Source organism: Gossypium arboreum, chromosome 2, assembly GCF_025698485.1.
Source record: "Gossypium arboreum isolate Shixiya-1 chromosome 2, ASM2569848v2, whole genome shotgun sequence".
NCBI classification, from domain to species: Eukaryota; Viridiplantae; Streptophyta; class Magnoliopsida; order Malvales; family Malvaceae; genus Gossypium; species Gossypium arboreum.
In genome coordinates, this window is record NC_069071.1 from 55,604,546 (window position 1) to 55,676,634 (window position 72,089).

The following is a 72,089-nucleotide window of genomic DNA, read 5'->3' on the forward strand; positions in this document are numbered from 1 at the left end:
AAAGGGTAGTCCTATACATGCCATATCCAGAGTTCAACTAAAGAGTACCAAAAGGGCTTTGATAGTGTGGATGACTTCGACTTCGATGATCCCAAATCCGATAGCTAACGAGCAAAATCTATAAAACAGAGAGCCAAAACAACGGGGTAAGCATTTTAATGCTTAGTAAGTCTTAAGTAATAAAATCAGCTTTGACTAAAGTATTACATTCACATAGCTAAATGAATCACTTTAGTAATACACATTCTCATAATCATACTTACTTCACACTTCATCAACATATACACACACAAGGTATCAACCTATCTAAGAGCCGAAAGTTCGTTAGTCGATCGAACGAACACTATTTCAAACGAATCGACTTTTCCGATGCACATGTAAACATACCTTCTCGTATGGGTTTTCTCGAGCGTATTAATTGAATTTATTACAGCACCAAACGCTCACCTTCAACCGAGCTTCTTGAATTTAGCGGATATAACCACAAGCACAATTGCCTTCGTGTCTTAACCCGGATTTGGTAACTTGCACAAATGCCTTGGTCTTAGCCCGGATATAACAACTCGCATCGAATGCCTTCGTGTCTTAGCCGGATATAATCACTAGCATAAATGCCTTGGGACTTAGCCCGAGTATCATTCAAATGCTCATGTACACATATATTAATAATCACGACACATCCATATTTCATTCTCGTTACTCGTGCTCAAACACAAAACATTTATCAAACCTTTCCAATTTCGGCTCAATAGCCACACACAAAGAGCATGATTTCAATTGACTTTATAACTTAGTCCCTACGCACATTTGGCTGTCCGCCATAATATGACAAATCATTTCAATATAATTCAAGTAGGGTCATTACTCAAGACTTACCTCGGACGTGGTCGAACGATTTCGACAGACTATTCGACTACTTTTGCCTTCCCTTTATCGGATTTAGCTCCCTTTGCTCTTGAGCTTAATTTAACAAATAAATTGATTTAATCATTTGAGCATCGAAGAGGAATTCAAGGTACTTAGCCCACATATTTTCATTAGACATTAAAGTCACATATGTACGTAAATCATGAATCTACTCAACACATTAGTTAGTACTCTCCTTAGTCAATTTTCTAAGCCAAGAATAGGCATCAATATGCTTGCCTCTAACCGAATGCATGCACACCAATTCCCCTCATGTGGCGAATATGCATGTCCATGTTGAGGCCAATTATACACTTAATACCACACAAAAACAGCATACATTTTACTAACTAACGCATTCCATATTGTAACTCAATACGCATCAATCATTTATTTCATAACCTAAACATCATCATATGCAAATATATACCTTGAGATGGTATATATGTCATACCAATACATCATGTGCAAACATGTATATCTATATATATATATATGCTAGAGCCGAATCTCAAAGTTGCTTATATCCAAATATAAACATATATCCAAAGCTCAAATCTTACCTACCATGCAATATGCATAAATCATACTTATAGATATACCATGGCCGAATACACCACAACACCATACCGTTTCGATTTTGGTCACGGTTGAACAAGGAACTTAATGCCTCACTCGAAAGAAAAAAATGCTAAAAAGAAGATTTAAGAGTCATCAATCCACCTTCACATGCATCATTACAAAGCTTCATTTTTAGCATGTAAATGACATCAACACCAAGCAAGAATGATGCATCCATGGCCGAGTGTCATTTTCATCACCTAACAAGATTTAGACCATGGGCTAGGTAGAACTCAAGCTACCAACTAAAACATGCATGCATCTCATGGACAACATCAAACATACCTTAGTCTAACAAATCACCATAGCCGATTGTTTCAAGCTCCTCCCTTCCTTTCTTTCCTCTATTCGCCAAGGATGAACCAAAGGACACACTTGTTTCCTTTCTTCCTTAGAATTTTCAGCCAAAAGAAGTGACAATTGATGAACACTTTTTTTTCCTCTTTCCCCTCAACTCACGGCAATGGGAGAAACAATCACCACCCTCTCTTTTTTTTTTTTTCCTTTTCATTATTCAATTCCCATGCTCATTATTTTATTTTTTTCTTACATCCACCATTGTCACAACATGTTTTATGACATGTTTTTGCCCATAATCCCTTGTCATGGCCGGCCACTAACTATTAGGGGGGGAAATTTGACATGCAAGTCCTCCCTTTTGATTACATGCACTATTAGGTCCTTATAGATTAGCCTATCACATTTCAAAAGTGTCACACAAGTCCTAATAACTGAATTCACATGCAATCGACTAAATCGAGGCTTGAAATTTTCACACATTCATAAATACATATTCTAGACAATAAATATTACGTTCAAACATTTCGGTGACTCGGTTTAGCGGTCCCGAAACCACTTCCCGACTAGGGTCAATTTTGGGCTGTCACAACTCTCCCCCACTTAAGAAATTTTCATCCTCGAAAATCTTACCGATAAATAGGTTTGGGTATCGCTCTTTCATAGAGTTCTCGGGTTCCCAAGTAGCTTCTTCTATCTCGTGTTTGAGTCATAACACTTTCACTAGTGGAACCCTTTTGTTTCGCAACTCTTTCACTTCTCGTGCTAGGATACGAATCGGTTCTTCTTCATAACTCATATTGGCTTGAATTTCAACCTCTAATGTACTAATTACGCATGACGGTCGATCTATAACGTCGAAGCATCGAAACATGAAAGACGTCGTGAATCTTTTCGAGTTCAAGGGGCAAAATCAAACGATATGCAACTGGACCGACTCGTTCGGATATTTCATATGGCCCGATGAATCTCGGACTCAGTTTGCCCTTACGGCCAAATCGGAGTACCTTTCTCCAAGGCGAAACTTTAAGAAACACTTTATCTCCCACCTGATATTCAATGTCTTTTCGTTTCAAATCCGCATACGATTTCTGACGATCTGTGGCTGCCTTCAGACTTTCACGGATTACCTTTACTTTCCGTTCAGCATCTTTAATCAAATCCACTCCGAAAATTTTGCTTTCACCGAGCTCGGTCCAAAACAATGGTGTACGGCATTTACGCCCGTACAAGGCCTCGTAAGGTGCCATCTTAATACTTGCTTGACAACTGTTGTTGTAAGCAAATTCAATCAAAGGTAAATACCGTTCCCATGAACCACTGAACTCGAGGATGCAACATCTCAACATATCCTCAAGTATCTGAATTATCCGCTTGGATTGACCATCGGTTTGGGGGTGAAAAGCGGTGCTAAAATGCAACTTGGTGCCCAAGGCTTCTTGCAATTTCTTCCAAAATCGCGAGGTGAATCTCGGATCTCTATCCAATACAATAGAAATAGGTACCCCGTGTAATCTCACAATCTGAGAAACATACAATTCAGCAAGTTTATCCAATGAAGAATCCAGCGTCGACGGGATAAAGTGAGCCGACTTAGTCGATCTATCAACAACAACCCAAATCGCATCCTTCTTACTTGTCGACAATGGCGGTCCGGACACAAAGTCCATTGTGACTCGATCCCATTTCCACTCGGGTATCGTAATTGGTGAAGTAATCTCAAGGCACTTGATGTTCCGCTTTCACTTGTTGACATATCAAACATCTCGAAACAAAGTCGGAGATGTCTCGCTTCATACCATGCCACCAAAACTGATGTTTCAAATCGTTGTACATCTTCGTACTCCCCGGGTGGATTGCCATTCGGCTACAATGGGCTTCGTTCAGAATTATCGAAATAAGTTCTGAATTTCTTGGAATACACAAACGATTTCTGAACCTCAAACAATCGTCATCATCAACTTGAAACTCTGATTCCACATTCGGAACACATTCAGCCCGTCTTGCAACCAACTTATCGTCGTCTTTCTGAGCTTCACGAATTTGATAAATCAATGATGGTTTGGCCTTTAATTCGACTACTAACACATTGTCGGGTAGAATAGACAAGTGTACATTCATCGCTCGTAAAGCAAACAGTGATTTTCGGCTTAAGGCGTCGGCAACCACATTAGCCTTTCCTGGGTGATAATCAATGACAAGCTCATAATCTTTTAACAACTCGAGCCAACGTCTTTGTCGCAGATTTAAGTCTCTTTGAGTCATCAAATATTTGAGACTTTTGTGATCCGAATACACATGGCACTTCTCACCAAATAAGTAATGTCGCCATATCTTTAAGGCGAATACGATGGTAGCCAATTCGAGATCATGGGTCGGATAATTTTTCTCATGTGGCTTTAATTGTCTCGACGCATAGGCCACAACTCGACCTTCTTGCTTCAATACGCAACCTAACCCAAGTAGGGAGGCGTCACTATAGATGACAAACTCTTTGCCAGATTCGGGCTGCATTAATACTGGAGCTTTCGTCAAATGAGTTTTCAATTGATCGAAACTTTTCTGACACTTTTTCGTCCATTCAAACTTGACCTCTTTCTGAAGTAGTTTCGTCATGGGTGTGGCTATCATCGAGAATCCTTTTACAAACCGTCGGTAGTAACCGGCAAGTCCCAAAAAGCTCCGAACCTCAGTAATATTTCTTGGAGGCTTCCAGTTAAGTATGGCTGAAATTTTGCTCGGGTTGACTCGAATACCTGATGCAGATACCACATGACCCAAGAAGCTAACCTCTCTTAACCAGAACTCACACTTGCTGAACTTAGCATATAACTGCTTATCCCGTAATATTTGCAACACTAATCTCAGGTGCTCCGCATGTTCGGTCTCATCTCTTGAATAGACCAAGATGTCGTCAATGAACACAACTACGAACCGATCCAAATATGGTCCAAGATCCGATTCATCAAATCCATAAATACCGCAGGGCATTAGTGAGCCCAAACAAGATCACTAAGAACTCGTAGTGACCATATCTCGCTCAAGGCGCTTTGGGAATGTCCGAATCTCGAATTCATGAATCGATAATAGCCCGATCTCAAATCTATTTTTGAGAACACCGAGGCTCCCTTCAGTTGATCGAACAAATCATCGATCTGTGATAGCGGATATTTGTTCTTTATTGTCACTTTATTAAGTCGACGATAGTCGATGCACAACCTCATGGTTCCGTCCTTCTTTTCACAAACAACACCGGTGCACCCCAAGGTGAAAAACTCAAGCGAGCAAAACCTCTATCCACCAACTCTTGCAACCGAGCTTTCAACTCCTTTAATTTCGTTGGTGCCATACGATCGGAGCTATCGAAATCGGTGTGGTCCTGGTACAAGCTCAATACCAAACTCTATCTTCCGAACAGTGGCAAACCCAGTAATTCTTCTGAAAAACATCCGGTATTCACAAACCACCGCACAGATTCGGTTTTATTTCTAACTCCTTATCATCAAGTACATATGCAAGGTATGCTTCGCACCCTTTCTTACATATTTTTGGGCCAACATTGATGATATTACATTTGCAACCCTTTAAGTCCGTAGACTCAACTCGGATCATCTCGTTATTTGCGCACCTCAAATCCATAGTCTTGCTTTTGCAATTCACAACCGCATCATGCACGGTCAACCAATCTAAACTGAGGATAACATCAAATTCGTCAAACAGCAACAGCATCAAGTCCGCCGGAAAACAGGAACCTCGAATTACTAGGGGGCATTTCTTACACACTTTGTCGACAAGCACGTAACGACCCAAGGGATTTGACACCCGAATTACGAACTCAGTAGACTCAATAGGTAAAGTCTTACTGGATGCTAACGTTTCGCATATATAAGAATGAGTAGAACCAGGGTCAATCAAAGCAATCACATTAGTATCAAAGAGAGTGAAAGTACCGGTAATAACATCTGGCAAGGAAGCATCCTCATGTGCGCGTATGGCATAAGCCCTAGCAGGAGCGCGAGCCTCGATCTGGTCGTAGCATCTCTAGATCCTCTCGACCACCACTAGCATTGCCGTATTTCTAGATGGTCTACCTCGGCGGTGGTAGCGCCGGTTTCCCACTCGATCTATATTCATTCGCACAACCTTGGGCAATCTTTAATGAAGTGGTCAACTGATCCGCACTTGTAACAGAGCGGTCACGGAATCTACAACTTCGAATGCCATTTGCCACAATATCGGCACTGCTTCTCTCGACGATCATTTCCACCATCGGCGATCGAAGTGACTCGTGTGGTCACAGGGGTCGATCGTGATCTCGTCTAGAAAAGCTGAAGTGTCTCTAGACCGCCTAAGCCATCTCTAAATTTCTTTGATGACTGTGGGAAGGGCTTCCCGATGACCTCTTCTGAAACTCCTTGCTCCCACTTCACTTTTCTTTTCTCCATCTTGAGCTCCTCGGCTTTGCACGCCGCTCGACAAGAGCCACAAACTCTCGGATTTCCAAAATGCCAACATACGACTTTATATCATCATTCATCCATCTTGAGCGTTTACACATCACGACTTCAAGAAATGCATTCTCGCATCGCATCTGACTAAGCCTCACAAATTTTCGTTCATAGTCGGTGAACCGACATGGAACCTTGTTTAAGTTCAAGAAATTCTTTCCGCTTTTGATCCATAAATCTCTAACTGATATACTTTTTCCGAAACTCAGTTTGGAAAAACTCCCAAGTTACTTGCTCTCGGGGCACAACAGAAGTCAGAGTACACCACCAATAGTAAGCAGAATCACGTAGCAAGGAGATAGTACACTTTAGGCATTCATCGGTGTACAAGATAGCTCATCGAGTGCGGATAGTGTTGCCCAACCAAAATTCAGCTTGCTCGGCATCGTCGCTATCCGTAGCTTTAAATTCAGTAGCCCCATGTTTTCGGATTCATCAACTGGGGCTTATTCGACCTTATTTGGTCGATTCTGGAGGCATTGTAGGTGCGGGGTTGTATTAGTCGGGAATGGAGGTTGTGGAACAGTAGTGTTAGTTCGAATGTATTGGTTGAACCAATCATTCATCAGCTATAAAAAGCTTGCCTAGCCTCATCATTTGGATTGCTAGCAATAGGTTGAGAGTCCGCGCTGTCCCTTGTCTTGGGAGCAGCGCCACACTCTCCACATCATCACTATCGCTCGGTTGGGATCGGGATCCATTACTATAAATAAACAAAATTTCAAACGTCAGAAATCACCACACTATCAAATAATCACATAAAATGGCATGTATAGCTAGACCCAAACGCATTACGGTAGTCCTAGAATCGACTAAATCGTAGCTCTGATACCAATAAAATTGTAACACCCCATACCCGAGTCCGTTACCGGAGTCGAACACAAGGTGCACACAAACTTGACTTAATCATTTTCACAGTCCATTTAAAATTTTCCAGACAAGCTGGTTACTGCATCACTGTCGCCTTAAAAATCATATCTTGAGTTTCAAAACTAGAAAATCAGTTTCGTAATTTTTCACTGAAACTAGACTCATATGTCCATCTACAGATGTTTTTCTAGAATTTTTGGTCAAGCCAATTAGTACAGTTTATTAGTTAAAGTCTCCCCTATTCCAGGGTTCGACTACACTGACCTTTATGCATTATGCATTGGATATCTTCCTGTACATGTCTTCAATACTGATGTCGTTTATTTCTTTAGAAACTAGACTCAAAGAGGAATCTATACATATATAGCATGACTCCTAATTATCTCTGGGTAATTTATAATGAATTTCCAAAGTCGAAACAGGGGATCCAGAAACCGTTCTGGCCCAGTTTCACAAGAACTTTAATATCTCTTAACATATAACTCATATGACTGTTTCGTTTCTTCCATATGAAAGTATATTCATCAAGGTTCATTTACATAATTTATTCACTATTTAATTCCATTCCTACAAATTTTAGTTATTTTTCAAATCCACACCACTGCTGCTGTCAGCATCTGTTTTCAAGGTAAATTTTACCTATTTCGTGGTTTCCATGGACCAACTAGAGTTTTGTCATACATAGGTCCACATATAATCATATTTAGCCATTCTAATGGCTGATCATTTGCCCAAAACTTCCATTCAGTCCGTAGTCACATCATGAAACCATACATATATACATAAACACAAATGGTCTAATGCCATACTCCACTTTTACGAGCCATTTTCGCATGGTCGTACACATACATCACAAAACGTACTTGAAAAACAGCAAAGGGTAGTCCTATACATGCCATATCCAGAGTTCAACTAAAGAGTACCAAAAGGGCTTTGATAGTGTGGATGACTTCCACTTCGATGATCCCGAATCCGATAGCTAACGAGCAAAATCTATAAAACAGAGAGCCAAAGCAACGGGGTAAGCATTTTAATGCTTAGTAAGTCTCAAGTAATAAAATCAGCTTTGACTAAAGTATTACATTCACATAGCTAAATGAATCACTTTAGTAATACACATTCTCATAATCATACTTACTTTACACTTCATCAACATATACACACACAAGGTATCAACCTATCTAAGAGCCGAAAGTTCGTTAGTCGATCGAACGAACACTATTTCAAACGAATCGACTTTTCCGATGCACATGTAAACATACCTTATCGTATGGGTTTTTCGAGCGTATTAATTGAATTTATTACAGCACCAAAATGCTCACCTTCAACCGAGCTTCTTTGGAATTTAGCCGGATATAACCACAAGCACAATTGCCTTCGGGTCTTAACCCGAATTTGGTAACTTGCACAAATGCCTTCGGGTCTTAGCCCGGATATAACAACTCGCACGAATGCCTTGGGGTCTTAGCCCGGATATAATCACTAGCATAAATGCCTTCGGGACTTAGCCCGGGTATCATTCAAATGCTCATATACACATATATCAATAATCACGACACATCCATATTTCATTCTCGTTACTCAGGCTCAAACACAAAACATTTATCAAACCTTTCCAATTTCGGCTCAATAGCCACACACAAAGAGCATGATTTCAATTGACTTTATAACTTAGTCCCTACGCACATTCGGCTGTCCGCCATAATATGACAAATCATTTCAATATAATTCAAGTAGGGTCATTACTCAAGACTTACCTCGGACGTGGTCGAACGATTTAACGGCTATTCGACTACTTTTTCCTTCCCTTTATCGGATTTAGCTCCCTTTGCTCTTGAGCTTAATTTAACAAATAAATTGATTTAATCATTTGAGCATCGAAGAGGAATTCAAGGTACTTAGCCCACATATTTTCATTAGACATTAAAGTCACATATGTACGGAAATCATGGATCAACTCAACACATTAGTTAGTACTCTCCTTAGCAATTTTCTAAGCCAATAATAGGCATCAATATGCTTGCCTCTAACCGAATGCATGCACACCAATTCCCTCATGTGGCCGAATATGCATGTCCATGTTGTGGCCAATTATACATTAATACCACACAAAACAACATACATTTTACTAACTAACGATTCCATATTGTAACTCAATACGCATGAATCATTTATTTCATAACCGAAACATCATCATATGCAAATATATACCTTGAGATGGTATATATGTCATACCAATACATCATGTGCAAACATGTATATCTATATATATATATATGCTAGAGCCGAATCTTAAGGTTGCTTATATCCAAATATAAACATATATCCAAAGCTCAAATCTTACCTACCATGCAATATGCATAAATCATACTTATGGATATACCATGGCGAATACACCACAACACCATACCGTTTTGATTTTGGTCACGGTTGAACAAGGAACTTAATGCCTCACTCGAAAGAAAAAAATGCTAAAAAGAAGATTTAAGAGTCATCAATCCACCTTCACATGCATCATTACAAAGCTTCATTTTTAGCATGTAAATGACATCAACACCAAGCAAGAATGATGCATCCATGGCCGAGTGTCATTTCCATCACCTAGCAAGATTTAGACCATGGGCTAGGTAGAACTCAAGCTACCAACTAAAACATGCATGCATCTCATGGACAACATCAAACATACCTTAGTTTAACAAATCACCATAGCCGATTGTTTCAAGCTCCTCCCCTTCCTTTCTTTCCTCTATTTGGCCAAGGATGAACCAAAGGACACACTTGTTTCCTTTCTTCCTTAGAATTTTCAGCCAAAAGAAGTGACAATTGATGAACACTTTTTTTTTCTTTCCCTCAACTCACAAAGAATGGGAGAAACAATCACCCCCTCTTTTTTTTTTTTCCTTTTCATTATTCAATTCCCATGCTCATTATTTTATTTTTTTCTTACATCCACCATTGTCACAACATGTTTTATGACATGTTTTTTCCCATAATCCCTTGTCATGGCCGGCCACTAACTATTAGGGGGGAAATTTGACATGCAAGTCCTCCCTTTTGATTACATGCACTATTAGGTCCTTATAGATTAGCCTATCACATTTCAAAAGTGTCACACAAGTCCTAATAACTGAATTCACATGCAATCGACTAAATCGAAGCTTGAAATTTTCACATATTCATAAATACATATTCTAGACAATAAATATTACGTTCAAACATTTCGGTGACTCGGTTTAGCGGTCCCGAAACCACTTCCCGACTAGGGTCAATTATGGGCTGTCACAAGGCGAGCATAATGATGAATCTATCTTGACTTAGATAATCGGCTCAAGGAGAATTTGTTAAAGTGCTTAGTTAATTGATATTAGGTTAATGATGTGTGTATTCGGTCATAAAGGTGCACATGAGGAAATGTTAGATTAATTGTATTAAATTGCTCAATGTGATTAAAAATGCGTATGACCATTTTTTATTTGAGCTAAAGGTGGCCATATGACCTATCAAACTCCTTGTCATATTCGGCCATAAGCTAGCATAATGAGACTTTAATAAGTTTAATTGTTTGAATTAGCTCAAGAGCTTAGAGGACCAAAGTTGGATAAGGGAAAGGAAAAAGTGATCGAATAGCCGCCGAAATCGTTCGACAACATCCGAGGTAAGTTTTTGAGTAATGGATCTTAGATTATGATTCGATTAGATCATGTTTTAAGTAAATCAAAATCATGCTCTTTGTATGTAACTATTGAGCCGAAAATGATAATGCTTGATAAGTGACTTGTGTTTGAATTCTAGTTATGAAAATGAAATATAGATGTGTCATGATTTATTGATATGTGCATGGACATTCGGATGATAACCGGGCTAAGTCCCGAAGGCATTTGTGCTAGTGACTAATTCGGGCTAAGCCCGAAGGCATTTGTACGAGTTACTATATCCGGGCTAAGTCCCGAAGGCATTTGTGCGAGTTACTATAACCGGGCTAAGTCCCAAAAGCATTTGTGCGAGTTACTATATCCGGGCTAAGTCCCGAAGGCATTTGTGCGAGTTACTATAACCGGGCTAAGTCCCGAAGGCATTTGAGCAAGTAGCTATATCTGGCTAAATTTCGAAGGTACTTGGTTTGGTAATGAGCGATCTTGCTGTAATAATTTCAATTAATACGCTCGTAAAATCCCAACGATGAGGTACGTTTCGTATATGCATTGGAGTAGTTGATTCCTTTTAAATATTATTCGCTCGACCAATTAATGAGCTTAGGCCTTTGGTTAAGTTGATCCCTTATGTGTGAATATGAGGGTTGGAAATGTGAAGTAGGACTGATTTTTGAGAATATGTGTATATGAAATTATCCGTTTAGTTATATGAATGCTATACTTGATTGTGCCTAATTTCATTGCTCAAAACTTACTAAGCATTAAATGCTTACTCCGTTCTTTGAATCTCTGCTTTTATAGATTTTGGTTCGTCACCATCGGACTCGGGATTGTCGAAGTCGAAGTCGTCCACACTATCAAAGCCCTTTTGGTACACTTTTGGTTGAACTCAAAAATGGCATGTATAGGACTACCCTTGTTGTTGTTGGTCATGTACCCTTTGGTTTTGTATAAATTTGGATAGCCATGCGAAAATGGCTTATATATACTTTGAGCATAGCATTATAATCATTTTTATGTTGTTCATTGAGAGGTATGGAAATGTTTGGTAACGATTAGCCATTGGAATGGTTAATCATGATCATTTTGGTGCTTTGTATGACAAATTCTAGTTGATTCATGGAAAACCATGAAATAGGTAAAGTTTACCTTAAAAACAGATGCTGACAGCAGCAGTGGTGTGGATTTGAAAAATCACTAAATATAATAAGAATGGAATTAGATAGTGAATAAATTATGTAATCGAACCTTGATGAATCTATTTTCATATAAAAGTAACGAAATGATCATATGAGCCGTATTTTATGAGATGCTTAAGTTTTTGTGAAACAGGGCCAGAGTGATTTCTGGATCCCCTGTTCCAACTTTGGAAATTCACTATAAATTAACCAGAGATAATTAGAAGTCATGCCCTATATGTACAGATTCCTTTTCGAGTCTAGTTTCTTTAGAAACAAACTTCATAAGTATTGAAGCCCTTTAGAAGGATATATCTAAGTCGTAATGCATGAAGGCAGAGTAGTTGAACCCTAAAACAGGGGAGACTTCAACTAATAAACTGTACTAATTGGCTCTACCAAAAATTCTAGAAAAAAAATTTATAGATGGATATATGAGTCTAGTTTCAGGTAAAATTTATGAAACTGGTTTTCGAGTTTTGGAACTCAAGATATGATTTTTAAGGTGACAGTGACGCAGTTAGCCAGCTTGTCTGGAAATTTTTAAAATGGTCTAAAAATAAATGAATTAAGTCTGTTAGCACCTCGTGTTCGACTCCGGCAACTGTCTCGGGTATGGGGTGTTACAATTTTAACTTAGGCATACTTCTTAGGGAGTTACATAACTAGATTATCTTGAGTGTATAACCATCAACTCAACACCTATCTCATCATGCACCACAAATGAGTCATCTTGGGACAATCTCACCGAGTAGCATGCTGTGACTAGCTTTACTCTTTAAAGAAAAAATTTCTTGATGTATCGCATAACAATACATACTAAAAATTTTGGTCTAACTATCATATGATCATAAGAAAATTTCTCTTACTTTTAAGGAATCTCCCCAATGAGATCTACTTGACAACGTCTATCTTGGGGTAGGTCCATTTCATACCATCACAAGAGACCATTGATGGAGGCTGCAAGTCTTGTTTAGGGGCCTTCTCCCACTTAATATTTTAAAAACATGCAAGGTTTTTAATTTCTAGTTTCAATCATGAATGATCAATATATGCATGAAAAGTACATGTGGCTCCCTAATCTATATACATGCTTATCTTATATATGCATGAAGATAAATTTGTAGTTATATCATTATCATAATGCTTATCTCATAAAATTAAGTCATAAAATTACATGACACTAACCAACTAAAGTTTCCATGATTAGTCATAGAAAAATAATAAAATTATAGAATTACAAAATTTACCCCAAAGCATAATTTGGGTATTCAATTTTTTCACAACGGGCTTCTTTTGTGGTACCACTTCATGTTTCCATCATAACCATTTTTTCATCATCGTTTCCATGCCACCACCATCGTTGGCCACTGCCAGGCTACCAACGACCATCACTTCCAGACCATCGCCTACTGGGTCGAGTTTTCTTGTCTTGGTTTTTTGGGTTTCACTAGGAAAAATTAGTTTATGAAATTCTTATGTTCATTTTCGGCATACATATTTTATTGTAAATAAATAATAAAATAAAACTTTGCGTTGAGATGATAGTCCACTATCTAAAATATACATGCCTGAAAAATAAATTCAATTACAAATAAATTTCTAGGTGTCACAAATTTGGTAAAATTATTTTATCATCCATAACAACAAAATAATTATATACTTTCATTTATATACATTCCCTAAACATGCAAATAACTAGAAGGATGTTACATCTTATCAAATATTAATCAAACAAGATGAAGAGAGAGTTTTGATGTTAGTTTACACTTTAAACATAACACAACTTAGAGCTTTGATAACAAATGTTGGAAAAAATTTCGGTTAGAAAATGGTTTTCTTGCACAGTAGAAAAAATAAAATTTGAAAGCTAACCAAATTTGTGATATTTGTAGCAATAAAGCTTAGATCGAAATTGTATCTATGGTTTTAGATAAGCGAGTCCTTGATGTTTTTCAACTTTCAACCAAATGATCTTTTCCACTATTCTCGTACCAAAAACTGCTTCGAGTGTAGGCTTGAACCAATTGAATCAAATCACAAAACTAGAAAAAAATTCTTTTCTTTTTGGGGACTCGTTATTCTAAAAAAAAATTAATAGTTGAGAATAAATTCTCTCTATTTTTTAGAAGAGTAACAATCTCTCAAAGTTGTGTTAATAGCTCAATTGATGCTATCTATTTATAGGAATAGAAGGTAGAACCCTTGTTGAGTTGTAATGGTTTATTTCAAATGGAAAAAGAACTTCCAACTTAGAGTGGAAATATGGTGAATGACACAATATCGGGTCCAATTACGAGTACTTATCAGAGTTTTCAACCCAGTACTTTGTAATTTGATCCAATTCAATTCTGTTTTTTTCCCAAAATAAACTTCAAAATATTTTTATTAAATAATTTTCTCATCCCAATTTTACCATGGTAAAAATATGGTGATTTAACCCTTGGGAAAATTTGAAGAAAATATGTTTAATATTTCACCACTCAACATGTACACTATGACTTAATCATTTATTTTCATTTTTAAGCTTTAAAACAACTCAAAAACATTAAACCATACTTCTGATCATTTCCGATTAATCCATTTACATTTGCAAATGAATCATTTCTCATTTTCATTTGAGAAACCCACATTCATTTCCAAATTATTCCATTTCTCCATTTCTATTCATTCTATTCATTTCAATTCAAACACGCAATTCACTTACGGTTTCAATGAGCTAGTGGAGGGACCGATTGGACGTATGTAATTAGGGCTCAAATGATTTATAATTAAGTTCTAGCTTTTCCCTTATTAATTATAAACTCATTAGTCACGAAGTCATTTCACTATAGTATCATGACTAAGCTCTCCCTAACAACATACCATTATGAAATCATCTTGTAACACCTTATACCCAGTCTGGTTACCAAGCTCAAATATCAGGATGCCACACCACCGTCTCATATCAAACTCATAGTAAATTGTCACATTATTAATAAATCATCCTCTTTATCAGTGAACTTATAATTTCTTAGTCGAACATATATCAATCATTATCAGAACATACCAAACATAATTTAAATAAACTTATAATAATAATTAAACATGCATTAGGACCACTTAGCAAAATTTCCAAGACAATTACATAGGTATCGATACTAGGACAAGGGTATTGATATTTTCCTGGTTCGATATCGATACCGTTTAAAAAATTAGTACCAAATTAGTATTCTGTTTCTCGGTTAAATATCCAAACCTCGAAATTTATCGGTACCTCAGTCAAAGTATAGATATTTCTACCTCTAGTATTGATACCCGTGATAGGGTATCAATACAAAATGACAATTCTGACTTCTTGAACATTTCAAATCATAGAGGTATCATTTTTACATCACGAATATGGATACCTCTGCTTTAAACCAGAAAAATACGACATAAATGAGCATATAAGTCACACCAACATGTACCAAATCATCATGCTATCATATCATCATCAAATAAACATTATAACAACTATAATTGTAACAACCCGATTTAGACCCTAGTCGGAATAGTGGTTTTGAGACCAAAAATTTGAGTTAAAAAATATTTTAATATTATTTTTCATGCTTATAATATGTGAATTGATATATGTAAAAATTCTGTGATTTAATTTTAATGTTTGTGTGTCGAATTATGAAAAAGGACCTAATCACAAAAAATGTAAAAGTTGCATTCTACATGTTTAAAGTGTTTAAATGCTATGTGATATTAAAGTAAAGGTCCTTCTGTTGTTATTATACCATTATTAGCTTGAGTGGACCATTATGAGCATGAATTAAATGGATTTCATGTTTTATAATTAAGGTTATATAGGTAATTTGGTATTTAAGTTAATAAAATTAAGACAAAACAAATGATATTCATTTGTTCATCTTTGTTGACCAAAAATTGAAGAAGGAGAAGCCATTAAAATACATTGAAGCATTCATCCATTGCAAGCTTCATTAGTAAGTCCATTTTTGCTTGGTTTTTGATAATTTCTATGTTTTTGTAATCGTTGTCAAGTATTCTATCAAGCCCATGTCTCAATTTAAAAAATTGATGAAGATTTTGAGTTGAGCCATTGATGTTTTGTGAGTTTGTTGTTGTTAATTGATGAAAAATGAAAGACATGTGTTAGATTAATATGTTTTGTATTTGAATTTTTGATGAATTTGAGTAATTTGTGCTAAATTGTGAAAATGAGATTTTGAGGAACTAAAATGTGAAATAAATGAAATATATAGGCTTATATGGGTTAGAGGAAAATTCAGCCTAGCATATGTAATATGAAATTATGTGTATTTTGTAATTTTATGAATTAGGAACTAAAGTGTCAAAATGTGTAAATGTTAGGGCTAATTTGTAAAATGACCTAATTATATGTTTTTGGACTGAATTGAGTGATTTGGTGAATAAAGGAGTTAAATTTGAATGTGTATATATCAAGAACCAAAGAAAATGAAATTAGATCAGGGAAAGTTGAAAGTAGTTGAACAGCAGTTCGTTTCCGTTCATTCCTGTACGAGGTAAGTCTATATACAAGGAAATGTGTTTTGATTTGAATTATTATTGCTTATATGCTATTGAATAGTGATGAATGGCTATTTTAGTTGAATATGAGAATTCCGATAAAGTTTTGATAATGTGATGACGTCCGAAAAGTCCCGTACGAACCATAGGAATAGTTAGGATACATATGTCATGACATAGGATTTTGATATGTAATTTTGTGTAAGACCACGTCTAGGAAGTTGGCATCGATTTGAGATTTTCGTGTAAGACCACGTCTGAGACGTTGGCATCAATTTGAGATTTATGTGTAAGACCATGTCTGGGACATCTGCATCATAATTGATTTCGTGTAAGACCTTTTCTGGGATAGTGGCATTGATATTTGATTACAAGTAAGACTACGTCTGGGATGTTGCAATTGTATGAGCTTTCCGAGCTATCCGCGTATCCTATTTGATTTCATACGGTTCAACAGGCATTTTGAGAAATGCATGACTATGTGAATGTGTATCCAATTCAGGTTCGTTTGACATGTATATCATTTTTTAGAAAGAAAGGTAAGTATATGTACATTTTTGGACATATGATATATGTATGAATTATTATTATGAGAATGAGATGTGTTATATGTAAGTGTATTATGATCAAATAAGCTATATGAGACATATGGATATGTGATTGTATTTTTCCATGAGCTACATGAATGAATTGGTTTAGAATTGTGTAATATGATAAGTTTATTTGTATATGGCTTACTAAGCTTTCGAGACCTTACTTTGCATGTTTTTCAATTATTTTCTAGATTATCGAAGCTACCGGAAGCTCTAGGATCGTCAAGGATCATCACCACACTATCGAACTCTATTTTGGTACCTTTTAAAAATGTGAATATTGAAGTATGACATGTATAGTCTAGAAGTATTTGAATATGATTTGTGAAGTGTATATCATGCCATGTGATATGGCTAGATTAAAGTTGCTATTTGGTTTGGTTTTTGGTATATAAGTTGTTTTAAGAAATGGTATGTTTTGAAGTGCATAATTGGCCTAGTGAGAAATGGTCAATTTGGTAAGTTAGTTATTTGAATTAATTATAGAAATGGTATGATCTTGATATGAAAAATGGATGTGAAAAATTAGGGTAATGACATATATAAATGAAAGAGTTAGGTATGTGATTTTGGTATGTTTTGGTTTGGATGATAAGGATGATATTGGTTGGTGATTATATGACATGAAGGATGTATGTTTTTTGATTGAAATTGGTTGAAATTATTGTGCAATTGTGATTTTATTTCGGACTTGTAGGGATGACCATTAAGGGTGGAAAATTGGCTTTGTAAATAGCCTATTTTTGTCCACATGGGCAGAGACACGGGCGTGTATCTCAGCCGTGTGCTACAAACGATCATGTTACACGATCGTGTGTCCCCTGGTGTAGTCCTACAATTAAAAGTTAGTCTTAAGCAATGCCTAGACACACGGGTGTGTCTACTGGCCGTGTGAGTGGTAGTCTTGAGCAATGCCTAGACACACGGGTGTGTCTACTGGCCGTGTGAGTGGCACACGGGCTGGCATATGGGCGTGTGGTCGGCCGTGTGGCCAAGTCAGTAGCCTCCCTAATTTTCACATGGCCTGACACACAGGCGTGTCTAATGCTGTGTGAGGCACACAGTCTGTTGACACGGGTGTGTGACCATTGTAACTTTGAAAATTTTGTTAAGTTTTGGAAAAATTTTGTATGTGCTCAGTTTAGTCCCGACCCTTCCTAAAGCATGTTTAAGGTCTTGTTGACGTAAGAAAGGGACTTTATGATAATGTTTGACTATGATGCTATGATGTCTAGATGATGTATGTGAAGTGATCATAAAATGTTCCGATACGTCCGATAATACCTCTTAACCCTAGTCCAGCAACAAATATGGGTAAGGGGTGTTACATTTGGTTGGTATCAGAGCTACGATTTAGTCAATTCTAGGACTAACGTAGTGTATGTGAGTCTAGCTATACATGCTATATTTATAAACTGCGATAGTGTAATGAATCTTGACAGTTAAAAATGTGTTTTTATATAGTAAATAGATCTCGAACGAGTAGTAGCTATCGATGTTGAGAGTAATGCACCCACTCTCGCTCAAGGGGCAGTGCAATCCGATTCTAGACTTATTACTAGTAGCCACAAGGGAGAGGTTAAGCAATCCTTTTACCAAATGATGAATGATTGGTTCACTCAGTATAATAGAACCAATCCAACTGTGCCACAATCTTCACCCCTGCCTAATGCTTCACAAGTCCCTCTCATGCCACAAGTTGTAAATCCGATTCAATTGAGTAAGCCACTGGTTGATAAAATTAGAAAGTACAGGGCTGAAGAGTTTAGAGCTACTACTGATGATGATGCTGAGAGAGTTGAGTTTTGGCTCGAGAGTACAATACAGGTGTTTGATGAAATGTCATGTACTCCCGATGAATGCCTTAAATGTGCTAGTTCGCTTTTGAGAGATACGACGTATCATTGGTGGAAAACATTGATATTAGTGGTTCTAAAAGAACGAGTCACTTGGGAATTCTTTCAGACTGAGTTTAGAAAGAAGTACATCAGTCAGAGATTCATCAATCAGAAACACAAAGAGTTTCTTGAGTTGAAATAGGGTCGTATGTATGTTATAGAATACGAGCGAGAATTCATGAGATTGAGTCAGTATGCACGAGAATGTGTCTCGACTGAAGCAATAATGTGTAAAAGGTTTGAAGACGGCTTAAATGAAGACATCCGTTTGTTAGTCAGAATTCTGGAGATAAAATAGTTCGTTGTGCTTATTGAAAGAGCATGTAAAGCTGAAGAACTCATGTAAGAGAAAAGAAAAGCCGACTCAGAAGCTAGAGAGGTGCAAAAAAGATCATCGATAAAGCCATTTCAGTCAGCATCAAAGAAATTTCGAGATTATTTTAGCCGTTCAAAGGCTACTGCGGGTTATTTTAGAAGTGATTGAGATAGACCCCCTGTGAATACGAAAGCTACCTCAGTGGCTAGTGTTAGTAATATTAGGCCTAATCAATCTAAGTACAAACATTGTTGTAAACGACATCCCGATAGTTGTAGAATGTATGATCGAGCTTGTTTCAAATGTTGATCTTTAGATCATTTTATCCATGATTTTCCCGAGTCTCTTGAGCAAGAGATTATGCAAAATCCGAGGCCAAGTGGCAATAAAACTGGGGATAGACCACCCAGAAACATAGGTAATATGACTGGCAGTCAGAGAATGACTAAAGACATTGCTATTAGATCTAAGGCTCAAGCACCTGCCAGGGCTTATGCATTTGCGCTCACGGGGAAGCTTCGTCTCCAAATGTTATTACTGGTACTTTCACTCTTTATGATACTTCTGTGATTGCATTGATTAATCCAGGATCAACTCATTCTTATGTATGTGAGACTTTAGTATCCAGTAAAACTTTGCTTCTAGAGTCTACTAAATTTATGATTAGAGTATCGAACCCCTTAGGCAAATGTGTTTTGGTTGATAAAGTATGTAAGAATTGTTCGTTGATGATTTGAGATTTCTACTTTTTCGACTGATCTGATATTGTTGCCTTCTGATGAGTTTAATATAATTCTGGGTATGGATTGACTAACATTGTATGATGCTGTTGTGAACTACAAGCGAAAGACGATTGATCTGAGATGTCAAAATGATGACATAATTCAGATTGAATCTAATAATTTGAGCGGTTTGCCGTAAGTGATTTCTTCGATGTTAGCTTAGAAATATGTGAGAAAAGGTTGTGAACCTTACGTTGCTTATGTGCTTGATCAAAAGTGGTTGAAAAGAAGATTGAATCAGTGCCTATTGTGTGTGAATATCCGGATGTGTTTCCTGATGAGTTACTAGGTTTACCACCGATCTGAGAGGTTGAGTTTGGCATTGAATTAGTGCCAGGGCTGATTTCGATAGCTCTGTATAGAATGGCTCTGACCGAGTTAAAAGAATTAAATTCTCCGTTGTAAGAGTCGACTGATAGAGGATTCGTAAGACCAAGTTTTTCACCCTGGGGTGCACCAGTTTTGTTTATGAAAAAGAAAGACCGAACGATGAGAATGTGTGTTGACTACCATCACTTGAACAAAGTGACTATTAAGAACAAATATCCTCTGCCCCAAATTGACAATTTGTTTGATCAATTGAAAGGAGCTACTATGTTTCCAAAGATAGATTTGAGATCAGGTTACTATCAGTTGCGAGTAAAAGATTCAGATATTCCAAAAATTACATTCAGAACACAGTACGAAAACTATGAGTTTTTAGTTATGCCATTCGAATTAACGAATGCACCTACTATTTTTATGGATTTGATGAACAAAATTTTTAGACCGTATTTAGATCGATTTGTTTTCGTATTCATTGATGACATTTTGATTAATTCGCGTGATGAAACTGAGCATGTCGGGCATTTGTGAGTTGTGCTACAGACTCTGCGTGATAAGAAACTATTCACGAAATTCAGTAAATGTGAATTCTGGTTATGAGAAGTTAGTTTTCTTGGACATGTTGTATCAGCATCGGGTATTAGAGTTGATCCGAGCAAAATTTCCGCAATTTTAAATTGGAAGCCTCCGAGAAATATTTTCAAAATCCAAATTTTTCTAGGACTCCCTGGTTATTACAGATAATTTGTAAAAGGTTTTTATATGATCGTGACTCTATTGATGAAATTGCTTCAGAAAGATGTGAAATTTAAATAGTCTGAAAAGTGTTAGAAAAGTTTTGATCAGTTGAAAACCTTATTGACTGAAGCTCCAGTGTTAGTACAACCAGAAAATGGTAAAGAATTTGACATTTACAGTGATGCCTTGATGAACGGTTTAGGATGTGTTATGATGCAAGAAGGCAAAGTTATAGCCTATGCTTCGAGACAGTTAAAGCCACATGAAAAGAATTATCTGACGCATGACCTTGAATTAGCTGTTATTGTATTTGTTTTAAAAATCTGGCAACACTATCTATTTGGTGAGTGATGTCATGTATATTCTGATCATAAAAGTTTGAAATATCTGATGACTTAGAAAGATTTGAACCTACGACAGAGAAGATGCTAGAATTGTTAAAAGACTACGAGCTTGTTATTGATTATCATTCGAGAAAAGTAAATGTTGTTGCTGATGCTTTGAGTCAAAAATCATTGTTTGCATTGCATGTGATGAATACTCATTTAGTTCTGTCCGATGATGGTTCGGTATTAGCCGAATTGAAAGTGAGACCGTTATTTATTCAGCAGATTTGCGAAGCTTAGAAGGTTGATAATAAGATTATAGAAAAATGAGCTCAGTGTGATTTGGATTCTGATTCTGAATATCGAATTGCTATTGATGATTGTTTGAGATTCTGAGATCGGATTTGTGTTCTGATAAATCCAGAGTCGATACAGATGATTCTGAAAGAAACACATCACAGTTATCTAATAGTACATCCGGGTAGTATGAAAATGTATAATGATTTGAAACAGTATTACTGGTGGTCTGGAATGAAAAGAGATATCTCCGACTTTGTTTCAAAATGTTTAATCTGTCAGCAAGTTAAAGCTGAACATCAGGTGCCATCTGGTTTGTTAAAATCGATTATGATTCTAGAGTGGAAATGGGATAGAATAACGATGGATTTTGTTTCAAGTTTGCCCCTATCTCCGAGAAAGAAAGATGTGATTTGGGTTGTGGTTGACCGATTGATGAAATCAGCTCATTTTATTCCGGTACGATCTAACTACTCACTTGATAAATTAGCTAAGTTATACATTTTCGATATTGTGAGATTGCACGGGGTGCCATTATCTATTATGTCAGATAGAGATCTGAGATTCACTTTGCGATTTTGGAAGAAATTGCAAAAGGCTTTAGGTACGAAATTGCACTTCAATATTGCTTTTCACCTGCAAACAGATAGTCAATCCGAGTGGATTATTCAGATTCTTGAGGATATATTGAGATGTTGCATTCTTGAGTTTGAAGGTACGTGGGAACAGTATTTGCCATTGATTGAATTCGCTTATAATAATAGTTTTCAATCGAGCATTAAAATGGCACTGTAAAAAGCCTTATATGGTAGAAAATGACGTATAACTTTGTATTGGACTGAGCTCAGTGAGAATAAGATTCACGGGGTTGATTTGATTAAAGAGACTGAACAGAAAGTAAAAACAATCCAAGATAGTCTGAAAGCAGCTTCCGATCGTCAGAAATCATATGCAGATTTGAAACGAAAAGATATTGAATTTGAGATCAGCGACAAAGTGTTTCTAAAAGTATCTCTCTAGAAAAAAGTACTTTGGTTCGATAGAAAAGGCAAATTGAGTCCGAGGTTCATCGGACCGTATGAGATTATCGAGCGTATTGGGTCGGTTACTTGAAAATTATTATAGCCACTTGAGTTAGAAAAGATTCATAATGTATTTCATGTATTGATGCTTTGACGATAAAGATCCGATCCCTCGCATGTGATTTCTCCATCAGAGATAGAAATTCAGTCTGATATGGCCTATGAAGAAGAACCAATCAGTATCTGAACTTGCAAAGTTAAAGAACTGTGAAATAAGAAAATACCATTAGTAAAGGTAATGTGGCATTGACATAGTGTTGAAGAGGCTACATGGGAGCCCGAAGATGCTATGAGATAGCAATATTCGAATCTGTTCAATGCTAAGATTTTTGGGGACGAAAATCCCTAAGGGGGAGAGTTGTAACAGCCCGATTTAGACCCTAGTCAAAATAGTAGTTTCAGGACCAAAAATCTAAGTAAGAAAAATATTTTAATATTATTTTCCGTGCTTATAATATGTGAATTGATATCTGTGAAAATTCTGTGATTTAATTTTATCGTTTGTGTGTCGAATTATGAAAAAGGACCTAATCGCAGAAAATGTAAAAGTTGCATTCTACATGTTTAAAATGTTTAAATGCTATGTGATATTAAAGTAAAGGTCCTTATGTTGTTATTATACCATTATTAGCTTGAGTGGACTATTATGGGCCTGAATTAAATGGATTTCATGTTTTATAATTAAGGTTATATAGGTAATTTGGTATTTAAGTTAATAAAATTAAAACAAAACAAATGATATTCATTTGTTCATCTTTGTTGACCAGAAATTGAAGAAGGAGAAGCCATTAAAATACCTTGAAGCATTCGACCATTGCATGATTCATTAGTAAGTCCGTTTTACTCGTTTTTAATAATTTCTATGTTTTTGTAATCGTTGTCAAGTATTCTATCAAGCCCATGTCTCAATTTAAGAAATTGGTGAAGATTTTGAGTTGCGAAATTGATGCTTTTGTGAGTTTTGTGTTGTTAATTGATGAAAAATGAAAGACATGTGTTAGATTAATATGTTTTGTATTTGAATTTTTGATGAATTTGAGTAATTTGGGTTAAATTGTGAAAATGAGATTTTGAGGGACTAAAATGCGAAATAAATGAAATATATAAGCTTATATGGGTTAGAGGAAATTTCGGCCTTGCATGTGTAATATGAAATTATGTATTTTGTAATTTTATGAATTGGAGACTAAAGTGTCAAAATGTGCAAATGTGAGGGCAAATTTTTAAAATTCCCTAATTATATGTTTTTGGATTGAATTGAGTGATTTGGTGAATAAAGGAGTTAAATTTGAATATGTATAGATCAAGAACCAAAGAAAACGAAATTAGATCGGGGAAAGTTGAAAGTAGTTGAATAGCCGTTCGTTTCTGTTCATTCCCGTACGAGGTAAGTCTATATACAAGTAAATGTGTTTTGAATTGAATTATTATTACTTATATGCTATTGAATAGTGATGAATTGCTATTTGAGTTGAATATGAGAAATCCGAGAAAGTTTTGATAATGTGATGACATTCGAAAAGTCCCGTACGAACCATAGGAATAGTTAGGATACATATGTCATGGCATAGGATTCCGATATGTAATTTTGTGTAAGACCACGTCTGAGGCGTTTGCATCGATTTGAGATTTTCATGTCTAACCACATCTGGGACGTTGGCACCAATTTGAGATTTACGTGTAAGACCATGTCTGCGACATCGGCATCGTAATTGATTTCGTGTAAGACCTTGTCTGGGATAGTGGCATCGATATTTGATTACATGTAAGACCACGTCTGGGACGTTGGCATTGTACAGGCTTTTCGAACTATCCGTGTATCCTATTTGATTCCGTACGATTCAATGGGCATTTCAAGAAACGAATGACTATGTGAATGTGTATCCAATTCAGGTACGTTTGAAATTTTTATCATTTTTTAGAACGAAAGGTAAGTATGTGTACATTTGTGGACATATGATATATGTATGAATTATTATTATGAGAATGGGATGAGTTATATGTAAGTGTATTATGATCAAATGAGCTATAAGAGACATATGGATATGTGATTGTATTTTGCCATGAGCTACATGAATGAATTGGTTTAGAATTGTGTTATGTGATAAGTTTATTTGTATATGGCTTACTAAGCTTTCGAAAGCTTACTTTGAATGTTTTTCAATTGTTTTATAGATTATTGAAGCTACCGGAAGCTCGGGGATCATCGAGGATCATCACAACACTATCGAACTCTATTTTGGTACCTTTTGAAAATGTGAATATTGAAGTATGGCATGTATAGGCTAGAAGTATTTGAATATGATTTGTTAAGTGTATATCATGCCATGTGATATGGCTAGAATAAAGTTGCTATTTGGTTTGGTTTTTGGTATACAAGTTGTGTTAAGAAATGGTATGTCTTAAAGTGCATAATTGGCCTAGTGAGAAATGGTCAATTTGGTAAGTTAGCTATTTGAATTAGTTATGGAAATGGTATGATTTTGATATGAAAAATGGATGTGAAAAATTAGGGTAATGACATGTATGAATGATTGAGTTTGGTATGTGATTTTTGTATGTTTTGGTTTGGATGATAGGATGATATTGGTTGGTGATTATATGAAATGAAGGATGTATGTTTTGTGATTGAAATTGGTTCAAATTATGGTGAAATTGGTTCAAATTATGGTTCAAATTAAAGGTGGCAAATTGGCTTTGCCAATAGCCTATTTTGGTCAACACGGGCAGAACCACAAAAATGTGTCTCAGCCATGTGCGACACATGGTCATGTTACACGGCCGTGTGTCCCCTGGGGTAGTCCTACAATTAAAAGTCAGTCTTGAGCACGGCCTAGACTTACGGGCATGTCTACTGGCCGTGTGAGCGGCACACGAGCTGGGACATGGGCATGTGGTTGGCCATTTGGCCAAGTTAGTAGCCTCCCTAATTTTCACATGGCCCGACGCACAGGCGTGTCTTGTGGCCGTGTGGATAAGTCAGTATGTATGCCCTATTTTACCATGGCCTAGACACATGGGTGTGTCTAATGCCGTGTGAGGCACACGGTCTGTTCACACGGGCATGTGACCTATGTAACTTTGAAAAATTTGTTAAGTTTTGGAAAAATTTTGTATGTGCTCGGTTTAGTCCCGACCCTTCCTAAAGCATGTTTAATGTCTCGTTGACCTAAGAAAGGGACTTTATAATGATGTTTGACTATGATGCTTTGATGTGTGGGTGATGTATGTGAAGTGATCATAAAATGTTCCGATACGTCCGGTAATACCTCTTAACCCTTGTCTGACGACAGATATGGGTTAGGGGTGTTAGAATAATAATAATTTGGAACATTGAGAATAAGTCCGAGTGATAATCAACCATCACAATTGAAATATTTAAATCCTAAGAACAAATAAGCTATGGAAACATCCAAAATATCATGACAAATACCAGCAAAAGCCTACCACATTGCCTTATTCCCAAAACGTAATCAATTAACAACAACACCTTTGAAATCATGTAAACAAACTTGCTTGGATCACCCTTCAGAACCACACCGTTCACACTGACACACTACTAATCTACAATGGTTAAGAAGGGAGTGAGTGAGCTTAACAAGCTTGTGAATGCCTAGAACAACTACCATGCAAATAATTTATCAAGCATAAATTAAACAACCATATAACACAACCACAACAGTTCCAACTCTACTGTCATATTATACTTACTCGTGCATTATTTACTAGTTCATTTACATGGTAATCATATTCACTTTTAAGCATATATCATATTACACATATAATCACATGACATTCAAGCATATATCACAGTACTCATATAATCACATAACATTCAGATACTCAAAAAACATGTTTATAGATAAATTGCATAATGGTCACATGTCATATAAATACATATCATAGTAGACACATGTTCATAATTTAAAATAATTTGGAAATTGAGCTCTGAAACATAAAACTGAGTTCTACCATCACTCATCGGATACACAGATCTCCAACACACCACATAGAGTTATAGAGTCAAACATGTCCCAAAAGGGAAGCATAAAGCTAACACTCACCTTATTTCCCCTTACATGTCCTGTTGAATAGAGCTTAGCTCACATTCCCTTATCCCTCCAACATGTCTTAGGGCCTCATCACCCAAAATTATTGTTCATATAAGTGAGTACTCACAATCCTATGGCATGCCAACTATATTCAAAATCAAACACTTTCCACTTACCGATTATCTGTGCACTATCTCTACATATTTGCATCTTTAGCAAAACACTGTCCCTAACATTTAACATATACATACATGTACACATTTGTACTTTCACAATGGTTATCAAAACCACATATCACATGTTATAGCATCTCATCTCAATTCACATATTCACAAAGACATAAGCACATAAGCACATTGTTCATGTCACAGCTCGTTTTTCAGTGGTGTCAGAAATAATGGTTTCGGGGCCACTAAATTAGGTGAGTAAGTTCGTAAATATTATTATTTAATATTTACAAATTAATTATTGTAACACCTTGAATTTTGGACCTAGAAGCAATGGGCCTTGAGTTTGGGAACGGTTCGAAGGCGGCTTAAATAACCTAAATGTGTTTAAATATTTTATAATTGCATGTTTAGTTTAATTGTTAAGTGATTTAGGAAGGGTTGGTAGTGTGGAAAAAGTCCTGGGTTCGATCCAAGGCTTTAGCAAAATTAGGTGGAAGGCTTATTAATAGGACTTAGTAAAATCTAACACAAGGAAATGGTTGGTCTAGTGGCAAAAGGCGTTGGTAGCAAGTAGGAAGTCCAGGGTTCAAGTCCTGGCCTTGGCGAAAATTTTTATTGCGCATATGATTTGTAGGGAAGCTAGTATTGAGGCCGTATAAATATGTTTGGTGGAAATATGGCACAAGAGCGCCTAGGGAGGCAGTGGCGAGAAGCATGCTATGGATCTGAGAGGTTGCAGGTTCGAATCCCAGGCCTGGCAAAGTTTTAAATTTTTATTCTTTCAGAAAACTTTGACTTAGGCATATAACCCTTATAGTGAATTGTGATCGAATGGTAGCACAAGATAGGTGGGGGTGCAGTGGCTAGTAGTGTGTTGGGAAGTTGGAGGGCTGGAGTTCGAGTGGTTTCATGCCCAGAAGGGAATTCAATTTTGCTGTGCAACGAAAGGAAGGATTGTCATTCGGTGGTAGCAATTTGAATGCAATAGTTGGCTAAAATCAAGGTTACGGTGGAGCTAAGGATAAGGATTAAGTGTGGATATGATGGTGATAAAATTGGAAAAATTGGAGAAATTGAAGGGAACTTAACTTGACATGTTTAAGTCGATTGGGGAGTGTAGGTTTGTATTTTTTTTAGTATATATACATGTGTTGCATGGGAAAGTAAGGGCATTTGTTGTTTTTGTGTGCTTCAGTAGCATATTGTTGGGGGAAATTTCTTCCAACCTCTTGACTCTTTTGTTTTGCAAATACCTGAGTAATAATAACGTTTAAGCCAAACTCTTGATCTTTTCTTCCCTATTTTAATAGAATAAACCTCTTCCCTCTTTAACTTAGTCGGTTGCTTCCTTGTTCATTTAAAATCCGATTCATACACTTTGGGGGTTGATTTCTTGTTGGCAAGCGATCTCGCGATCGGTAAGTGAATTAGATCTTCTTCGACTTTTGTTAAATATTTCTAAGTTCTTTCATTTCTACACTCTTAAAAGCCAATTTTTCTTTATCCTTTCCAATACCATTACTTTCGTTAACCTATGATTTCTCCATTTATTTCTCATTCTCCCTCTCATTCAAGAGTGTGATCGTTGGCTAAGTAGTAGTTGATGGAAAAAGGGGGTTCTAGTAGAGAGGTTGGGATAGAGGCTCTCAAGTTTAAGCGACGTAAGGTGTGAGCCGTTAGGGACTTTTTGCCTGGATGCGGAAGGGAGACTACGTTAGATTTCGAGTTACGTAGGCAGATCGCAGCCGATCAATATAGTCAAGGCAAGTATAGGTTGTTCTTCGGTAAGTAATGGATTTATTTTCAATTAATGGGATGTGACTAATGGAGTATAATGTTGAATATAGGTTCGGGTGATTATGAATAGTTAGTACTCTAGGTGATAAGGTGTGTACTTCTACCCTATGATAGCTGATATAAATCCGAAGGTGTGTACGTACACTGCACACACGTTAGATCGACAAATCTCGAAATGCCGAAAGTCTGGCTACGATAGTCTTGCAAGTGCGTGAACACTCGTAAGGAGGAAATCGGTACATCGACTGAGGCCCCATAAGCGATCTCATGGATCTAGGCCGTCTGGGCCAGAATGGGCTAAATGGGCCCAACGGGCCGTGGGCCCAAAATAAGTATATTTGTTGATTTGGTAATAAGTCATGAACTAGTCATGTTGGTTACATGGCTTGGAATTGATTCGGGCCGGATGGGCCATATGAATGTGATTTGGGCCTAATGGGCCATATGAATGAGATTGGGCCTAGTGGGACAATCCCTGATCCTATGTTCCTTTGACCCACAACGAAGACAAGCCCCAGTACGCTTCCCGCATTCCCCCAGATGCACTCTGCCACAATCTCCACAAGCTTGTGGTCTAGCTGTGTTCACTGGAACTACTCGAACTGGTTTCTCGATCCTAGCTCTCTTAACATTTCGATTTGCAGCACCAGCTGGTCCAGCCTCCTTCCTGACTCGATTTCGATCCCTATCACGGTTCTTTCGTTCGGCTTGCTTCACCTCTTCGGCTATCTTAGCCTTCTCTACCAATGTAGCAAAATCGCGCTCTCTCTACGGAGCTATCAGCACCCTTAACTCATCCCTAAGGCCATCCTCAAAATGAACACTGCGCTAATATTCGGTGGAGACAATGCCACTAGCGTACCGGCTCAATCGCAGAAACTTTGCCTTATATCCAGCAACGGTCTTACTACCCTGGATCAGGTTCAGGAATTCCTTTCTTCATGCATCCACATAGCTAGCTCCGACATATTTCGCCTTGAAGGACTGCTTGAACAACTCCCATGTTACCCTCTCCGCTGGGGCACCCTCTCTCACAGTGATCCACCACTGATACGCCTCGTCCCGCAGCAACGACACCGCTCCTTTTAACTTCTGCTCCACTAAGTAGTCTAGGTCATCCATAATCCGCTCCTTGGCTTCCAGCTAGTATTCAGCCACATTTGGGGCTACTCCAGATACGCTCCTAAAAACCTCCGCTCCGTTGGCTCAGAGTCGCTCAGAAATGGACCCCCTATTCATGGGCCAAACATTAGCTCCGGCCACCCTTTCCAAAACTCTCAACATGGCCTGGGACAGAGCGTCGTCCCCTGCGGCTCGATCATACGGCCCATTATCATCCACCGGTGGTGGTCGTGCCTCACCAGCTGGTATGTGTTCAGAAGACGAAGATCCAGCTTGAGTACTACCTTGGCCGCGACCACGGCCTCTTCCCCGAGTAGCTCTCGTACTCATATCGATTTATCTGATTATGAATTTTATAGACATTAGTTTACTGTTTCAATTGTTTATTACAGAATATCTTATGAACAGATAAAGTTTCAGAGTTGTTCTCGCGCAATTGCAGTTTAGCTATTGTCTCAGTTTCCTAGGGCTTAGTTTACCCTACAGTCTTAGATTTGTAGCCTTAAGACTTGGTGCCGGGGATTCAGTGTACCACCTTATCAGATTTCAGACAAACGCAAAAGATTTAGGTCTTTTTAAAATCCGTTTCTCAAATATTTGATTTAAAGAAACCAAGTTTGAAAATTTATCTCCTTTAACCAGAAAATTTGTTTTCAAAAGTCAAAAATTTCAAAAAATAGCCTCTTTGGCCTTAAAGTTTTGAAAACCTTTTTGGACCCGATCCACAGCCGAGTTGTTGCAACTGGGCTCTGATACCACTAAATGTAACACTACAAACCCAGCCTAGATGTTACGGCCGAATCTAGTGTGTCACATTATCTGCCACTAACCAAGTTACCTAGTTTACTAAAGTTTGGGTGAGCTTTGCAAAAACCATTAATGAAGTTTTAAGGGAAATGTTCTAATTCACTAGTTTGAGTCCTATCCATTATCGATTGTTAAAAGTTTAGAAAAATGTGACTTTTGTTGTACTTTGAAAAGTCTCGTTTCGAAGACGTTTTGTTATCGTGTCAGTTTGAAACAAGTAATTATTGATAAACCTAGAGTTAACCAATTTCAAGGAATCAATTTAAGTGATGTGAATCTCAAGTCAAAAACGATTTAAGTAATTTAAAAATCCAAAATAAAAATAATAGACCAGCCTTATTACAACTTTAACCAAAATAGAAATAATCAAAAATAAATGCGAAATTTAAAAAGGAAGCTACTTGAAACTTATTTAAAACCAGAAATTTAATATTCGTGGCCACTTTGAATCCCGCCTAGCTCCAAGTCCACCAACTAGGACTCACCTGCAAGGATGGAAGAGAAAGCGGATGAGTTTGGAAAACTCAGTGTATATGGAAAACCCATCCAAAGCCCAAGTCAGCTCAAGTCCACTAGGCCTAAGCCCTATTCAGATAACCGCGGGTACTGGGCCGAAGCTCTTTTCAGAATACGATAAACTGGGCCTTAGCCCCTTTTCAGATAACAGTATGGCCCATAGGCCTATTCCAGAACAGAACAAACATATTCGTGTATGCAAGCCCAACCCAGCCTATAACCAACCTCTACACTCCACCCGTACCAGCCCTCCACTCCATGTGGGGAATAGCTCAACCCACCCAAATTACACTCCACATTCTGAAAAGATAGCTCAGATATCGATAAGTTGAGGCAAAGCCTCCAGTACGTAGTCAAGCCACTTTCAGTACTTCCTACATCAATAACCCAGTCCCATGCATCAGATAATAATAACATGGGATGCAGTAAATAGTAACAATCAAACATGCATTCAGGTCAACCTTAACCCTAGAGGTATATCAGTAATTTTGCTCATTGGAGTAAAACTGTAAACTTTCCACCTATAAAGGTATTTCAGTAATTTTATCAGTTTTAAGGGTTCTCATGAATGTTATGGTCCTTACTAGCCCATTTGTCATCGTAGTAATTTATTTATCTCAATTTCACAATTTTAGCCATTGGGCCCTAAAACCCCTAATGGGCCCTACAGTGTCCATTAGCAATTTAAGCCCATTTAATTCAAGTTTTATGACCAGTTTACCTGTTTAAGCAGTTTCAATTCTACAGTCTAACAAAACATACTTATTGCCTTTTTTTATATTATATATACTTTTATTTTTTACCCGTATGGGCCCGTAAGCCCATTGGGCCTAGTTTTAGCCTATGAGGCCCAATTACCGAAGTGCACTAAACTTCAGACACGGGTAACTTACCACATGTGATTTCAGATCTAATGATTTCTAAACGTCTTGTGAGCACTCGGACACTCACAAGCCCACGAAATCTGATAATTTGGCATTTAGTCTTTTCTTGAATTGAACTATGAGAGGTGTTCGATACACACTGTTTCATGACGATCGCTCTCGAGATCCCTTACAATGTCCTACAATTGATTACCACAATTCTTAGATTGCAACCCACAACAACCAATCCTAATATTTAGCAACCCATATTCGAACCATGCCCCTAAAGCCTTTAAAATCTTACCTTTTTGCCGAAAACCGATGACTAGATCTAAGTCTAGTTGTTCCAAAGATCCAACCCTTCGATCAAACCTCTAAAAGGCACTAATCACCAAAAGAAATCATCGGTTAAAGACCCTTAAAGCCCTATGTTCAAATCGACAACCTCCCTAGATTTTAGGGACTTCGGCTTTTCTAAATTGTAAAATAAGACTAGATCTGAGGTGACGAGCACTTACCACTTATTCCTCTTTGATTTCTACACAGATCTGATTCAGACCTATCCTCTAAATGATAGTAGAGCTCGAATCCTGGAGATCTAAAGTTTCGGCTATAAGTTCCTAAATCTATGGTATTTCGGGTTTTTAAGTGATGAAGAAGATGACGATTTGAGGCTATAACTATGAAGTAATGTTGCTGACAGATACTAAGGGTTTAGAGAAGATGAAAGTTGATCAAAAAGAACAAAAATAACTGAAGGATTTTGGCTTGGAGAAATCGACACAAGAAGTGAGTTTTTGATATTTCAGCTTTTTATGGCAATCGGCTATGGAGGTTTTGTGGAGGATGGGATTGACAGAGGAGGTGAGTAAGGTGATAAGAAGGTTTCGGTTAGAAGAAAAAGCAAAAAAGGAAGAAAGAAAATGGAGGAAAAAGAGAGGAAGAAGAAATCGACACCAAGGAGAAGGAATTTGCGTTTTCGGCTTTTGTGAGAACTTAGAAAGGATGAATAACAGTGAAAGCTTTCAGGTGGCTAACCCTAATTCTCTAGGACAGAAAAATAAAAGAACCTAACCCTAATATCAACTAAAATAATTGGCCCAACCTCCCTAAGGTCCTTGCCGAAATTCACTTAAGTGATCACATTCCCCGCACATGCCTAAAATTAAAAAGTAACAATATGCCTACCTTGCAACTTGAACCCTGGACCTTTAATTCCTTCCCAGACGCCCTTTATTTTTTAGGAACTTAGTGGCGCCACCTTGCCACTTTACCAAGGCCTTATTTGTGTCGTAATTTACGAAGTTCTTCTTAAAAGCCCACTTAACCAAGTCTCCTATTCACTTAAAATCCAACCTTGATATTTATCTGTGTTTAACTTAGGCTTGGGCCTTCTAAAGGCCCACTAACACATTTAAACACAATTCCAATATCCAGAACACTAAAATTTCAAAATTTACAAAAAATCACAGAAATCCGAAAAATCCTAAAAATCAGGGCGTTACAATAGAGCATCACATGTCAAGGCATCACACATAAGTTTAGGGTACATACCTGTACAACTTGTAACATAACTCAAAGACATACTCACCAATGGCTTATCTCATTGGGATCATCAATGAAGACTTCACCAAATTACCCGTTGAACACTCAAAATATAATCGGATATACGGAATGCATGCACATAAGTGCCATGCCCACAGCTAGACAAACTCAATAGCCTGCGGAATACATGTGTAGCCAAGCTACCATGTAACCCACCCATAAGTGAACTCAGACTCAACTCAACGAGCTCGGGTGTTCGTATCTAGAAGTTGACTCGGACTTAACTCAACAAGTTCGAATGCCTAGTTACATCTCACGAACTCAGACTCAACTCAATGAGTTCGGAACTCAAATATCCTAGTGACATGTCACGTGTATCCTAATCTATTCCTAAGGTTCAAACGGGATTTTCCTCGATCACACATCTTTCTCGTCTTCCACAAAATGTTGGAACCGATACTTGGTAGCATTTCATATTTATCAAGTAGCTCACATAATTTGCATATTACTCAATAATAACCACAAAGCATAAAATTTCATGATAATAATCATCATATCAAATAAATATCATTAAATTACTTAAAAAGACAATTATGTTACCACATTTACACATGAACTTACATCTCATTTAATATCAAGGCAATAACATTAACTTACACATTGCATTATTAAAAATCATATGAACTTACCTCGTATGCGAAAATGACCATTTTTACCATTTTTTCCACAACTGATATTTTCTGATTTTAGGTCGAATTTTGATTTTTCCTTGATCTATCATTTCAAATATAGCCTAATTAGGACTCACATTATTCAAATTAACCCAAAATCATATTTTGGAAAAATTACAATTTTGCCCCTAAACTTTGTCAAAATTACATTTTTGCCCCTAGGCTCGTAAATTAAACTTCATCTTATTTCCTTATGTTGTATAACATGCTGATCATTTTTCCCTTCTATAGAAACCTCTAATTCGCACTCTAAAATATACTTATGAACATTAGGTATTTTTACCGATTATGTCGTTTTACTCATTTTCACGTAAAATCGTCTAGTAAAAGTTGTTTAACACAATTTCAAGCTTCATAATCTACCATAAAACATCAAAATAAACACATTTCACCTATGGGTATTTTTCCAAATATAAACCCTAGGTTAAATTATTGCTAGAATAAACTTAACCAAGTTACTAGGATTTCAAAAATGTAAAGAACTTTAAAAACGGGGCTAGGGAGCACTTACAATCGAGCTTGGGAGTTTGAAAAAACCTTAACCATGGATTTTGGTGGTAGAAATGGTTGAATGAAGAAGATGATAGCTAATTTGGCTTATTTCCCTTTTTTAATTCTTTTAATTATTAGTTTACCAAAATACCCCTTAACTTAAAAATATTTTATTACACCAATTTCATGTCTATTTTTGTCCAGAAATTAATCAATGGTCTAATTACCATTTAAGAACCCTCAATTTAAAATTTCATAACAATTGGACACCTCTAGTATGTAGAACTCAACTTTTACACTTTTTACGATTTAGTCTTTTTGACTAAATTAAGTGCCCGAATGTCAAAATTTTCAAACAAAATTTTCATGAAATTATTATGTGAAATCTTAGGCCATAAAAATATAATAAATAAAATAAAATTTTTATCGTCAAATTTGTTGTCCCGAAACCACAGTTCCGACTAGGCCCAAAATTAGGGTGTTACATACAGGCTGGGATTTTACTCAAGGTTTTTATTTTAAAGAAGGGTTTTCAATGAAAATAAGGTTTTCAAAAAATACTTCAATGTGACACGCCAGATTCGGCCATAACATCTAAGCCGGGTTTGAGAAGTTACATTTAGTGGTATCAGAGCCAAGTTCAAAACTCGGGCTATGAAATGGGCTTTGTTTTTGGGCTTTAAAAATTGTTTACAAATGATATTGAGGTGGTTTTGAAAGATCCTATTGTGTGGCACACCGGGTCTCCAACGTCGAGCCAAGTAAGTTCTCTTACTACTGAATTATGTTGAACTGTTATACTGCAATATGTCTTAATCTATCAATTGTTTATGTTCAATAGGATTTCCTTAGATATCAAATTGTATTAAAACACTTGAATCTGAATTTCACACTTATTTTCTGTGTTTGAGAATGTTTGCGATAGGTGGATGTTCTGGATATATATTAAAATTATTAAGATCAGAGTGCGCAGTGATAGTGTAGTGGGTTAGTTGATACAAGACTACCCTGTTATTTAGAAATTTCGAGGATGAATTTTTTTTTTTTGAAGGGTGAATTGTAACACCCTGAATTTTAGACCTAGAAGTAATGGGCCTTAAGTTTGGGATCAGTTAAAAGGCAGCTTAAATAACTTAAATGTGTTTAAATATTTTATAATTGCATGTTTAGTTTAATTGTTAAGTGATTTAGGAAGGGTTGGTAGTGTGGAAAAAGTCCTGGGTTCAATCCAGGGCTTTAGTAAAATTGGGTGGAAGCCTTATTAATAAGGCCTGGTAAAATCTGACACAAGGAAACGCTTGGTCTAGTGGCAGAAGGCGTTGGTAGCAAGCAGGAAGTCTAGGGTTCAAGTCCTGGCCTTGGTGAAAATTTTTATTATGCATATGATTAGTAGGGAAGCTAGCGTTTAGGCCTTATAAATATGTTTGGTGGAAATCTGGCACAAGAGCGCCTAGGGGGGCAGTGGCGGGAAGCATGCTATGAATCTGAGAGGTTGCAGGTTCGAATCTCAGGCCTGACAAAGTTTTAAATTTTTATTCTTTAAGGAAACTGAGACTTAGGCATATAAGCCTTATAGTGAATTGTGATCGAATGGTAGCACAAGATAGGTGGCAGTGCAGTGGCCAGCAGCGTGTTGGGAAGTTGAAGGGTTAGAGTTCGAGTGGTTTCATGCCCAAAAGTGAATTCAATTTTGCTGTGCAATGCAAGGAAGGATTGTCATTCAGTGGAAGCAATTTGAATGCAATTGTTGGCTAAAATCAAGGTTACGGTGGAGATAAGGATAAGGATTAAGTGTGGATATGATGGTGATAAAATTGGAGAAATTAAAGGGAATTTAACTTGACGAGTTTAAGTTGATTGTGGAGTGTAGGTTTGTATTTTTTTTTGGTTTATATACGTGTGTCGTATGGGCAAGTAAGGGCATTTGTTGTTTTTGTGTGCTCCAGTCACATATTCTTGGGGGAAATTTCTTCCAACCTCTTGACTCTTTTGTTTTGTAAATACCTGAGTAATCTCAAGCCCTTCATCTCCTCTTTTCTTTAAGCCAAGCTCTTGATCTTTTCTTCCCAATCTTAATTGAATCAACCTCTTCCCTCTTTAACTTAGTCGGTTGCTTCCTTGTTCATTTAAAAGTCGATTCATACACTTTGGGGGTTGATTTCTTGTTGGCAAGCGATGTCACGATTAGTAAGTGAATTAGATCTTCTTCGGCTTTTGTTAAATATTTCTAAGTTCTTTCATTTCTACACTCTTAAAATTTAATTTTTCATTATCCTTTCCAATGCCATTACTTTGGTTAACCTATGGTTTCTCTATTTATTTCTCTTTCTCCCTCTTATTCAAGAGTGTGATCACTGGCTAAGTAGTAGTTGATGGAAAAAGGGGGTTCTAGCAGAGAGGTTGGGATAGAGGCTCCCAAGTTTAAGCAACGTAAGGTGTGAGCCGTTAGGGACTTTTCGCCTGGATGCGAAAGGGGGACTACATCATATTTCGAGTTACGTAGGAAGATCGCAGTCGATCAATCTAGTCAAGGCAAGTATAGGTTGTTCTTCTGTAAGTAGTGGATTTATTTTGAATTAATAGGATGTGACTAATGGAGTATAATGTTGAATATCGGTTCGGGCGATTATGAATGCTTAGTACTCCAGGTGATAAGGTGTGTACTTCTACCCTGTGATAGCTGATATAAAGCCAAAGGTGTGTACATACACTGCACACACATTAGATCGGCAAATCCCGAAATGCCGAAAAGCTGAAATGCTGAAAAGCCGAAAGTTTGGCTACGATAGTCTTGGAAGTGTGCGAACACTCGTAAGGGGGAAATTGATACGTTGACTGAAGTCCCACAAGCGATCTCATGGATCTGGGCCGTACTTAGGCAATCGGGCCGAAATGGGCTAAATGGGCTCTACGAGCCATGGGCCCAAAATATGCGAATTTGTTGATTTGGTAATAAGTAATGAACTAGTCATGTTGGTTACATGGCTTGGAATTGATTCGGGCTAGATGGGCCATATGAATGTGGCTTTCGCCTAATGAGTTATATGAATGAGATTGGGCCTAGTGGGCTATATGCATGTATGTAGACTTGTTTGGGCTTTGTAAGGGTTTTGGACCTAGTATCTGATAACTGCTTAAATAGACATAAAACTTAATTAATTAATTAATCGTGACTGTGGACAAGTCATAGGGTTAAAGTGTGGCAATGGGTATAATCATGTCTAGGATTCGATCTAGGGAGAGCTTCGTACTTAAGCGGTCTTGATGACACACCTCCTCTTTGCTGGAATCCTACCTGGCGCATAGTACCTGTTCACTTTAGCCAACGGGGACTTGTTAATAGGCCGAGATAGGTAATAAACCCATAATAAAGATAAATTATCGAAATGCCCTTAAGGGCTAAAATGACAAAATACCCCTGTGTGTTAAATGTAAGATTTATGGATGTTACATGTATACCTGCTGCATTCATATGATATTCTGTTTAGGTTGCATATGGGCTAAAATAACAAAATACCCCATGTGTTTACTACCATGCATACTGACTTGAAAATTTTACGTGTAGGGACACACGGTTGGTTCACACGACCATAGGGCAGACCTTGTATCACACAGGCCTAGACACAAGCCCGTGTGTCTACCCATGTGGACAATATAAGGCTATTTACCAAGCCTATTTGCCACCCTTACTTACACAACCTACATAATAACAACTATAATCTAGATAAGACTATCCCATGCAACCACACCAGCCAATATAAACAACATTCCATTTGTACACTTTACTTATCCATGCAACTAACATCTTGTATACAAATCAAATGGATATTAGCCATCATTCAAGGCTTAATAAAAAATGAAGGGTTTCCAACCAAAGCCAACACATTTGGCTAGTTCTCAATGACACAAAAATAGTAAAGTCTAATATCTATACATGCCATATTCAAAAATATAAATCAAACTATATCGAATGCTTTGATTGATAGTGTGATCGATATCTCTGACTTCCTTTGGTCCTTAAGCTAGATAGGCGGCACTATAAGAAAATGAAAAAGGAAAGGGAATAAGCATAAATCTTAGTAAGTTGCACATAAATAAATATATAACATAACTTCTCCATTCATCAACAAGTATCATAATACACAAATGGCATAAGCAAAACTTACTCATCAATATTCAATACACCTCATATAGCATATATGGAGCTCACATTTCATACATACCATATAGGTACCTGTACCACTCACAACATGGTTATACTTCACTGGTTAACTTTAAATTATACTTTCACCGTTGAACCATTTGGAACTTTATTGGATATTCGTTTAACCTCAAACATAGGGTCAGGTACAGATGCCATGTCCCAGACATGGTCTTACACAAGTTCTAGTATACCTGTGCCAATGCCATGTCCCAGACATGGTCTTACACTGACATATCTGGTAGTCGATGCATGTCCCCGACATGTCTTACATTGCCTTACGTCTCGAGGCTGAAGCATGTCCCAGAAATGTCTTACACTAGCACTCATCTCAATGCCAATGCCATGTCCCAGACATGGTCTTACATTGGCTCTCATAATGTGGCCTATGCATGTCCCAGGCATGTCTTACACTAGCTCACCCAAGTGACCCAAACATCATGGCATGAATATCCTATTTATTTCCTAATGTTCAATCGGGAATTCTACTATCTCTATTGTCATCATACTTTCACAATTCCAAAATCAAGCAATTCATGCTATATTAATTAATATACAATTCAACACATACATAAGCAATGTAGTTGTATTATTTACATACAACATACCTCGGATTACAAAATGTAGCGACTAGTCGATTTAGTCGATTTGTTTGGCTTTCTCCCGATCTAAGTTCGGATTTGATATTTCTTGATATATAATATAAAAATGCACTTATTTAGTCACTTTTTCAATCTAGGCACTCTACAATTCATAATTGAGCAAAATGACCTATTTGCCCCTAGACTTTTGCAAAATGACCATTTTACCCCGAAGCTCGAAAATCAATTTTTATCAAATTTCTTCAAAACTTAAGCTTAGCCGAACCTCTTTTTACTCTTATAGTAACTCCAAATTCTCACTATTTCACATATTTAACAAATGTTTTACAACTTATGCAAAATGGTCCTTTTAGGTGTTTTCATGCTAACACCTTTCACAAAAGTGGTTTATAAGACACCCAAGACTCATTTTCTTCCATAAAAGCTCAAAAAACATTACCTATCCTTTCATGGAAAAACTCTAAACTCTTATTCGTTTTGTAAAATAGTACCCTCATTTGAAAGCTTATGCTTCAAGGGTATCAAAAATGCAAAAATCATCAACAAAGGGTATGGAAATCACTTACTTCTAGAGATGATAAGTTGCAAAAATTTTTAAGCTTTCAAACCCCATTCCATCACTGATTTTTGGTGGAGAAAGAATATAAAAATAGGATGATATCATCTTCCCTTTATTTACTCTTATTTTAGTCAAAATAAGCCACCTAACCTACTAAATTTTGAAAATTTGACCACATTTGTCTCCTATGGCCAGCCATGCCTCCCTAAAGGGTCTAATTGCCTTTTAAAGACCCCCAATTTAAGCTCTCTAGCTATTAGACATTTTTAGCTATCAAATTAGGACTTTTGCACTTTATGCGACTTACTCCTTTTACGCAATCACCAAATTTTTCATGCACTCTTAAAAACATGCTATAATATCAAAATAATAATAATAAAATAATTTCTCTGACTTCGATTTTGTGGACCCGAGACCACTATTCTGACTAGGCCCTAAATCGGGTTATTACATTTCTCCCCCTTAGGGATTTTTGTCCCCGAAAATCTTACTGCGAATAAATTTGGGTACTAATCTGTTATAGTCTCCTCGGGTTCCCATGTGGCTTCCTCGACTCCGTGTCTATGCCATAACAAATTCACGAGTGCAATAATCTAATTTCTCAACTGTTTGACTTATCGAGCTAAAATCTTGACCAGCTCTTCACCATAAGTCATGTCTGGAAGAATCTCAACCTCTGTTGGCGCAATCACATGCGAAGGGTCTGATCTATATCGGCGTAGCATGGACACATGAAATACGTCGTGAATCTTTTCCAACTCTGGTGGCAAAGCAAATCGATACGCAATCATTCCTACTCTCTCAATAACCTCATAAGGTCCTATGAAACGAGGACTCAAATTTCCTCTTCTACCAAATTTGAGGATTTTCCTTCATGGGGATACTTTCAAAAGTACCTTATCCCCGAGTTGAAACTCAACTTCCTTTCGTTTCAAATCCGCGTAGGATTTCTGTCTATCCGAGGCGGCCTTCAAGCAGTCACAAATCACTTTAACTTTCTCTTCAGCCTCTTTGATTAAATCAACCCTGTGAATCTGACTCTCTTGGAGCTCAGTCCAATATAAGGGCGTCCGACACTTTTGTCCATACAAAGCCTCATAATGCGCCATTTTTAGACTTTTCTGATAACTATAGTTATAGGCGAATTCAACCAATGGCAAGTACCTTTCCCAACTACCTTGAAACTTGAGAGACAACACTGTAACATGTCTTCTAAAATCTGAATCACTCTTTCCGACTGGCCGTCAGTTTACAGGTGAAATGTCATGCTAAAACTCAACTTTGTTGCCAAAGCCTCTTGTAACTTTTTCCAAAACCTCGAGGTAAATCTTGGGTCCCTATCTGAAACAATCGACAAGGGTACCCTGTGTAGTCTAACAATCTCAAAAATGTATAATTTAACCAATCTCTCAAGGGAGAAGTCCGTACGCACTGGTATAAAATGTGTCGACTTTGTTAGCCTATCAACAACAACCCAAACAACATCTTTTTTCTTCGGGGTCACCGACAAACCCGTCACAAAATCCATAGTGATCCGATCACACTTCCACTCTGGAATTGTTATAGGATGAAGTAGACCCGAAGGTACTTGGTGTTCAGCCTTTATTTGCCGACACACAAGACACTTGGAAACAAACTCTGAAATATCTCTTTTTATCCTCGACCACCAATACATTTTCTTCAAGTCATTATACATTTTTACACTGCCTGAGTGAACGGACAAACAACCACTATGGGCTTCACACAGAATCTTTTGATTAAGCTCATTGCCCTTGGGTACACAAACTCTATTTTTGAACATTAAACATCCATCAACACCAACACGAAACTCAGATTTATATTTTGTTTCACACTGAGTCATCTTAGCTTGCAACTCATTATCATCTTTCTAAGCTTCACGGATCTTTTGTCAAAATGTCGGTCTAGCTCTCAACTCTGCTAAGACAGAACCATCGTTGGACATAGCCAACTGAGTATCCGTGGCTCTTAAAGCGAACAGTGACTTTCTACTCAAAGTATAAGCGACTACATTCGCCTTTCTCAGATGGTAGTCGATAATCAACTCATAATCCTTTATTAGCTCTAACCATCATCGTTGCCGCAAATTTAACTCCTTTTAAGTCATCAAGTACTTAAGACTCTTGTGATCGGTGAATACTCGACATTTCTCTCTATACAAGTAGTGCCTCCAAATCTTCAATGCGAACAAGATGGCGGCCAACTCTAGATCGTGCGTCGGGTAATTTTTCTCATGTGGCTTTAGCTGTCTTGAGGCATAGGCTATAACCTTGCCTTCTTGCATAAGCACACACCCTAAACCATTCAATGAGATGTCGCTATATATCATAAACTCTTTGCCCAACTCCGGTTGTACTAACTCTTTTGGCACTTTTCTGTCCATTCAAACTGGACATCTTTTTGTTGCAGCCTTGTCATCGAAGTAACTGTCATGGAGAATTCGTTTACAAACCATCTATAGTACCTGGCCAAACCCAAAAAGCTTTAAATCTCTGTCACATTCTTTGGCGGTTTCCATTCAATAATAGTTGAGATTTTTCTTGGGTTAACTCTAATTCCGTCACTCGACACAATGTATCCTAGAAACCCAACTTCCTTAAGCCAGAATTCGCTCTTATTAAACTTGGCGTACAATTGCTTGTCTCTCAAGGTCTGTAATACAATCCTCAAATGTTTCGCGTGCTCACTCTCATCACGTGAGTAAATAGTATGTCATCGATAAAGACCACCGTGAACTTATCCAAATACAGTTAAAAACTGTAGTTTATCTAATCTATAAACGTCGCCGAGGCATTAGTCAAATCAAAGGGCATGACAAGGAACTCATAATGCCCGTATCTTGTCCGAAACAAAGTCTTCGGTACATCTTGTTCTTTCACCCTTAACTGGTAGTATCCTTACCTTAAGTCAATCTGGGAAAATATAGTGGCTCCTTTTAACTGATCAAACAAGTCATCGATCCTTGGCAAAGGATGCTTGTTCTTCACTGTTACCTTATTGAGCTATCTATAGTCAATGCACAATCTCATCGACCTATCTTTCTTTTTCACAAAGAACACCGGAACACCCCACAGGGAAAAGCTCAATCTCATAAAGCCCTTGTCAGTTAACTCTTGTAGTTGAGCTTTCAACTCCTTTAACTCCGTAGGAGCCATCCTATACAGAGCAATTGAGATGGGTGCCGTGCCTGGTACCAACTCGATTCCAAGCTCTACTTCCTTCACTGGAGTTAGTCTGAGTAATTCTTCCGAAAACGTATCTATAAACTCACAAACCACTGGTACCAATTCAATCTTCAACTCAGACACTTGAGTATTCAACACCAAAGCTAGGTAAGCTTCATATCCTTTTCTCAAATATTTCTCAGCAGTCAAAGACGATACTATTACAGGCGAATTATTCGACTCATCTGGTCCAACCCGAAGAATAATTTTGTCTTCACATTTCAACTCAATAACTTTACTCCTACAGTCTACTACAATATTATGAGAAGTCAACCAATCCATCCCAAGGATTACATCAAATTCTTTAAACGGTAATAACATCAAGTTAGCCTGAAAACATGATCTCTAATTGTCAAAGGACAATTTTTAGATACTTGGTCCACTAGCACATGTCTGCCTAAAGGGTTTGACACTTTTACCACAAACTTAGTGGACTCTACAATCATGCTCATACGAGGTATCACTTCCATACAAACATAAGAGTGGGTAGAGCCCGGGTCAATTAAAGCAACAATATATATTTCATGGATAGAAAGGGTACTCGTGATCACGTCGGGAGATTCTACTGCTTCACAGGCACGAATAGAGAAAGTCATTGCAGGCGCTCTGCCCTCGGACCTCATTGTAGCATCTCTTGGTGCACCTTTGCTACCAACCCCGCTTCTAGAGTTCGTTTGTGGTCTACCCCTCAATGGAGCACTACTTGCCTTTGTTTCTTGCTTTTTCTCTCTCTCTTCTATTTCAAGACAGTCTCAGATGAAATGTTCTAATGATCCACACTTAAAACAACCCCTTTCATTCCCCTGGCACTCACTGAAGTGACGCCTACCACATTGGGAACATTGTGGCCTATTCGGCCGGGCACTACCGACACTCACGATAAAAGTGGTCTGGGCTCTAGAAGTTGTGTTATGCCGGTTCTTGTTTCTATTCAAAAACCCCCACTGAAGCATTTGATCAAATAGAAAATTCCTTCGATCTCTTAGATGAGGATTGAGGTGCCTTCCTTATCTGTCTCTTCTTTGAATCTCGCGACTCAATAGCCGCTTTCCTCCTCTCTTTCACCAGCTCTTCTGCCTTGAATGCTCTCTCAACGAGCACTACAAATTCTCTTAGCTCTAGGATGCCAACAAATACTTAGATATCTTCATTAAGACCATCCTCGAACCTCTTACACATAAAGGCTTCTGAGGAAACGCACTCCCTCGCGTATTTGCTGAGTTTCACAAACTCTCGTTCATACTCCATCACTCTCCTACTACCTTGCTTTAACTCTAAAAATTCCTTCCACTTTTGGTCTATAAACCTCTGGCTAATATACTTTTTCTGAAATTCTTCTTAGAAGAATTCCTAAGTGATCCTCTCTCTCGGTACAACGAACATGAGAGTATTCCACCACTGATAAGCTGAATCCCGTAGGAGTGACACTGCACATTTCACGCACTCTTCAAGTGTGTACGACAATTCATCAAACACCCTAATGGTATTCTTTAACCAAAACTCTGCTTTCTCTGGGTCGTCATCTAAGTTTGTTCAGAATTCCTTGGCCCCTTGCTTCCTAATCTTGTCTATCGGAGGCTTCTCCCTCCTAGTCAAGTCCGCGCCTTGAGGAACTACCGGGGTATACTGAGGAATTGGAGGGGGTGGGAGAGGTGGAGTGTTCGGATTCGCACGAACAAACTCCATGTACAAGCATCCATCATTCGGAGATAGGCTTCTCTAGCCCCTCCACCTTGGCCCATAGTCAGGGGCTCACTCTTAACTGGCGCGGTCCTTTTAGCTCTATCAATATATAGTTATGGCATGTATAGCTAGACTCGTACTCTTGCTAGGTTAGTCCTAGAACTAACTAAACCATAGCTCTGATACCACTAAATGTAACGCCTCAAACCCGTAATCCACGCTGAGGCAGAATACGAGGCATTATCTAACTCGATCTCATGCACACAAATGTTCCCCAAGTCACCAAGACTTGAACCAATTTAGAACTTTTCAATTTCTACTTTAAACTTCCTATTATGGGCATACAAGCCCTAAATTGACCTTTGAAAATTATTTGGGATCAGTCTGAGTCCTTAAACCATCTATAGAAAAATTGACTTTGAAATAGGGCACACGTCCGTATGGAACGGCAACACGCCCGTGTGGGCATTTCAACACGCCCGTGTCCTCTACCCATGTGGAATTAATTTGAAATGCACCTACAGGGGATTTCACACGGCCTGGCACATTCCTATGTCCCTGGCCAGTGTCCTTCACAAGGCCATGACATGCCCGTGTCCTAGCCCGTGTGCAAAAACATGGACATTCTGTTTCTAACATCAGCATCCCCAAAATGTCACATGGCCAAGGCATACACCCGTGTGCTAGGTCGTGTCCTTCACACGACTGAGACACATAACCGTGTCCCTACCTCTGTGTTTACTACCATGCATATTGACTTGAAAATTTTATATGCAGGGGACACACGGTCGATCCACATGCCCATAGGGTAGACCGTGTATCACACACGGCCTAGACACACGCCCTTGTGTCTACTCGTGTGGACAATATAAGGCTATTTACCAAGCCTATTTGCCACCCTTACTTACACAACCTGCATAATAACAACTATAATCAAGATAAGACTATCCCATGCAACCACAACAACTAATATAAACAACATTCCATTTGTACACTTTACTCATCCATGCAACTAATATCTTGTATACAAATCAAATGGATATTAGGCATCATTCAAGGCTTAATAATAAATGAAGGGTTTCCAACCCAAGCCAACACATTTGGTCAGTTCTCAATGGCACAAAAATAGTAAAGTCTAACATCTATACATGCCATATTCAAAAATATAAATCAAACTATACTGAATGCTTCGATTGATAGTGTGATCGATATCTCTAACTTTCTTTGGTCATTGAGCTAGATAGGCGGAACTATAAGAAAATGAAAAAGGAAAGGGAGTAAGCATAAAGCTTAGTAAGTTGCACATAAATAAATATACAACATAACTTCTCCATTCATCAACAAGAATCATAATACACAAATGGCATAAGCAAAAGTTACTCATCAATATTCAATACACCTCATATAGCATATATGGAACATTTCATACATACCATATAGGTACTTGTACCACTCATAACACGGTTATACTTCCCTTGTTAACTTTAAATCATAATTTCGTGGTTGAACCATTTGGAACATTATCAGATATTCGTTTAACCTCAAACATGGGGTTAGGTATCGATACCATGTCCCAGACATGGTCTTACACAAGTTCTAGCATATCTGTACCGATGCCATGTCCCAGACATGGTCTTACACTGGCATATATCGTAGCCGATGCATGTCCCCGACTTATCTTACACTGGCTTATGTCTCGAGGCCACAGCATGTCCTAGACATGTCTTACACTAGCACTCCTCTCAATGCCAATTCCATGTCTTAGACGTAGTCTTACACTAAATCTCGTAATGTGGCTGATGCATGTCCCAGACATGTCTTACAGTAGCTCACCCAAGTGACCCAAATGTCATGGCATGAATATCCTATTTATTTCCTAAGGTTCAATCGAGAATTCTACAATCTCTATTGTCATCATACTTTTTCAATTCCAAAATCAAGCAATTCAAGCTATATTAATTCAAATACAATTCAACGCATACATAAGCAATGTAGTTGTATTATTTACATACAACTTACCTCGGATTACAAAATGTGACGACTAGTAGATTTAGTTGATTTGCTTGCCTTTCCCTCGGTCTAGGTTCGGATTCGATATTTCTTGATCTATAATAGAAAAATGCACTTATTTAGTCACTTTATCAATCTAGGCACTCTACAATTCATAATTGGGCAAAATGACCAATTTGCCCCTAGACTTTTGCAAAATGAACATTTAACCCCTAAGCTTGAAAATTGATTTTTATCGTATTTTTTCACATCTTAAGCTTAGCTGAATCCCTTTTTTCTCTTATAGTAACTCCAGATTCTCACTCTTTCACATACTTAACATCTATTTTACAAATTATGCAAAATGGTCTTTTTAGGTGTTTTCGTGCTAACACCTTTCACAAAAATTGTTTATAAGACACCAAAGACTCATTTTCTTCCTTAAAAGCTCAACAAACATTACCTATCCTTTCATGGTAATGCCGTAAACTCTTATTCGTTTTGCAAAATAGTACCCTCATTTGAAAGCTTATGCTTTAAGGGTCTCAAAAATGTAAAAATCATCAACAAAGGGTATGGAAATCACTTACTTCTAGAGATGATAAGTTGCAGAAATTTTTAAACTTTCAAACCCCATCCCATCACTAATTTTCAGTGGAGAAAGAATATAAAAATAGGGTGATATCATATTCCCTTAGTTTACTCTTATTTTAGTCAAAATAAGCCACCTAACCTACTAAATTTTGAAAATTTGACCACATTTGTCTCCTATGGTTGGCCATGTCTCCCTAAAGGGTCTAATTGCCCTTTAAAGACCCTTAATTTAAGCTCTCTAGCTACTAGACATTTTTAGCTATCAAATTAGGACTTTTGCACTTTATGCGACTTACTTCTTTTACGCAATTAAGCTCACAATTGCTAAAATTACTTCACCAAATTTTTCATGCACTCTTCAAAACATGCTATAATATCAAAACAATAATAAAATAATTTCTTTGACTTTGGATTTGTGGTCTAGAAGCCACTATTCTAACTAGGCCCTAAATCGAGTTGTTACAATTCACATACATATATATACTTATATATATAAGCTATAGCCGAAACATCAAAACCAACCATAACTAAAATCACCAACCATTTTCAATGTATATAACACATATAAACTTGACTTAAGTTTATATACTCACATAACATATTAGCCATTGTCACATGGCTTAATATATACACAATCTTCAATGTAACACCCCAAACCCGATCTAGACGTTATGGTCGAATCTATTATGTGACATTGGAGTGTTTTTCCAAAACACAAATTGACAAAAATCTGTTTTTCATAAAAACTTTTTTAGATTCTAAATAAAAGGGTAGGATGACAAGTTCCTTATGAAAACTCAAGTTATTTAAGCAAAATATTAATTATACTAGTTTCTCCAATTTTAAAATAGAGTTTGTTGCTGAAGCTTTTAAAAGGTATGGCGTAAGCGTAATGATTTCAAAAAAACATTGGTTTGTGCTTTCTTGAAAAAACGAGTCCTATTACTAACAGGTAAAATTAAAGTAATTAAATCCCCAATTTAAAATAAACTTTAAAAGGCCTTATTACATAACGAAAACCCAATATCAAATAAAATCTAAATTATAGTATTTTAAAAAAATTAACTACGTTGAGTGGACACCTTCGAGTCCTCCGTTGCGTCGATCCATCTAAGCCTGGGGATTTCCTGCACAGATAACAGATGGGTTAGTTTACGAAAACTTAGTTTGTGAAATCCTAAAATAACAAACAATTAGAGTAAATGCAATCCGGGCCTAGGCTCGTTAGTTTCGGTTAGGGCCTTAGCCTATTTTTCAGTAACAGTATCAGTCTTGGCCTGAGCCCATTTCAGTAACAGAGGCAGTCTTGGCCTTAGTCCATTTCAGTACAACATACAAACAAAGAATAATACCCAATCCAATCGCTACACACCATCTCCATACCAGCCCTACACACCACGTGGGGATAAAATCGACCCACCCAACCTTACACACCAAGTCGTACCGACTTCGATACTAAAACAATATTTACAGCAGAGCTGCCAGTATTAGGCTTATAGCCTTTAAGTACACTTCTTCCAAAATCATATATCCCACCCCATATAATGCAACATAATATCATACGTGTATACAGAAATGCCATGCTCAAAAATAGTCATACAAAATATAGGAGTATATTGGTCATTTCATCAGTATAGGGTCTAAATATACTTACCACCCCAACAGTAGGTCCACAATCGTCTTAAACGACCCGTCCAACCTTAATAGTCAAACAGTGATAATGGGTTTAGCCCATATTGCGAGCCCATGTGGGCCCTTACTCTCACATGGCCCACTTAGCCCAAAAATGGCCTTAGCAGTGTAGTTTACACAACCTGGCCTACAATCTACCACACTTTGTGCGATTTATCCGTATGGGACCCACGGGCCCATTGGGCCCACACGACCCAGTTCAGCCCAAATTGGCCCAATACCGTTTCGGCCCATAAAATTGATCAAGGCCATTTCATCAACCACACGGCCTCATTTCACTACTCAGCCTGCCACACGGGCGGCCACATGCCAGTGTGGTGTCGACAACCCACTTTTCGACTTTTCGGCTTTTTGCCGATCTATGCTAATAGCAATGTGATTACACACACCTGTTATGGAGTTTTAATCGAACCACTTCTGAATCTAAAACTTATGATCAACCACAACCGCTCATTAGTCTAAATCCATCGTTAAACCAAACCAATATATCGAAGAGGATTCGATAAATTCACTGACACTTACCAATCCAATAATCGTAGAATCCCACTGACTTTAACCCCCACGTACTGCTCCAAAACTTTGCCCTCCACGAGAAACATTGGATCGATTGGTAAATATTTAAAATCCTATATGGAATACATTGTACTTAAATCACTTACCCTAAAAATGGATAGACCACTTGCAAAGAGAAGGGTAATCGGCCCAAGCTTCCACTATAGGATCCATGCTCCTAGCATGATTTGGCAAAACACAGTCGTTAGAGGAAGAACCTATATTCGGCTCCCAAAGAGAAAGAGAAGGAAAGTTGAAACTTGCTTAGCACAACCAACCGAAGTTAGGCTAGGCGAGCAATAATAAAGTGATAAAACATACCCTTGCCACTAGATCTAGTGAACTTTAGCAATAGTAAATCAAGAAGATTCAATACGATAAGAAGAACAAGATTTGAGAGGGGAGCCCACAAAGAAAGTAACAATGAGGACGAACAAGGAAGAATTTGGCTTCAGAGAAAAGGAGAAGAAAAAAGAAGATGCTCAATCGGCCAAAGAAGAAGAAGAAGGAGAGTTAGGATACCACTTGCATATCGACCAAAGAAAAACAAGAGACCGAGAGGTTTTAGAAGTATCGACTAAAGCCAAAAAGAAATAAAGTTTCCAAAACACGAACTATAGAAATCGGAATTGACCTAAAGCTAGCTAACACAAATCGACATCCCAAGCCTATAGCCGAATTTTTTGACCAAAAGGACTCCACAAATTTGACCAGCCTTCAACGTACTAAACACCTCCCCACTCTCTACACAAATGAACACTCAAAGGGAGTCTAGAGTCCCCATTTGACACAACATCTTCTCATCCCTCAACTCCCTACAATCACCTCCGCAAAATTCTCCACCAATCACTCATCCGATCAAACTCCTATCTAGATACCCAAATTTACTCCTAGAATCTCGGCTACATGCTCCCACATCCCCTCAAACACACCAACCGCCCAAGCTTCAGAGTTTCAGTGATATACAACCACCTACACGACATAGTAGCAAAAAGTCATCCCTTGCGTGCAGTAGGACTCAAACTCAAGTCCCTTAGCATATGCAACATGCCACTTACCACCAGGCTAGCAGGCTCTTTATGCCATGCTACCCTCACAATAATTTAAGAGCCTACTAGCTGATGATAAAGGTTTATTCAAATAGATGACAAAGGTTTATTCAAATAGAAGAAAAATTTTTGCTCAAGCCAAGGCTTGAACCCATAACTTCCTAGACATTCCCAAAGCACCAAACCACTAAGGCAAACATACATCCACATTACAAACACACAAAAATAAATTTAACAGGGGTTTTTGAGATTTGGGGCATTACAATTCTACCTCATTGTAGAAAATTTCAGCCTTGAAATTTACAGTCGAAAAAAGGTGAGGGTACTATTGTTGCATCGTCTCCTTGGGTTCCCACGTAGCCTACTCGAGCGTGGTTCCACCAAAGAACTTTCACTAATGGGATTGATTTCTTTCTTAAGACTTTCACCTCGCGATCTAAAATCTAAATTGGTTCTTCCTTGAAAGTCGATCCGGTTTAATTTCAATCTCCTCAAGCGGCACAACATGTGAAAGATCGAATGGTAGCGTCTCAGCATAGAGACGTGGAACACATCGTGAATCAGCTCTGATTCTGGAGGTAGCTCTAACTAGTAGGCAATTGATCTTACTCGTCTTAGTATGCGATAAGGCCCAATAAATCTTGGGCTCAACTTGGCCTTACGCCCAAATCTCAGCAACTTCTTCCATGGCGAGGCCTTTAGAAAGAGGAAATATCCCACAGAATACTCAATTTCCTTACACCTCAAATCCGTATAAGACTTCTGTCTGTCTGATGCTGCCTTCAATCGATCCCAAATTTATCTAACTTTATCCTTGGTATTAGATACTAGTTCAGGACCCAGAGCACGCCGCTCACCCAACTCAGTCCAACATGATAGAGTACGACACCTACGACCATATAGTGCTTCGTAAGGTGCTATCTATATGCTACACTGGTAGCTATTATTGTAAGAAAACTCTGTTAACGGAAATTAATCCTCCCAACTACCCTAGAATTCAATTACACAACTCCATAACATGTCCTCCAATATTTGAATCACCCTCTCCAACTGGCCATTTGTCTGAGGATAGAACGCAGTACTGAAGTCCAATCGTGCACCCAGAGCTTCATGTAATTTCTTCTAGAACCAAGTCGTGAAGCGAAGATCTCTGTCAGATATTATAGAAACTGGTACCCCACGCAATCTCACTACCTCAGATACATAGAGCTTAGCCAGTTTCTGCAATGAATAATTTGTGCGAACCAGTATGAAATGGGCAGTTTGGTCAATCGATCCACAATGACCCACACAGAATCTTCCTTAGAAAGTGTTAGGGGTAGCCCACTCACAAAGCCTATAGTTACTCTTTTCCACTTCTACATCAGAATTTTAACTGGCTGAAACAACCCAGAAGGTAACTGATGTTCTGCTTTAACCTGTTGGCAGGGTTAAACATTTCCCCACAAAGTTGGTAATCTAATGCTTAAGACCCAACCACCATTATACCTCACGAAGATCTTTGTACATCTTATTTCCACCTGGGTGCAAAGCATAGGGGCTACTATGCACCTCTCGCAATAAAGTCTATCTCAGATCAGTATCCTTATGTACGCAAATTCTGCCTCGGAAATAGAGTACCCCTCATCGTTCAGCCCAAAATCCACAGTATAACCATTTTCGATCTAATGGAACCGAAGACCCAAAGACTCATCTTCTAACTATTTACTCTTAATCTACTCAATCCACACTAGTTTAACTTGGAGCTTAGCCAATAAACTACCATCCTCTAATAAGCTAAGACGAGCAAACATTGCTCTCAGTTCAGTCATAGCCTTACGGCTTAATGCATTAGCCACCACATTGGCCTTACCAAGATGGTATTCAATCAAATAGTCATATTCCTTAAGCAGCTTGATCCATCTATGCTGCCTAAGATTTAACTCCTTCTGAATGAGGAGATACTTAAGGCTCTTGTGATTTGTGTAAATGATACACTTTTCACCGTACAAATAATGCCTCTAAATTTTTAATGCGAATAACACTGTGGCCAACTCCAAGTCGTGTGTTAGGTAATTCACCTTATGATTCTTAAGCTGGTGTGACGCATATGCCGCCACCTTACCCTCTTGCATCAACACACAACCCAAATCAGCGTGTGATCCATCGCTATAAACAGTAAATTCTTTTCCAGACTCTGGCTGAATCAAAACAGGGGCCTTAGTAAAAAAAATTTTAAGCTTTTCAAAGCTCTCTTACTGCTCATCAGTCCAGTTAAAAAGGCACGTCCTTTCATAGTAACTTAGTTAAGGGTGCGGCAATTAGTGAGAATCTCTATACAAATCTTGAATAATACCCAGCCAGTTGTAGAAAACTCTGAATTTCTAATACAGTCTTAGGCTACTTCCAATCCAGGACAGCCTAAATTTTCCAAGGATCAACCCTAATCCCCTCAGCAGATACCACATGACCAGGAAACGTTACCCCTCTTATCCAAAATTCACACTTGCTGAACTTGGCGTACAGTTGTTTCTCACTCAAGATTTACAGAACCACCCACAGATGTTCATCATGTTCATCTTTGGTCCTTGAATACACCAGTATGTCATCGGTAAATACTAAAACAAACCGGTCCAGATAGGGTTGAAACACTCTGTTCATCAAATCCATAAAAGCTGCCGGTGTATTTGTCAGTCCAAAAGGCATTACCAGGAACTCGTAATGACCATAACGAGTCTCGAATACCATCTTGTGTACATCGTCCTCTTTAACTCTTAGTTGATGATACCCCAGCTGAAGATCTATTTTAGAGAACACTGACGCCCCTCACAATTGATCGAACATATCATCAATCCTTGGCAGAAGGTATTTGTTCTTAATGGTCAGCTTATTTAATTACCTATAATTGATGCACATACACATGGATCCATCCTTCTTTTTCACAAACAACATTGGTGCTCCCCACGGAGACACGCTAGGTCGGATAAACCCACGTTCCAGTAACTCTTGTATCTGGGCCTTAAGCTCCACAAGCTCCTTCGGTGCCATTCTGTAAGGCGCGATGGACACTGAAGCTGTACTAAAAAAGAGCTCAATCCCAAACTCCACTTCACGATCTAGAGGTAACCCTAGTAGCTCTTCAAGAAAGACGTCCGGAAAATCCTTGACCGTGCTAATATCCTTTACCAAAGAGTCCCCAACATCTGAAACACTGATGTAAGCCGAGAACACCTCACAACCCTTGCGAAACAATTTCTTGGCCCTTAGTGCAGAAATTATGTTAGTGGTACAATCCAACCTTACCTGATGTTTAACTAGCCAATCCACGCCTAGTATTAAGTCAAATTCCCTGAAAGACAGCTCCATGTGATCGGACAGAAAAATAACTCCTCGAATCTCCAAGGGAACATCTCTAAACAACTTATTTACCCGAACAATAATTCCACTTGGAGTATTCTCAACCAAAATCCCTAATTTCTCAGTAACAGTGCAAGCAACATAAGAATTGGCAGATTCTATATCTATTAATGCAGTATAAGGTACTTTATGGATAAAAAACGTACCCGTTATGACATTTGCAGCATCCCCATCCTCTCAGCGATGTACAGCATAAACTAGTGCTGGCTGCCTCACGTTAGTATAACCAGCACCTCTGCCCGGTGCTCTGTGACCACGGCCTAAACCATTACCACTCGAGCCTGACCACGGCCTCTCGATGGCTGCTAAACACCTCTCTACAGTTGGCTCGTACCCATACTAGTAGCTTGAATCTGACCGGGCCTCTACGGACAATCCTTAACCCGATGCTCCAATGATCCACACCTCAAACATGCACCCAACTTCCTCCAACACTCTCCCTGATGGCATTTTCCACAACCAGCACAGAATTGCGATCCAGCAGTAGCAACAGCAAGGGCCCTAACTCTAATTGGTCCATTAGTTCTAGGCTTTTTCTTAAACCTCTAAATAGAATTTGAGGGCTCAGCATCCTTCTTACCTCTGCCTTTCTCTCTGTTCTAGCACCCAGCACGCGTCACATCCTCGGCGATTTTTTCCTTGTCAACTAGTGCTGTGAAATCCCGCTCCCTCTGAGGAGCTGTCAAAACTCTTAGACCATCCCCGAGGCCATCCTCAAATTGAACTTTCGTATTTTGTTGCCACTATCTCACTTGCATAGCGACTCAATCATAAAAATTTGGCCTCATATTCAGCCACTGTCCTATCTTCCTGAGTTAAGTTCATAAATTCCCTTCTACGGGCATCCACATACTTGGCAACCACATATTTAGCTTGGAAAGTAGTCTTTAAAACTCCTGTGTCAAACAATAGGCTTGAGTGCCCTTTTGACAGAAGACACCACCGGTAAGCTTCGTCTCTCAGTAGAGATATTGCACCTTTTTACTTCTGATCAGGGGTACAGTCAAGGTCATCCATGATCCTTTCTGTGGCCTCTATCCAATAATCAGTCACATTAGGGGCAACTCCAGTAATACCCCTGAATATCTCCGCCCCATTAGACCTCAGTTGCTCCGTAACCGACCCACGACCGATATTACTAGTACCAGTACTAGGCCCAGCGACCCTTTCTAGAATTCTTAACATCGCTTGGGACAGTGCGTCGTCCCCAGATGCTTGATTCTGAGACCCTGTCTCAGCCATAGGTGAAGCTGGTGCCTCTCTAACTTCCTCATTAGGCTGGTGTCTAGAAGACGAAGACCCAGTCCGAGCACCTTCATGGCCTCTGCCGTGGCCTCTACCACGAGTACCCCTAGTGCTCATTATCCACTCGTGCTTTTATTTGTATTAAAAGTTTTATGCCAGTCTGTTATTATTCCAATGTTTATTACTAACGTTTTATGAACAGTATTATTCCAGAGTTCATTTTCGCAATTCACCGTTCAAAGTTTACTCTAACTAAAGAGTTTTCTGTACAATTTTTACTATCTAAAGTAGTCTCAGTAATATTTCAGTAAAAACAGTCAGAAGACTTACAGGATCAGCGCAGAGACTCGATGTACCACTCCCTCAGTAAAACATTTCCACGATTTTGAAAACCGAAACCCATACCCGAGTTATATAACCTGGCTCTGATACCACTAAATGTAACACCCCAAACCCGGCTTAGATGTATGGTCGAATCTATGATGTGACATTAGAGTGTTTTTCCAAAACACAAATTGACAAAAATTCATTTTTCATAAAAACTTCTATAGATTCTAAATAAAAGGTTAGGATGATTAGTTCCTTTTCAAAACTCAAGTTATTTAAGAAAAAAATATTAATTATACTAGTTTCTCAAATTTTAAAACAATGTTTTTTGTTTGAAGATTTTAAAACGTATGGCGTAAGCGTGATGATTTCAGAAAAACATTGGTTTCTGCTTTCTTGAAAATATGAGTCCTATTACTAATAGGTAAAATTAAAGTAGTTAAATTCCCAATTTAAAATAAACTTTAAATGGCCTTATTACATAACGAAAACCCAATATCAAATAAAATCTAAATTGTAGTATTTGAAATAAATTAACTACATTGAGTGACTACCTTCGAGTCCTCCGTCGCCTCGATCCGTCTAAGCCTGGGGATTTCTTGCACAGATAATAGATGGGTGAGTTTACAAAAACTCAGTTTGTGAAATCCAAAAATAACAAACAATCAGAGTAAATGCAACCTGGGCCTAGGCCCGTTAGTTCTGGTAGGGCCTTAGCCCATTTTTAGTAATGATGACAAGACCAAGATGGGCCTAAACCCATTTCAAGAATGAGAGGCGATCTGGCCTTAGCCTATTTCAAGACAAAGATGCAAACAAAGAATCCTACCCAATCCAACCGCTACACACCATCTCCGTACCGGCTACACACCATGTGGGGATAAAATCGACCTACCCAACCTTACACACCAAGTCGTACCGATTTCGGTACTAAAATAATATTTGCAGCAGAGCTGCCAGTAATAGGCTTATAGCCTTTCAGTACACTTCCTCCAAAATCATATATCCCACCCATGTAATGCAACATAATATCATAAGTGTATGCAGAAATGTCATGCTCAAAAACAATCATACATAATACAGGGGTATATTGGTCATTTAATCAGTATAGGGTCTAAGTATACTTATCGCTCCAACAGTAGGTCCATAGTCATCTTAGGTGACCTGTGCAACCTTAATAGTCAAACTGTGATAATAGGCCTTCAGCCCATATTGCAGGCCCATGGCGGCCCCTACTCTCACATGGCCCACTTAGCCCAGAAATGGCCTTAACAGTGTAGTTTACACAGCTTGGCTCACAATTTACCACACTTTGTGCAATTTTTCGTATGGGCCCACGGGCTCATTAGGCCCACCTGACCCAGTTTGGCCCAAACTGGCCAATACCGTTTCGGCCCATGAAATCAATCAAGGCCATTTCGTCGACCACATGGCCTCGTTTCACTACTCAGCTTGCCACACGGGCGGCCACATGCCAGTGTGGTGTCGACAACCCACTTTTCAGCTTTTTGGCTTCTTGCCAATATATGCTAATAGCAATGTGATTACACACACCTGTTATGGAGTTGTAATCGATCCATTTTTGAATCGAGAACCTATGATCAACCACAACCCCTTATTAGTCTAAATCCATCGTTAAACCAAACCAATATATCGAAGAGGATTCGATAAATTCACCGACACTTACCAAACCAATAATCATAGAATCCAACTAACTTAACCCCCACGCACTACTCCAAAACTTTTCCTTCACGAGAAACATTGGATCGAGTAGTAAATATTTAAAATCCCTATGGAATACATTATACTTAAATCACTTACCCCAAAAATGGATAGACCACTTGCAAAGAGAAGGGTAATCACCCAAGCTTCCACTATAGGATCCACACTCCTAACATGATTTGGCAAAACATAGTCGTTAGAAGAAGAACCCATATTCGCCCCCCAAAGAGAAAGAGAAGGGAAAGCTAAAACTTGCTTAGTAGAGCCAACCGAAGTGCGGCTAGGAAGAGCAATAATAAAGTGATCAAAACATACCCTTGCCACTATATCTAGTGAACTTTAGCAACAGTAAATCAAGAAGATTCAGCCACAGTAAGAGGAACAAGATTTGAGAGGGGAGAGTATAAGTATTTAGCCCCACAGAGAAAGAAACAATGAGAATGAACAAGGAAGAATTTGCCTTCAGAGAAAAAGAGAAGAAGAAAAAGAAGAAGAAGATGCTCAATCGGCCAAAGAAGAAGAAAAAAGAAAGTTAAGATACCACTTGGGTATATGGCCAAAGAAAAACAAGAGACTGAGAGGTTTTAGAAGTATACGACTAATGCCAAAAAAAAATAAATTTCCAAAAACCCAAGTATAGAAATCAAAATTGACCTAAAGCTAGCTATCACAAATTGACATCCCAAGCCTATAGCCAAAATTTTGACGAAAAGCACTCCACAAATTCGCCACCTTCAACACACTAAATACCTTCCCACTCTCTACACAAACGAACATTCAAAGGGAGTCTAGAGTCCCTATTCCGCACAACATCTTTTCATCCCCCAACTCCCCACAATCACCTCTCCAAAATCCTCCACCAATCACTCAACCGATCAAACTCCTATCCACATCCCCAAATTTACTCCTAGAATCTCGACTACACACTCCCACATCCCCTCAAACACACCAACCGCCCAAGCTTCAGAGTTTCAGTGATATACAACCACTTACACGGAATAGTAGCAAAAAGACATCCCTGGCGTGCAGTAGGACTCGAACTCAAGTCCCTTAGTATATGCAACAAGTAACTTATCGCTAGGCTATCAGGCTCTTTATGCCATGCTACCCTCACAATATTTTAAGAGTCTACTAGCTGATGACAAGGGTTTATTCAAATAGAAGAATTTTTTTTGCTTAAGCCAAGGCTTGAACCCATGACTTCCCAAACACTCCTAAAGCACCAAACCACTAAGGCAAACATACATCCACATCACAAACACACAAAAATAAATTTAACAGGGGTTTTTGGGATTTGGGGCGTTACATTCAAAGTTAACCAAATGTAATCTAGCCTATACATGCCATAGGTTTGAGTTCAAACTTATAAAATACCAAAATAGTCGATAGTGTGATGGACTTTCTGATGATTCCTAGCTCGTAACTAGCCTCCAAAATCTATAAAACAGAGGCAAACATAAACACACACACGAGTAAGCTATCATAGCTTAGTAAGTCAAAAGTAAATAAATGACTCAATGACAATATCAACTCAATTGAACCAAATAAATTTATGCTTTCATAGTCATATTTAATTTCAAGCTCATAATTTCATATATAACATATACTTCCATATATAATTTTTACCTTGTCCGAATATACATGTATCTATTATCTAAGAAATATTCAATTTATAAGCCATAGTACCATTGTATAACTGAATATACACGCTCATAAGCATAGAGTATGAATCAAACTTTTAATATCTCATACTTATACATATCATGTGGCCGAATATACTTCACAAATACACATATATATTTTCATTAGTATAATGTATAATTTGCATCACATTTTAAATAACTAACTTACATTATTTTCAAATAAGTAATCAACTATTTCATACCTAATCACTTAGCTCATTTTACACATTCGATCACAAATTATCGTTGCTCGTTGAACCATTCAGAATTGAATAGGATACTCGAATAATCACATATATTGTACAATGCCAACGTCCCAAATGTGGTCTTACATGCTATCACATATCGATGCCATTTATCGAGATGTGGTCTTACACAAATCAAATACCATGTCGATGTCCCGCATATGGTCTTACACGTAATAACATATCGATGCCAACGCCCCAGGCGTGGTCTTACATGAGAACACATATCGAAAATCCTATTTCATGACATATGTATCCTAGCTATTCCTAAGGTTCGTACGGGGCTTTCAGACGTCGTAAATTGATTGAATCAAACTTGTACACATAGTTTCTAAGCTTATACATATTCAGCTTTTACATAAATTGTAACATCCCGAAATAAGGCCTAAACAAAGTGGTTGCGAAACCACGAATCTGAGGTCAAAAAAATTTATTCCAATTAAGCTTTAAGGTTTATTCAATGATTGAATAATTTTGTGAAAATTTCGTGAAGAAATTTTATGTATAAATGCCTAATTTGATAATTAGGACTAAATTGTAAAAATAACAAAATGTGTGTTCTAGATAATAAAGGGGATTTAATTGAAATGGGTTCTTAAAGTGGAGGTCCTTATTTAGTAATTACAGTAAATTTAAATTTGGACAAAAATGAGCAAGAATAGGACAAATTTGAAAGAAAAGCATTTAAGGGCATTTTTCAAGAATAAGATGTCGGTCTTGGCTCGAGCCCATTTCAAGAATGAGGCAGTCTTGGCCTTAGTCCATTTCAGTACAACATACAAACAAAGAATAATACCCAATCCAATCGCTACACACCATCTCCATACCAGCCCTACACACCACGTGGGGATAAAATCGACCCACCCAACCTTACACACCAAGTCGTACCGACTTCGATACTAAAACAATATTTACAACAGAGCTGCCAGTATTAGGCTTATAGCCTTTAAGTACACTTCTTCCAAAATCATATATCCCACCCCATATAATGCAACATAATATCATACGTATACTAAATGCCATGCTCAAAATAGTCATACAAAATATAGGAGTATATTGGTCATTTCATCAAGATAGGGTCTAAATATACTTACCACCCCAACAAGAGGGTCCACAATCGTCTTAAACGACCGTCCAACCTTAATAGTCAAACAAAGGATAATGGGTTTAGCCCATATTGCAGCCCATGTGGGCCCTTACTCACATGGCCCACTTAGCCCAAAATGGCCTTAGCGGTGTAGTTTACACAACCGGCCTACAATCTACCACACTTTGTGCGATTTATCCGTATGGGACCCACGGGCCCATTGGGCCCACGACCCGCCCATTAAATTGGCCCAATACCGCTTCGCCCATAAAATTGATCAAGGCCATTTCATCAACCACACGGCCTCATTTCACTACTCGCCACACCACACGCGGCCACATGCCGATGTGGTGTCGACAACCCACTTTTCGACTTTTCGGCTTTTTGCCGATCTATGCTAATAGCAATGTGATTACACACACCTGTTATGGAGTTTTAATCGAACCACTTCTGAATCTAAAACTTATGATCAACCACAACCGCTCATTAGTCTAAATCCATCGTTAAACCAAACCAATATATCGAAGAGGATTCGATAAATTCACTGACACTTACCAATCCAATAATCGTAGAATCCCACTGACTTTAACCCCCACGTACTGCTCCAAAACTTTGCCCTCCACGAGAAACATTGGATCGATTGGTAAATATTTAAAATCCTATATGGAATACATTGTACTTAAATCACTTACCCTAAAAATGGATAGACCACTTGCAAAGAGAAGGGTAATCGGCCCAAGCTTCCACTATAGGATCCATGCTCCTAGCATGATTTGGCAAAACACAGTCGTTAGAGGAAGAACCTATATTCGGCTCCCAAAGAGAAAGAGAAGGGAAAGTTGAAACTTGCTTAGCACAACCAACCGAAGTTAGGCTAGGCAGAGCAATAATAAAGTGATAAAAACATACCCTTGCCACTAGATCTAGTGAACTTTAGCAATAGTAAATCAAGAAGATTCAGCCACAGTAAGAAGAACAAGATTTGAGAGGGGGAGCCCCACAAAGAAAGTAACAATGAGGACGAACAAGGAAGAATTTGGCTTCAGAGAAAAGGAGAAGAAAAAAAAGAAGATGCTCAATCGGCCAAAGAAGAAGAAGAAGGAGAGTTAGGATACCACTTGCATATACGACCAAAGAAAAACAAGAGACTGAGAGGTTTTTAGAAGTATACGACTAAAGCCAAAAAGAAATAAAGTTTCCAAAAACCTGAACTATAGAAATCGGAATTGACCTAAAGCTAGCTAACACAAATCGACATCCCAAGCCTATAGCCGAATTTTTTGACCAAAAGGACTCCACAAATTTGACCAGCCTTCAACGTACTAAACACCTCCCCACTCTCTACACAAATGAACACTCAAAGGGAGTCTAGAGTCCCCATTTGACACAACATCTTCTCATCCCTCAACTCCCTACAATCACCTCCGCAAAATTCTCCACCAATCACTCATCCGATCAAACTCCTATCTAGATACCCAAATTTACTCCTAGAATCTCTGCTACATGCTCCCACATCCCTCAAACACACCAACCGCCCAAGCTTGAGTTTCAGGTGATATACAACCACCTACACGACATAGTAGCAAAAGTCATCCCTTGCGTGCGATGGGACTCAAACTCAAGTCCCTTAGCATATGCAACATGCCACTTACCACCGTGCTAGCAGGCTCTTTATGCCATGCTACCTCACAATAATTTAAGAGCCTACTAGCCGATGATAAAGGTTTATTCAAATAGATGACAAAGGTTTATTCAAATAGAAGAAAAATTTTTGCTCAAGCCAAGGCTTGAACCCATAACTTCCTAGACATTCCCAAAGCACCAAACCACTAAGGCAAACATACATCCACATTACAAACACACAAAAATAAATTTAACAGGGGTTTTTGAGATTTGGGGCATTACAATTCTACCCTCATTGTAGAAAATTTCAGCCTTGAAATTTACCTGGTCAGAAAAGGTGAGGGTACTATTGTTGCATCGTCTCCTTGGGTTCCCACGTAGCCTACTCAGAACTGTGGTTCCACCAAAGAACTTTCACTAATGGGATTGATTTCTTTCTTAAGACTTTCACCTCGCGATCTAAAATCTAAATTGGTTCTTCCTTGAAAGTCAGATCTGGTTTAATTTCAATCTCCTCAACTGGCACAACATGTGAAAGATCAGAATGGTAGCGTCTCAGCATAGAGACGTGGAACACATCGTGAATCAGCTCTGATTCTGGAGGTAGCTCTAACTAGTAGGCAATTGATCTTACTCGTCTTAGTATGCGATAAGGCCCAATAAATCTTGGGCTCAACTTGGCCTTACGCCCAAATCTCAGCAACTTCTTCCATGGCGAGGCCTTTAGAAAGAGGAAATATCCCACAGAATACTCAATTTCCTTACACCTCAAATCCGTATAAGACTTACATAAATACGATCTCGCCTTCAATCGATCCCAAATTTATCTAACTTTATCCTTGGTATTAGATACTAGTTCAGGACCCAGAGCACGCCGCTCACCCAACTCAGTCCAACATGATAGAGTACGACACCTACGACCATATAGTGCTTCGTAAGGTGCTATCTATATGCTACTTCGGTAGCTATTATTGTAAGAAAACTCATTAACGGAAATTAATCCTCCCAACTACCCTAGAATTCAATTACACAACTCCATAACATGTCCTCCAATATTTGAATCACCCTCTCCAACTGGCCATTTGTCTGAGGATAGAACGCAGTACTGAAGTCCAATCGTGCACCCAGAGCTTCATGTAATTTCTTCTAGAACCAAGTCGTGAAGCGAAGATCTCTGTCAGATATTATAGAAACTGGTACCCCACGCAATCTCACTACCTCAGATACATAGAGCTTAGCCAGTTTCTGCAATGAATAATTTGTGCGAACCAGTATGAAATGGGCAGTTTGGTCAATCGATCCACAATGACCCACACAGAATCTTCCTTAGAAAGTGTTAGGGGTAGCCCACTCACAAAGCCTATAGTTACTCTTTTCCACTTCTACATCAGAATTTTAATCGGTGAAACAACCCGAAGGTAATCGATGTTCGCTTTAACTTTGCTGGCGGGGTTAAACATTTCCCACAAAGTTGGTAATCTAATGCTTAAGACCCAACCACCATTATACCTCACGAAGATCTTTGTACATCTTATTTCCACTTGGGTGCAAAGCATAGGGGCTACTATGCACCTCTCGCAATAAAGTCTATCTCAGATCAGTATCCTTATGTACGCAAATTCTGCCTCGGAAATAGAGTACCCCTCATCGTTCAGCCCAAAATCCACAAGATAACCATTTTCGATCTAATGGAACCAAGACCCAAAGACTCATCTTCTAACTATTTACTCTTAATCTACTCAATCCACACTAGTTTAACTTGGAGCTTAGCCAATAAACTACCATCCTCTAATAAGCTAAGACGAGCAAACATTGCTCTCAGTTCAGTCATAGCCTTACGGCTTAATGCATTAGCCACCACATTGGCCTTACCAAGATGGTATTCAATCAAATAGTCATATTCCTTAAGCGACTTGATCCATCTATGTCGCTAAGATTTAACTCCTTCGAATGAGGAGATACTTAAGGCTCTTGTGATTTGTGTAAATGATACACTTTTCACCGCACAAATAATGCCTCTAAATTTTTAATGCGAATAACACTGTGGCCAACTCCAAGTCGTGTGTTAGGTAATTCACCTTATGATTCTTAAGTCGGTGTGACGATATGTCGCCACCTTACCCTCTTGCATCAACACACAACCCAAATCAGCGTGTGATCCATCGCTATAAACAGTAAATTCTTTTCGAGACTCTGGCTGAATCAAAACAGGGGCCTTAGTAAAAAAAATTTTAAGCTTTTCAAAGCTCTCTTCATCGCTCATCACCCGAGCTTAAAAGGCACGTCCTTTCATAGTAACTTAGTTAAGGGTGCGGCAATTAGTGAGAATCTCTATACAAATCTTGAATAATACCCACCAGTAGAAAACTCGAATTTCTAATACGGTCTTAGGCTACTTCCAATCCAGGACAGCCTAAATTTTCCAAGGATCAACCCTAATCCCCTCAGCAGATACCACATGACCAGGAAACGTTACCCCTCTTATCCAAAATTCACACTTGCTGAACTTGGCGTACAGTTGTTTCTCACTCAAGATTTACAGAACCACCCACAGATGTTCATCATGTTCATCTTTGGTCCTTGAATACACCAGTATGTCATCGGTAAATACTAAAACAAACCGGTCCAGATAGGGTTGAAACACTCTGTTCATCAAATCCATAAAAGCTGCCGGTGTATTTGTCAGTCCAAAAGGCATTACCAGGAACTCGTAATGACCATAACGAGTCTCGAATACCATCTTGTGTACATCGTCCTCTTTAACTCTTAGTTGATGATACCCCAGCTGAAGATCTATTTTAGAGAACACTGACGCCCCTCACAGTTGATCGAACATATCATCAATCCTTGGCAGAAGGTATTTGTTCTTAATGGTCAGCTTATTTAATTACCTGTAATTGATGCACATACACATGGATCCATCCTTCTTTTTCACAAACAACATTGGTGCTCCCCACGGAGACACGCTAGGTCGGATAAACCCACGTTCCAGTAACTCTTGTATCTGGGCCTTAAGCTCCACAAGCTCCTTCGGTGCCATTCTGTAAGGCGCGATGGACACTGAAGCTGTACTAAAAAAGAGCTCAATCCCAAACTCCACTTCACGATCTAGAGGTAACCCTAGTAGCTCTTCAGGAAAGACGTCCGGAAAATCCTTGACCGTGCTAATATCCTTTACCAAAGAGTCCCCAACATCTGAAACACTGATGTAAGCCGAGAACACCTCACAACCCTTGCGAAACAATTTCTTGGCCTTTAGTGCAGAAATTATGTTAGTGGTACAATCCAACCTTACCTGATGTTTAACTAGCCAATCCACGCCTAGTATTAAGTCAATTTCACGAAGACGACTCCATGTGATCGGACAGAAAAATAACTCCTCGAATCTCCAAGGGAACATCTCTAAACAACTTATTTACCCGAACAATAATTCCACTTGGAGTATTCTCAACCAAAATCCCTAATTTCTCAGTAACAGTGCAAGCAACATAAGAATTGGCAGATTCTATATCTATTAATGCAGTATAAGGTACTTTATGGATAAAAACGTGCCTTATGACATTTGCAGATCCCCATCCTCTCGCGATGTACAAGATAAACTAGTCTTTGGTCGCCTCACGTTAGTATAACCGCACCTCGCGGTGCTCGTGACCACGGCCTAAACCATTACCACTCGAGCCCGACCACGGCCTCTCGATGGTCGCTAAACACCTCTCTGGCTTGGCTCGTACCCATACTAGTAGCTTGAATCGACCGGCCTCTACGGACAATCCTTAACCCGATGCTCCAATGATCCACACCTCAAACATGCACCCAACTTCCTCCAACACTCTCCCTGATGGCATTTTCCACAACCAGCACAGAATTGCGATCCAGCAGTAGCAACAGCAAGGGCCCTAACTCTAATTGGTCCATTAGTTCTAGGCTTTTTCTTAAACCTCTAAATAGAATTTGAGGGCTCAGCATCCTTCTTACCTCTGCCTTTCTCTCTGTTCTAGCACCCAGCACGCGTCACATCCTCGGCGATTTTTTCCTTGTCAACTAGTGCTGTGAAATCCCGCTCCCTCTGAGGAGCTGTCAAAACTCTTAGACCATCCCTGAGGCCATCCTCAAATTGAACTGCTCGTATTTTGTTGCCACTATCTCACTTGCATAGCGACTCAATCATAAAAATTTGGCCTCATATTCAGCCACTGTCCTATCTTCCTGAGTTAAGTTCATAAATTCCCTTCTACGGGCATCCACATACTTGGCAACCACATATTTAGCTTGGAAAGTAGTCTTTAAAAACTCCCAGGTCAAACAATAGGCTTGAGTGCCCTTTTTGACGGTAAGACACCACTGGTAAGCTTCGTCTCTCAGTAGAGATATTGCACCTTTTTACTTCTGATCAGGGGTACAGTCAAGGTCATCCATGATCCTTTCTGTGGCCTCTATCCAATAATCAGTCACATTAGGGGCAACTCCAGTAATACCCCTGAATATCTCCGCCCCATTAGACCTCAGTTGCTCCGTAACCGACCCACGACCGATATTACTAGTACCAGTACTAGGCCCAGCGACCCTTTCTAGAATTCTTAACATCGCTTGGGGCGGTCGTCCCCAGATGCTTGATTACGAGACCTGTCTCAGCCATAGGTGAAGCTGGTGCCTCTCTAACTTCCTCATTAGGCTGGTGTCTAGAAGACGAAGACCCATTCCGAGCACCTTCATGGCCTCTGCCGTGGCCTCTACCACGAGTACCCCTAGTGCTCATTATCCACTCGTGCTTTTATTTGTATTAAAAGTTTTATGCCAGTCTGTTATTATTCCAATGTTTATTACTAACGTTTTATGAACAGTATTATTCCAGAGTTCATTTTCGCAATTCACCGTTCAAAGTTTACTCTAACTAAAGAGTTTTCTGTACAATTTTTACTATCTAAAGTAGTCTCAGTAATATTTCAAGAAAAAGCAATGAAAGACTTACAGGATCACGAGAGACTCGATGTACCACTCCTCAAGAAACATTTCCACGATTTTGAAAACCGAAACCCATACCCGAGTTATATAACCTGGCTCTGATACCACTAAATGTAACACCCCAAACCCGGCTTAGATGTATGGTCGAATCTATGATGTGACATTAGAGTGTTTTTCCAAAACACAAATTGACAAAAATTCATTTTTCATAAAAACTTCTATAGATTCTAAATAAAAGGTTAGGATGATTAGTTCCTTTTCAAAACTCAAGTTATTTAAGAAAAAAATATTAATTATACTAGTTTCTCAAATTTTAAAACAATGTTTTTTTGCTGAAGATTTTAAAACGTATGGCGTAAGCGTGATGATTTCAGAAAAACATTGGTTTCTGCTTTCTTGAAAATATGAGTCCTATTACTAATAGGTAAAATTAAAGTAGTTAAATTCCCAATTTAAAATAAACTTTAAATGGCCTTATTACATAACGAAAACCCAATATCAAATAAAATCTAAATTGTAGTATTTGAAATAAATTAACTACATTGAGTGACTACCTTCGAGTCCTCCGTCGCCTCGATCCGTCTAAGCCTGGGGATTTCTTGCACAGATAATAGATGGGTGAGTTTACAAAAACTCGGTTTGTGAAATCCAAAATAACAAACAATCGAGTAATGCAACTTTGGCCTAGGCAGTTAGTTCGTAGGGCCTTAGCCCATTTTTAGTAACAATACAGATCAGATGGGCCTAAACCCATTTCAAGAATGAGAGGCGATGGGCCTTAGCCTATTTCAAGACAAAGATGCAAACAAAGAATCCTACCCAATCCAACCGCTACACACCATCTCCGCATCTGGCTACACACCATGTGGGGATAAAATCGACCTACCCAACCTTACACACCAAGTCGTACCGATTTCGGTACTAAAATAATATTTGCAGCAGAGCTGCCAGTAATAGGCTTATAGCCTTTCAGTACACTTCCTCCAAAATCATATATCCCACCCATGTAATGCAACATAATATCATAAGTGTATGCAGAAATGTCATGCTCAAAAACAATCATACATAATACAGGGGTATATTGGTCATTTAATCAGTATAGGGTCTAAGTATACTTATCGCTCCAACAGTAGGTCCATAGTCATCTTAGGTGACCTGTGCAACCTTAATAGTCAAACTGTGATAATAGGCCTTCAGCCCATATTGCAGGCCCATGGCGGCCCCTACTCTCACATGGCCCACTTAGCCCGAAATGGCCTTAATGTAGTTTACACAGCTTGGCTCACAATTTACCACACTTTGTGCAATTTTTCGTATGGGCCCACGGGCTCATTAGGCCCACCTGACCCAGTTTGGCCCAAACTGGCCAATACCGTTTCGGCCCATGAAATCAATCAAGGCCATTTAAATCGACCACATGGCCTCGTTTCACTACTCAGCTTGCCACACGGGCGGCCACATGCCAGTGTGGTGTCGACAACCCACTTTTCAGCTTTTTGGCTTCTTGCCAATATATGCTAATAGCAATGTGATTACACACACCTGTTATGGAGTTGTAATCGATCCATTTTTGAATCGAGAACCTATGATCAACCACAACCCCTTATTAGTCTAAATCCATCGTTAAACCAAACCAATATATCGAAGAGGATTCGATAAATTCACTGACACTTACCAAACCAATAATCATAGAATCCAACTAACTTAACCCCCACGTACTACTCCAAAACTTTTCCCTTCACGAGAAACATTGGATCGAGTAGTAAATATTTAAAATCCCCTATGGAATACATTATACTTAAATCACTTACCCCAAAAATGGATAGACCACTTGCAAAGAGAAGGGTAATCAGCCCAAGCTTCCACTATAGGATCCACACTCCTAACATGATTTGGCAAAACATAGTCGTTAGAAGAAGAACCCATATTCGCCCCCCAAAGAGAAAGAGAAGGGAAAGCTAAAACTTGCTTAGTAGAGCCAACCGAAGTGCGGCTAGGAAGAGCAATAATAAAGTGATCAAAACATACCCTTGCCACTATATCTAGTGAACTTTAGCAACAGTAAATCAAGAAGATTCAGCCACAGTAAGAGGAACAAGATTTGAGAGGGGAGAGTATAAGTATTTAGCCCCACAGAGAAAGAAACAATGAGAATGAACAAGGAAGAATTTGCCTTCAGAGAAAAAGAGAAGAAGAAAAAGAAGAAGAAGATGCTCAATCGGCCAAAGAAGAAGAAAAAAGAAAGTTAAGATACCACTTGGGTATATGGCCAAAGAAAAACAAGAGACTGAGAGGTTTTAGAAGTATACGACTAATGCCAAAAAAAAATAAATTTCCAAAAACCCGAAGTATAGAAATCAAAATTGACCTAAAGCTAGCTGTCACAAATTGACATCCCAAGCCTATAGCCAAAATTTTTGACGAAAAGCACTCCACAAATTCGGCCAGCCTTCAACACACTAAATACCTTCCCACTCTCTACACAAACGAACATTCAAAGGGAGTCTAGAGTCCCTATTCCGCACAACATCTTTTCATCCCCCAACTCCCCACAATCACCTCTCCAAAATCCTCCACCAATCACTCAACCGATCAAACTCCTATCCACATCCCCAAATTTACTCCTAGAATCTCGACTACACACTCCCACATCCCCTCAAACACACCAACCGCCCAAGCTTCAGAGTTTCAGTGATATACAACCACTTACACGGAATAGTAGCAAAAGACATCCTCAGGCGTGCGAGGGACTCGAACTCAAGTCCCTTAGTATATGCAACAAGTAACTTATCGCTAGGCTATCGGGCTCTTTATGCCATGCTACCCTCACAATATTTTAAGAGTCTACTAGGCGATGACAAGGGTTTATTCAAATAGAAGAATTTTTTTTGCTTAAGCCAAGGCTTGAACCCATGACTTCCCAAACACTCCTAAAGCACCAAACCACTAAGGCAAACATACATCCACATCACAAACACACAAAAATAAATTTAACAGGGGTTTTTGGGATTTGGGGCGTTACATTCAAAGTTAACCAAATGTAATCTAGCCTATACATGCCATAGGTTTGAGTTCAAACTTATAAAATACCAAAATAGTCGATAGTGTGATGGACTTTGCTGATGATTCCCTAGCTCGTAACTAGCCTCCAAAATCTATAAAACAGAGGCAAACATAAACACACACACAGAGTAAGCTATCATAGCTTAGTAAGTCAAAAGTAAATAAATGACTCAATGACAATATCAACTCAATTGAACCAAATAAATTTATGCTTTCATAGTCATATTTAATTTCAAGCTCATAATTTCATATATAACATATACTTCCATATATAATTTTTACCTTGTCCGAATATACATGTATCTATTATCTAAGAAATATTCAATTTATAAGCCATAGTACCATTGTATAACTGAATATACACGCTCATAAGCATAGAGTATGAATCAAACTTTTAATATCTCATACTTATACATATCATGTGGCCGAATATACTTCACAAATACACATATATATTTTCATTAGTATAATGTATAATTTGCATCACATTTTAAATAACTAACTTACATTATTTTCAAATAAGTAATCAACTATTTCATACCTAATCACTTAGCTCATTTTACACATTCGATCACAAATTATCGTTGCTCGTTGAACCATTCAGAATTGAATAGGATACTCGAATAATCACATATATTGTACAATGCCAACGTCCCAAATGTGGTCTTACATGCTATCACATATCGATGCCACTGTCTGAGACAGGGTCTTACACAAATCAAATACCATGTCGATGTCCCAGACATGGTCTTACACGTAATAACATATCGATGCCAACGTCCCAGACGTGGTCTTACATGAGAACACATATCGAAAATCCTATTTCATGACATATGTATCCTAGCTATTCCTAAGGTTCGTACGGGGCTTTCAGACGTCGTAAATTGATTGAATCAAACTTGTACACATAGTTTCTAAGCTTATACATATTCAGCTTTTACATAAATTGTAACATCCCGAAATAAGGCCTAAACAAAGTGGTTGCGAAACCACGAATCTGAGGTCAAAAAAATTTATTCCAATTAAGCTTTAAGGTTTATTCAATGATTGAATAATTTTGTGAAAATTTCGTGAAGAAATTTTATGTATAAATGCCTAATTTGATAATTAGGACTAAATTGTAAAAATAACAAAATGTGTGTTCTAGATAATAAAGGGGATTTAATTGAAATGGGTTCTTAAAGTGGAGGTCCTTATTTAGTAATTACAGTAAATTTAAATTTGGACAAAAATGAGCAAGAATAGGACAAATTTGAAAGAAAAGCATTTAAGGGCATTTTGGTCATTTAGTAATTAAAAGAATTAAAAAGGAAAAATAAAGCCAAAATTTGTCCATCTTCTTCATGGAGGTCGAATATAGCGTGGGGGAAGCCATGGTTAGGGTTTCCAAGCCTTCCAAGCTCAATAGTAAGTCCGTTCTAGCCTCGTTTTTAATGTTCTTTACGTTTTTAGAGTCCCGGTAACTTGATTTAGCTTATTCTAGCAATAATTCATGCTAGGGTTCATGTTTGGAAAAATACCCAAAGGTTAATGTGTTTATTTTGATGTTTTATG